General features: G+C 36.1%; 1 long non-coding RNA gene across 1 annotated transcript; it reads right to left on the bottom strand.

The window, feature by feature from the left end:
* Positions 1-34208: 34208 nt before the first annotated feature.
* LOC115029859 (uncharacterized) lies at positions 34209-61014 on the bottom strand. The gene is made up of 4 exons (XR_003835417.1): positions 60886-61014; positions 51729-51798; positions 50922-50970; positions 34209-34297 (listed from the first exon to the last, which is right to left on the bottom strand). It is a non-coding gene; the product is annotated as an uncharacterized LOC115029859 (long non-coding RNA).
* Positions 61015-72089: the final 11075 nt, after the last annotated feature.

Here is a 72089-nt window from a genome sequence, read left to right as displayed (position 1 = left end):
GCAGAAGTGGTACCAGTACATCCTGGGCAAGGAATTGGGTAAAAAAGTCAGGCATCTCAACTCTGAACTGCTCTCTAGCCAAGAAAGAAATAGATCACTATGAATCATTTTCAAGTAAAGCCAGTTGCTTTGTGCACTGCCATTGTCAGAGATTCTCAGTCTCAGTGGAAAGGGGAAGAGGCTTGGCTCTGGTAGTGTATGTGCCTGTGTGTGTGTGTCTGTGTGTGTGTGTGTGTGTGCACGCACACGAGTGCACATGTAGAAAATCACTTAATTCTCGGGTATCCAGGAAAGGAAAGTGGATTAGCTTAGAAACTTAAGTCTGAGTTATTTTCTACAGTGGTGATTGCCACTGTGCTGTTTGGAAGAAAAGTAACAGCAAGTATTTGGGACATGGGAAAATATGGGGAGACAGCTCAGTGAGTAAGGGGCTCACTTCGAAGGCTTGAGGACCTATGTTTGATCTCCAGAATCCACACTTAAAAATCAGGCATAATGAAGTGCCTTTGTAACTCCAGCTTTGAGAAGGTGATGACAGGCGAAACCTTGGAGCTGGCTAGCCAAGTACCCTGTCCTATTGGCAAGCTTCAAGCCAGTGAGAGGGGTAAAATTCAAGCAAGACACATGAGATTGTCCTTTGGCTTTCCAACAAAGATACACATTTGTGTACCTGTACCCTTCTGAACTTCATACACATACACAGCAAAATTCAAACACACAAGGTAGGTAGAAGCTTTCAGTGTTGACAGTACAACAGACTTAAATTTGTTAAGGACTGTGAACTTGTTTGCAAAGGCAATGCAGTACACCAGTCTGACAGTGGGCATTCTTCAGAAGGGATAGTTAACTATTAGAGGTCCCATGCTGTCAGCACCAAAGACTGCTTTATCTCAGTGGACTCTATCCTAGAATCTAGTGTCTTCATCTGGGAATGGGCTACTAAAACCTGAATGACCCTCATTAGTCTTTACTCAGAAGACGAGCTCACGCTCAGACAAAGCATCTAACCCTGTGCTACCCGCTTCCAGGGCTGAGGCAATTCCCCCACCGCACCCTAAACACATACAAGCTAACTCATCCAAAGAACTTTTCCAGTCCAAGAGAATCTCTGAGTTTTATTGCCTTGTTGGGTACATAAACCCAGTTAGCACACTTCATTGACATGTCAGGAGATAAAGCTTGCAGTTGTGTGAGAATATCTCTGAAGTCCTAAGGGTTTCTTCACAGATTCACTGATAACAATATACAAAACTTTTTCAGTCAATTTTCTCTTATGATTAGATGGAAATTATTGTCCTTTTGTTTTTTAGTAATATAATTTTATAATTACCTATATTGTTCAGTTGGCTAAAGACCATGTGGAAAGGAAATACATCAACAACACTTTCCAAGCAAACGGTTTTGTTTTGTGTGGTCTCTGCCTGCTCTTCCTCCCTGCTGTTCTCCAGTGTCTGTGTGTCCACCATTCACTTCTTATTTACTGCCTTGTAACAACTCAGGAAACAATAGTTTGGAATCCACATAATCTGAATGTAATTGTTAGAGAGATTATTTCAGTTCTTCTCAGAAGCATTTTGCTTGGTTGCTGACCTTCCACAACCTTGGATCAGACCTTTGGGATGCTCCTAGTGCTTCTGGAAAAACAAACAAACAAACAAACAAAAAAACCCCCCGTGGACAGAAGAAAGGGCTGTCTCCTGGGCGACTCAGTTTATGCAGGCTTTGTGGGGGAAAAAAAACCCTCCCAGAATAAATACAGGTATACCAGGGCACTGGGATTGCACAACCACTGGCACACTTCCACCTTCCCATAAAAAGAACTTCCCACTCCCCCATTTTTTTTCTGAAGAGAGCAAAAGAGGACTGCATGTCTTCTGTCTTTCACACACAAGTTTCCCTGCCCTTTCCACTCCCCACTTTTATTGCCACCTGACAGAAGAAGAGGGAGACAGGCAACGGATCAGCAGCCAGTGGCACTAGTTTCTGCTCCTGAGAGAGACACCATGAGTCATTTAGACTTAGATGAGTCACTAGAACTGTATTATACCAGTTTTCTCATTTATAACCTGGACACAATGACTTAGACCATTCTCTTCTCAATGTCACTAAAAGCTAATTTTTCAATTAGTTTTAAATATAACATAAAATTCCATTATATAATGACACATAACTAAAAGCTAAAATTCAGACTGGTGTCATAATCATGGAATGAAACAGTTCACCCTGGTGATTAATTATTAATAGGGGAACATATACCTTTCTGATGCTTATAAAAGCTCATAAAATATACACTAAAACTGTTAACCTGCTTTTTTTATTAGATATTTTCTCTAAATACATTTCAAATTTCAAATGCTATCCCGAAAGTTCCCCATACCCTCCCCCCCACACCTCTACCTACCCACTCCCAGTTCTTGGCCCTGGCTTTCCTCTGTACTGAGGCATATAAAGTTTGCAAAACCAATGGGCCTCTTCTCCCAGTGATGGCCGACTAGGCCACTTCTGATACATATGCAGCTAGCAACACGAGCTCTGGGGGGTACTGGGTAGTTCATACTGTTGTTCCACCTATAGGGTTGCAGATCCCTTTAGCTCCTTGGGTACTTTCTCTAGCTTCTCCATTGGGAGCCCTGTGATCCATCCAATAGCTGACTGTGAGCATCCACTTCTGTGTTTGCTAGGCCCCGGCATAGCTATATTAGACAGCTATATCAGGGTCCTTTCAGCAAACTCTTGCTAGTGTATGCAATGGTGTCAGCATTTGGAGGCTGATTATGGGATGGATCCCCTGGTATGTCAGTCTCTAGATGGTGCATCCTTCTCAGCTCCAAACTTTGTGTCTGTAACTCCTTCCATAGATGTTTTGTTCCCAATTCTAAGAAGGGACAAAGTATCTACACTTTGGTCTTCGTTATTCTTGAGTTTCATGTGTTTTACAAATTGTGTCTTGTATCTTGGGTATTCTAAGTTTCTGGGCTAATATCCACTTATCAGTGAGTACATATCATGTGAGTTCTTTGTGATTGGGTTACCTCACTCTGGAAGATGCACTCCAGGTCCATCCATTTGCCTAGGAATTTCATAAAATCATTCTTTTTAATAGCTGAGTAGTACTCCATTGTGTAAATGTACCACATTTTCTGTATCCATTCCTCTGTTGAGGGGCATCTGGATTCTTTCCAGCTTCTGGCTATTATAAATAAGGCTGCTATGAACATAGTGGAGCATGTGTTCTTATTACCAGTTGGAACACCTTTTGGATATATGCCCAGGAGAGGTATTGCAGGATCCTCTGGTAGTACTATGTCCAATTTTCTGAGGAACCAACAGACTGATTTCCAGAGTGGTTGTACAAGCTTGCAATCCCACCAACAATGGAGGAGTGTTCCTCTTTCTCCACATCCTTGCCATCATCTGCTGTCACCTGAATTTTTGATCTTAGCCATTCTGACTGGTGTGATGTAGAATCTCAGGGTTGTTTTGATTTGCATTTCCCTGATGATTAAGTATGCTGAACATTTTTTCAGATACTTTTCAGCCATTCGGTATTCCTCAGGTGAGAATTCTTTGTTTAACTCTGAACCACATTTTTTAATGGGGTTATTTGATTTTCTGGAGTCTACCTTCTTGAGTTCTTTATATATATTGGATATTAGTCCCCTATCTGATTTAGGATAGGTAAAGATCCTTTCCCAATCTGTTGGTGGCCTTTCTGTCTTATTGAAGGCATCTTTTGCCTAAACGAAGCTTTGCAATTTTATGAGCTCCCATTTGTCGATTCTCAATCTTATAGCACAAGCCATTGTTGTTTTATTCAGGAATTTTTCCCCTGTGCCCATATCTTCGAGGCTTTTCCCCACGTTCTCCTCTATAAGTTTCACTGTCTCTGGTTTTATGTGGAGTTCCTTGATCCACTTATATTTGACCTTAGTTAAAGGAGATAGGAATGGATCAATTCACATTCTTCTACATGATAACCACCAGTTATGCCAGCACCATTTTTTGAAAATGCTGTCTTTTTTTCCACTGGATGGTTTTAGCTCCCTTGTCAAATATCAAGTGACCATAGGCGTGTGGGTTCATTTCTGGGTCTTCAATTCTATTCCATTGGTCTACATGTCTGTCACTATACCAGTACCATGCAGTTTTTATCACAATTACTCTGTAGTACAGCTTTAGGTCAGGCATGGTGATTCCACCAGAGGTTCTTTTCTCCTTAAGAAGAGTTTTTGCTGTCCTAGATTTTTTTGTTATTCCAGATGGATTTGCAGATTGCCCTTTCTAATTTGTTGAAGAATTGAGTTAGAATTCTGATAGGGATTGCATTGAATCCATAGATTGCTTTTGGCAAGATAGCCATTTTTACTATATTGATCCTGCCAATCCATGAGCATGGGAGATCTTTCCATCTTCTGAGATCTTCTTTAATTTCTTTCTTCAGAGACTTGAAGTTCTTATCATACAGTTCTTTCACTTCCTTAGTTAGAGTCACGCCAAGGTATTTTATATTATTTGTGACTATTGAGAAGGGTGTTGTTTCCCTAGTTTCTCTCTCAGCCTGTTTATCCTTTGTGTAGAGAAAGGCCATTGACTTGTTTGAGTTAATTTTATATCCAACTACTTCATTGAAGCTGTTTATCAGGTCTAGGAGTTCTCTGGTGGCATTTTAGGGTCACTTATATATGCTATCATATCATCTGCAAAAAGTGATATTTTGACTTCTTCCTTTCCAATTTGTATCCCCTTGATCTCCTTTTGTTGTCACATTGCTCTGGCTAGGACTTCAAGTACAATGTTGAATAGGTAGGGAGAAAGTGGGCAGCCTTGTCTAGTCCCTGATTTTAGTGGGATTGCTTCCAGCTTCTCACCATTTACTTTGATGTTGGCTACTGGTTTGATGTAGATTGCTTTTATCATGTTTAGATATGGGCCTTGAATTCCTGATTTTTCCAAGACTTGTATCATGAATGGTTGTTGGATTTTGTCAAATGTTTTCTCTGCATCCAAGAGATGATCATGTGGTTTTTGTCTTTGAGTTTATTTATATAGTGGATTATGTTGATGGATTTCCATATACTAAACCATCCCTGCATCACTGGAATGAAACCTACTTGGTCAGGCTGGATGATTGTTTTGATGAGTTTTTGGATTCGGTTAGTGAGAATTTTATTGAGGATTTTTGCATCAATATTCATAAGGGAAATTGGTCTGAAATTCTCTATCTTTATTTTGCCTTTCTGTGGTTTAGATATCAGAATAATTGTGGCTTCATAGAATGAATTGGGCAGGGTACTTTCTGTTTCTATTTTGTGGAATAGTTTGTGAACAAATGGAATTAGATCTTCTTTGAAGGTCTGATAGAACTCTGCACTAAACCCATCTGGTCCTGGGATATTTTTTGGTTGGGAGACTACTAATGACTGCTTCTATTTCTTTAGGGGATATAGTACTGTTTAGATCATTAACCTGATCCTGATTTAACTTTGGTATCTTGTATCTGTCTAGAAATTTGTTCATTTCATGAACAAATTCCAGGTTTTCCAGTTTTGTTGAGTATAACCTTTTGTAGAAGGGTCTGATGGTGTTTTGGATTTCTACAGGATCTGTTGTTATGTCTCCCTTTTCATTTCTGATTTTGTTAATTAGGATGCTGTCCCTGTGCCCTCCAGTGAGTCTGGCTAAGGGTTTATCTATCTTATTGATTTTCTCAAAGAACCAGCTCCTTGATTGGTTGATTCTTTGAATAGTTCTTGTTTCCACTTGGTTGATTTTGCCCCTGAGTTTGTTTATTTCCTGCCATCTACTCCTCTTGGGTGAATTTGCTTCCTTTTGTTCCAGAGCTTTTACATGTGTTGTCAAGCTATAGGTGTGTGCTCTCTCTAGTTTCTTTTTGGAGGCACTCACAGCTATGAGTTTTCCTCTTAGAAATTCTTTCATTGTGTCCCATAAGTTTGGGTATGTAGTGGCTTCATTTTCATTAAACTCTAAAAAGTCTTTAATTTCTTTCTTTATTCCTTCCTTGACCAAGGTATCATTGAGAAGAGTGTTGTTCAGTTTCCACGTGAATGTTGGCTTTCTATTGTTTATGTTGTTAATGAAGATCAGCCTTAGACCATGTTGATCTGATAGGATGCATGGGACAATTTCAATATTTTTGTATCTGTTGAGGCCTGTTTTGTGACCAATTATATGGTCAATTTTGGAGAAGGTACCATGAAATGCTGAGAAGAAGGTATAGCCGTTTGTTTTAGGATAAAGTGAGTTCCAGGACAGCCAGGGCTATACAGAGAAACCCTGTCTCGAAAAACCAAAAAAAAAAAAATAATAATAATAAAATAAATGTTCTGTAGATATCTGTTAGATCCATTTGTTTCATATCTTCTGTTAGTTTCACTGTGTCCCTGTTTAGTTTCTGTTTCCACAATCTGTCCTTTGATGAAAGTGGTGTGTTGAAGTCTCCCACTATTATTGTGTGAGGTGCAATGTGTGCTTTGAGCTTTACTAAAGTTTCTTTAATGAATGTGGCTGCCCTTGCATTTGGAGCATAGATATTCAGAATTGAGAGTTCCTTTTGGAAGATTTTAACTTTGATGAGTATGAAGTGCCTCTCCTTGTCTTTTTTGATAACTTTGGGTTGGAAGTCGATTTTATTAGATATTAGAATGGCTACTCCAGCTTGTTTCTTCAGACCATTTGCTTGGAAAATTTTTTTCCAGCCTTTCATTCTGAGGTAGTGTCTTTCTTTTTCCCTGAGATGGGTTTCCTGTAAGCAGCAAAATGTTGGGTCCTGTTTGTGTAGCCAGTCTTTTAGTCTATGTCTTTTTATTTCAGAATCAAGTCCATTGATATTAAGAGATATTAAGGAAAAGTAATTATTGCTTCCTATTATTTTTGTTGTTAGAGTTGGCATTCTGTTCTTGTGGCTGTCTTCTTTTAGGTTTGTTGAAGGATTACTTTCTTGCTTTTTATAGGATGAGGTTTCCGTACTTTTATTGTTTTTTGTTTTGTTTTGTTTTGTTTTGTTTTGATTTGTTTTGTATTTGTTTGTTTGTTTTTTCTGTTATTATCCTTTGAAGGTCTGGTTTCGTGGAAAGATAATGTGTGAATTTGGTTTTGTTGTGGAATACTTTTGTTTCTCCATCTGAGGTAATTGAAAGTTTGGCTGGTATAGTATCCTGGGCTGGCATATGTGTTCTCTTAGTGTCTGTATAACATCTGTCCAGGATCTGGCTTTCATAGTCTCTGGTGAAAAATCTGGTGTAATTCTGATTGGCTTGCCTTTATATGTTACACAACCTTTTCCCCTTATTGCTTTTAATACTCTATCTTTATTTAGTGCATTTGTTGATCTGATTATTATGTGTCTGGAGGAATTTCTTTTCTGGTCCTGTCTATTTGGAGTTCTGTAGGCTTCTTGTATGTTCATGGGCATCTCTTTCTTTAGGTTTAGGAAGTTTTCTTCTATAATTTTGTTGATGTTATTTGCTGGCCCTTTAAGTTGAAAACCTTCATTCTCATCTACTCCTATTATCTGTAGGTTTGGTCTTCTCATTTTGTCCTGGATTTCCTGGATGCTTTGAGTTAAGATATTTTTGCATTTTGCATTTTCTGTGATTGTTGTGCTGATGTTCTCTAGGGAATCTTCTGCACCTGAGATTCTCTCTTCCATCTCTTGTATTCTGTTGCTGATGCTCGCGTCTATGGTTCCAGATTTCTTTCCTATTGTTTCTATCTCCAGCGTTGCCTCACTTTTTGTTTTCTTTATTGTGTCTACTTCCCTTTTCAGGTCTTGTATGGTTTTATTCATTTCCATCACCTGTTTGAATGCGTTTTCCTGTTTTTCTTTAAGGACTTCTACCCGTTTGGTTGTGTTTTCCTGTGTTTTTTAAGGACTTGTAACTCTTTGGCACTGTTCTCCTGTATTTCTTTAAGTGAGTTATTAAAGTCCTTCTTGATGTCCTCTACCATCATCATGAGATATGCTTTTAAATCTGGGTCTAGCTTTTCGGGTGTGTCAGGGTGCCCAAGACTGGCTGAGGTGGGAGTGCTGGGTTCTGATGATGGTGAGTGGTCTTGGTTTCTGTTAGTAAGATTCTTATGTTTGCCTTTTGCCATCGGGCAGTCTCTGGAGTTAATTGTTATAGTTGTCTCTGGTTAGTGCTTGTTCCTCTAGTGATTCTGTTAGCCTCTATCAGCTGACATGGGAGACTAACTCTCTCCTGAGTTTAGGTGGTTATAGCACTCTCTGCAGGCAAGCTCTCCTCTTGCAGGGAAGGTGCACAGATATCTGGCGTTTGGATCTGCCTCCAGGCAGAAGATGAAGGCCTGAAACAGGGTCTGTCCCAGAAGCTGTGTGGCTTCTGCCTGTCCCAGAAGCTGTTAGCTTCTGTAGTCCCCACTCTCACCTGTGAAGACTAGTCTAGGAAGGATCCGGGAACCGTGATGCCTCCCCAAGGTGCTCTTGCAAAACTCTCCCGGGCAGACACCTCTCCTCTGGCAGGGAAGGTGTTGGATGTCTGAAGCCCTAAAAGGGGTCTGCCTCAGAAGGTGTCCTCTAGGTTGTTGTGGGTGTCTGTAGACTCCGCACCCAAGGTTACCTGGTGCTGGTACAGACCAGAAGGGACTTGTGACCCTGGTCAGGCCGGGTTTTCTGCTTCCCTAATGCTGTCTCATGTCTCGTGCAATTAGAATGGAACAGAAGTTGTGTTCCACTCACTGGTGGTCCTAAGATTGTGTGGAGAGTCCTCTAGGGACCTTAGGGGTGTCTGCTAGACACCGTGCCCCATTAACCTGCTTTTTAACATTGAAACAATATATCAAAAATAAACATTAAAAGTATTCCTTTTGATTACTTAAAACCACTACATTCCTAAGGGATGAAGAATGGTATGGATAGATATAGCATGACAATAAAAACACAAATATAGTAAATTCCCAACACATGCAAATAATCATTTTTGTTCTGAGTTGGAAACAGCCTGATATATGTGTGTGTGTGTATGTATATATCATATATATATATATATATAATATTGTTATATATAACATTATGTTATATATACTATATATCACATAATTATATATCATATATTGTATAGTATATAGCATATTATATATAATTATATATGCATACATTTCATATTATATATTGTAATATATGATTATGTTACATATATATATATATATATATATATATATATATATATATATGTGTGTGTGTGTGTGTGTGTGTGTGTGTATAAATGTATATGTGATCACTTGCCTACTTTAGGAAAAGCCTATACCAGTTACCTCACTCTAGTGTTTAGAGTATGTCCTCCTTAAATTTCATTTATTTCTTTAAGGAGATTACCATAAACTATAAATGAACTGGTCAGGTTAAGATGACCTAGCAACTCTAGCATATTCTATTGTAAATTATCAACATGTTGGTATATGATAGATGTTATAATTCACTTAAAACTTATATGTAGAAAAGATTACAAAGACTGACAATATCATAGGGGGAGAATTCTATACTGAAGAATTCCCAATTCATCTTTGCTTATGTTTCACATGATTTTATCATGTCTGTCAAATAATTTTATGACCTTTATTGAGTTTGTCCTCCCAGATAAAATGATAGTCTTTCTCCAGCTCATCTGTTTTCTGTGGTGTCAAATTGAGGTCTCCAAAAAACAGTTGTTTCTTGGCAGGTGCATCATTGGAAAGTGCTCACTCACCATGGCAGGAGCATGGACCTGAAGCACAGTGACTGCGAAGGTGATGTCCAAGGACAGCTCACAGCAACAGTTACTTCTTTCCTCAGACATGGAGGAAGGAAATATAAACAGGGTGTAGATAAACAGGAGGGGCAAATAATAATAATTCAAAATTGAATAATTGAATCAATTCTCCATTGGATTTTACAACTACCACTTTGCCTCCACACCAAGGCAACAAACCAAATGCAACTAAACTATCCATATATCTGAAAGCTGTATTTGATTTTGAGAAGCCCAAGATACAATTATCCTTTTCACACTCCAAATAGTACATACACTCTTCTTTAACTGCTTATGATTCTTGAATGTTAATCCTTGAAGATACCATGGATAGTCAATATTACTTTCTAGGTAAGTACACTAAACAATCAGGTTGCCTTCACACAGTAATGGGAAATATGACAGAAATGAAGGGTTCCAAAGTGTGAAGTCTGACCTTCACTAAACCAAATACCATGTTTAAATGCAATACGAACTTATTTCATATCTCTGAAGGACTGACTATATAATAAATTCTTTTCAACATACTCCTTCTTTACATATTTCTTCAGAATGTCTTTAAACTTTCTATAACTGATGCTTCCAAATCCTGGAGATAGAGAGGAATACTGGAGTCATATTCTAAATGGCTCAATGGCATAGCTCAAGTGCTGTGGAAATGCTGTCAGAGAAGACATCTAGCAATTTCTCCTCCCATCCCACACGTTTTGTTTGTTTTGTTTTGTTTTTACCAATGATTTAGAAAATGTGGAAGACTGTGTTATATACTCAGTCCAGTGATCACCTGAAGATGGGGGTTAGAAATCTCAGTACCTGTGAGGTAATTTCTAACCTGAGAAATGAAGTACTCAGGAGGAAGCAAAATGATATTTTTGTTTAGTGAAATGCCAACCACAAACTTTTGAACTCTTTACTTGTGGCACATTTCCATGGCTGTTTGGAAAGGACCTGAAGGTCTACTATACTTCTGTGGGAGTCTACATCAAACCACTTCTGATGTGTGAGCACCACAGAAACTTTACTGGAATATGCATCTCCTGGATCCCAAGGAGAATAAGTTCTTTAGGTCCTCCTTGAGCTTCTCTCATGGATGAGCAACACCCATGCATGACTCATCACAAAGGACAAGAATTTCAAAGTCCAGTATCCCTCACCTCTGGGAGTTTTCTTAACCCATAATCTGTACTAGAAACCTAGACACATTACCTAGACCAAGGAAAATGGCAGACTAAGTTCCAGTTTGGCCTGTTTCGACAGTAGCATTCTGAGAGCAAGTTATACTCACTTTGTTGTCTGTGGCTGCTTATGTACAGCAGAGTCAGTTTGGAAATCCTAAAGTAATTATCATTTAGAACCCTAGAGAAACTATTTACTAATGTTCTAGACAAACTCTCAGGAAAAATCAAGTACCAGAGAATGAGAAAAACTTATAACCCTCCCCCCAACACACACACACAAAGAGAATGACTCACATACCTAATGGCAAATTCGCTCGATTGCCATAGAAATAACAGCATTGTCACACTTACATTATTCTGAAGACTTTCTAAAACAATTCTTTAATTAAATTCAACTTTCACATTACATAATCTCCTACTTATTTAGAAACTGATATATGTTGGTCCTGTAACTACAGAAATGACAGGGAATATAATCCTCTGAAATGCCAGAAATGAATGCATTACAGAACTCCATGTGCAGGAGTCAACATGGCAGAAAGACTTATGGTTGAAATAGAGAACTGATCATAGAGAATGCACAATTGGCCTGAGATTTGTAGAATGAATAGTAACTATTCAGGTGGATGAAGTGATGGGTGATTCCAGCAGAAAGAAGATGATATGGAAAGCATTGATAATGGTTTGGGGAAAGACAAATACCTGTGGGTAATAAGAGGCACGAGGTAAGAGAGAGGGGCAAGAAATGATGCTGAGGAACTACAGTAGAACCAAATGTCTTAACTTTTATGAGGTGTTTACTGAGGGGTTTAAAATATTTTTAAAATAATGATGATATAATGCTATCTATACTGTATAATGATAATTCCATGCCCTGTTTGAATAAAGTAAATAGCCAAGAGATATTTGAGAATAGGAAAATAAGCAAGATAATTTTTGGACAAGTGAAAGGACACAAACACTAGATGGACTGGCAGAAGCGTGGCCATAGATTTGAAAGATGCCATAGTCAAAACCAGAACCCAGTAGTTAGTGTGAAGACAGAGGGGTACAGAGGCCTGTCTTAAATGACTTAAGGAAAAGCATCAACTTAGCCTGAATTTCTCTCCAAATTGCTTTGTTTTTATGACTCCTAAGAGATCTGATATCCTAATTATACAGACTTTGATGAGGGGGGAGGGGGAGGGCGAAGGGGGGAGGGGGAGGGGGAAGAGTAGAAGAGGAGGGGAGAAGGGGAGGGGGGAGGGGAAGGGGCGAGGGGGAGGGGGAGGAGGGGAAAGGGGAGAGGGGGAGGGGGGAGGAGGAGGGGAAAGGGGAGAGGGGGAGGGGGGAGGAGGAGGGGGAAGCAGAGAGGGGGAGTGGGAAGCAGAGAGGGGGAAGAAGAGGGAGGAGGAGAGGGAGAAGGAGAGGGATAGGGAGAGGGAGAGGAGGAGGGAAGGAAGGGGAAGGAAGGGGGAGGGAGGGGGAGAGCTGAAAGCTAAATATCTTCTCTTAGTTTAGTCCAAGTCAGATTTCAATGTCAGCTAGCAAACAAGGAGAAGGAAGAGCAAAGACTCTCTCAACTTTGCCTCGTAGAATTTAGGTTACCTAAAAATATTTCTTGCTTTGCTGGGAAAACTGGTGAAGGCAAACATTAACAGCGAACCTTTGATATGTGATCTATTTGATGTCAAACTATCAATAGTAGCATACTTTTCAAAATTTTTACTTAAACGTTTTTCTATGATAGAAAGCAGAAATCATTTCATTAAATATGTCATATACAGAAAGACACAAAGCATAAGAAAAGAGAAGAACCTAACCAGTGTTATATTTTGTTACAGTCCGTTTTGGTACAAAAAATGACTCATGTTTATGATACTTTTTCTTGTCAGTGTTCATTAACATTTGTTTGCTAATATTACTGAATAGAAGAAAATTTGTCCAAGCCTTCAGTTTGCAATCCCTTTCTCCCTTTCAATCTAAAATTGGCACAAATATCAAAACTTTTATGGTAGGTATTTATGAGTATTCTGTATATTTATGGAATTGTTTGTGTGTGTGTGTATGCATGGATGTGTACTGTATTTAGGTGTATACCTATGCATCCATGCACAGACCAAATTGAACAGTGGTCCCGATTTATCACAATCCATCCTCTTTGAGCCAGGGTCTCTTACTGAATCTGGACCTATGTAGTCAGCCAGACAAGCCCATGAAATAGTCCTCTCTCAGTTACAGAGCAGGGATTATAAACTCATGCAAGGTTATCCCCAACTTTGTAAGCATGACGAAATCCAATTCTGATCCTCATGTTTCAACACCAAGCATTCTTCCCCTCTAACCTACCCTTCTAGACTCTGTTTCTGAAATGTCCTTAAAAGTGTGTCTTCTTCCAGGTTTTAGATTCTGATTTCATTGAATTCTTGATGCCATCTTTGTATGTCATCACTGTTAGGTATATCAGTTTTCCAATGTTGAGGTGAACAACCTCTAAATTTATTCCACAATTTATTAGCCCAGAGACTGTACATATCCACTTTACTAAAGTTCTCATAAAAGCAAAGCAACATTATTTTCTTGGCATTACACAAAAGATAAAAAATTGAGTAGCTGATCTTTTTCTTAAAATGCCATCATTCCTCATATTGTATTATTAACCTCACATCATTTTCTTCTGCAGTAGAATTCTGCTTGTTTTAAATAATATTTTCACAGTCTATACAAAGGTAAGTATATCATGTTTTCTTTAGTGTAGAATAACAACAATATACTGCTCAGCATACAGAAAATATAAGTTTACACATAGTTCTATAAATTCAAAAACTATGTTTTCACTTTTGTGTTGGAAGAGATGTACTATGGAAAGCCATATAGTTCATCTTAATCTGGATGAAAAAGTAAATGGTGAACATCTCAGACTGAAATCTTTTGGAAGGAATGGAATTTAGGCAGAAAGTTGGGAGTATAGTCCAGCCAGGTAGAGAAAGTAAGTAAAGAGTCATGACAGTAGAGAAACATGATGGAAAGGAAGAAGGCAGTATGGTAATAAAAGAACTACCTTGTCACCTAGTAGAATCTTGTGAGTTACAATTGATAGCGCATGGCAGAATATCTGTCTGTAAATGACCATAATTGACCTGAAGTAAATCAGCTGTGATCAAGTCTGGAAAACAGCTCATCAAAATTCCTTGTGTAATGAGAATAGCTTACTGTGTTTCTTAACTTTGCCTCTCCTCTTGGGGTGTCCAGGGAAACTGGTATACAGGCTTAGGGAGGACAAGACAGAGCTGTCATTCTAGGTTCTTCCTCTCCTGTCAGAGTTAGACTGGGCTACCAGCCAGGCCAGGAAAGGATGGAGTCTAAAACAAGCAGGAACCCAGTTAGGTTGGGAGCAAGTGGGAGGCAGGGGCAAGGAGGGAAGACCTTCTCTGATGATTTTTAGTGAATATCTTTGAGACCATCTTAGTTTGTTTGTATTTCTTTATTGTGGAGTGTGGGTTTGAACATGCATCTTTTATTTTGGATGAACCTAGGGTTGTATAGTTTGGGGGAAAGAATGTGAGAATTTCCAGGGAGAGAAAGGTACATTGGCTGAAGGCTAAGGCTGTTGAGATGCCTCATTAGCATGGAGAGGCATTCCAGGTGCTTGCCAGATCTTTTGAGCTGAGAAAACCCACCTCTAATCTCACACTTTTGCTGGAAGCCTATATAAGTTCATGGAAGAAGGAAGTTTTGCTCTTTGCCTGCTTGCTTTTGCCTTGGTAGCAAGTCCATTCTTTGACCGACAACACAGACCCAGCTTCTTCAGGATTCCAGGATATTCATAAAACCAACTAAGACATAGAGCCTCACGGATGGAGCTCCTAAATCCTTCGATCTTCTGTTCATAGACAGACATTATTGGATTAGCTGGACCACAGCCTGTAAGTTATTCTAATGTATCGCTTTTCTGTATATAGATGAATTCATTCCATAAGTTTTGTTACTCTAGAGAACCCTGATTAATGCAGATAATATGATAGGATTCCTTCCTTGAAAAGAGAGTAGCTGGCATAGACAGATGTTTTCTTACATCTCTCAAGTAAAAGACATGCCACAAATAACCACTGGTAAAGTCGTAACAAAGGCTGGCATGCTAGTGTGTTAGATGCTTTTCATTTCCACATGATAAAGGGTGTATCCTATAGAAAAAGGATAGAAAGTTCTGGAAGACAAGAGAAGAACTAAGAGCATTCATATAACATCCTGAAGTTGACCAATATTGACACAAAAATGGAAAGTCAAATTCACAAGTAGCCTGATAAGTAAAACTGAAAATTCTTGCTAATGGAAATTCAGATATACTTTATGTAAGACCAGTGGGTAGAGGGGAAAATCTGAAGAAATAGTGGTAAATTTCCTTTCTTGGTCAGCAAAGTGTACCACAGACCTGGAAGACATCTTTATTTAAAACCTCCATCCAGGCAGCTGAAATCAAGTTAGTTATTTATAATTCTCAGAGGCAATTTTGAAGCCCTTTTCAACTATTTTTAAAATAATTTTTCACTTAATGTTGGAGTTCGCATAAACTTTCCAAGGCAGCATGATTAGGTAGAAAGGAATGAGCATCCGTTTTGTTCCATAGACTTTCATACTTAATACTGTCTGTTTCTGTGACACCACACGTGATTGATGCTGCTAGGCATCCTTGGGGTGACCCCACATAGTTAAAGTGCTTTTATTCTATCCCAGCTTTCATCACCTCTAATGGGACCCTCAGTTACACATTCTCTTTCATTCTTCTTTTTTTTTAATTTATTTTATTTTATTTTTTTATTTTTTTTACAGAAGATATGCCTGAAGCACTTTCTGTGCTCTTACATTCTCTCCTTTCAACTTTCTCTCTGAGAAAGAACTTTCACAAACTAGGTTAGATAAGAATATCTCAGCTGTAAATGTTGACAGAGAGAAGAAGCTCTGCAAGTTGAGAAAACAGCCTTAAAATGCCCAGTATGGTTCCTTTGAAAAGCATGGGCTTGTTGTCAAACTCCATCTCACTTTTCAGAAAGGCAGCTCTTCAACTAATTGTCATATAAAGATGACTCCAAGCCTATACTACTCAACAAAGTACACCTTAAAGCATAATTACCCTACAAAATGGTGCTGAAAATATTAGAGAAGTAAAATGGCTATCCTGCTATGGATAAAAGTTGGTAGAATTAGGGGCAACTTGTCTCCTTGGGAATGTTGACTCTTACACTATTATGGACATTCTATCAGGTGATCTGAATAAATACACACATATCCCATGACTCAGAATTCATGAATATGCCCTTGCCAAAATTTATACAATAAAGCTCTCAGCTGTTTACCCAGAACTCGTTGTGCTGGTAGGGTATCTAGAATATCCTTGATGTACCAAACTATAAGTAGATGGGTAAAATGTAGCCTGTTCTCTTCTATAATTATAAGAAAAATAGATACACATATGGTTGGTACTCAGATGAGTCTTAAGAACACAATGTTTCATGTGAGCTAAAAGGGTATATCAAAACACTGTTTATGTAAACTGAGCTACATCGCAAATAAAACAATGTACATTTTGTGAAAATGAATAGCATAAAGGCCAATTAAACACACTGGAAAGTTAACTATGTGAAAATGTAATGAAATCTTAATTGGACAAGAAAATGAATTTATCACATTTTATGTGATAAATGTCAATTACTTTCTTTCACACTTTATTTCTGGTTTCTCTTTATTAGTTCATTTTTTACTTAAACAATTTTCATACAATATATTTTGTTCATAACCCTTCACCTCCTCCAAATTCTCCCAGATCCTCTCCATCTCCCTACAAATCCAAGTTCATGCTCTCTCATTTTTGATGGTATTTTCTTTTCATTTGTTCTCTTCTCCATCATACCCAGTTTCAAAATAAAAAAATAAAAATTCCCAGGAAGTATATGTCCAAAATATAGGGCAGGACTGGGACATGACTCAAGGGGTAAACTACTCGCCAGAAAGCATTAGCATGAGAATTCATACCCCCAGAACACACATAATTGCTGAGTGGTCACATGAGCCAATTTGTAATCCCAAACCATGGTGGGCTCAGACCAGAGATTCCTAGAGTAGGTTTTTTTATTGGGCTTGCTGAATAGGTGAATTCTGAGTTCAGTTGATAGGTTATGCCTCAATACATAAGGTCAAAAGCACTTGAAAAGACATTTTACACCGTCTTTAAGACCATACATGCATGCATACACCATTTGCATACTCACCCACATATATGTGAATACACAAACACAAGTCCACATGACACACATATACACATAAATTTGAGCAAAGTGAAAATCTTTGAACTAATAGATGGTAGCCATGGCTGCCTATAAAGTGGCAACTATATAATCACAGGTACGATTCATTTTAATGCTGAAGCACTATGTATGTTGTCATGATTTCCCAAACATTTGACTAATAGAACCATTCAGATGTTCATTTAATATGTACTCCAAACACTCCAAATCCTTTAAATGGTAAAAACACGAAGTCTAGTGTATGGGCATATCACAAAAATATAAAAATGGTACATTTTATGAGAAAATTGTTATTGGCTTTCCCGTGAGCATACAAATAAAAATAGTTTTAATTTGTTTTCTGTTGACTCGAACATTGCTTTTAACTGGGATTTTTATAAAATAAAGGGTCATCCTATCATACCTAAAAATGAGGATGCATAAGCTACAGGAGTAAATATGACTTGCACAACTGTTCAAATTAATTAGTGGTAGAAATAGGTCTTGAAATTGAGTTGGCCAGATGCCTGATTCTACACTCTAAGCTATAACAGCATGTGTTGATATTTATTTATTTTGAAGGTAAATGGTAGATTTTAAAGTATATACAAAGTTGTTGTTTTTGCTTGTTTGTTTTCTTTCTTTTTCTGTCGAACATAATCAAGACTTTAGTTTTTCGAAAATAAAACAAATAGATAACTTGGACCTGGTCACTTAAATGGAGAAAAAAGGATCCATTTCCAAATCATAACCTATATCTTGTTTGACCTCATTTGACAGAGTTTACTTACTGCTTAAGAAAAGATTCATTTCCCATGTGAAGGATCCGATCACCCAGATAGCCGAGAAAATTGTCACAACCTTCCATTTGCTTAAGGCTGTAATTATCTCAAAAGCCTGAATTCAAAACTAGTGGAGCAACTAACTGTCCTTTGGGAGAAAAGGAAGTTGATCCTTGTTACAGTCAGTGGCTAGACTATGTAGAAGGATCTCAGGTTAAAAATAGGATTGTCTATTCTTAAATGATGCTCTAGAGGTTTCTATTCTCAGAAGGACTCTGAATACGTTTTTTTCAGAGTAAGTTTAGTAACTAAAGCATAACTAGATGTACTGAGCATGAGTTTGACTGAGGAGGGCATACATATGATAAACAAGAAATATTAAGATCTATTTCCAAAGTGGAAGAAAATAGGCAAGTTTCTTATGAACTTCTTTTGTTTAATGTCTCAAGTAAAAAGATATCAAGCATAATGTAGTTTTCTTATTCAGAATGACAGATTATGAATCATAAATGACTCACAGGAAGTTATTTTGAATTATAAATAAAAGAAGATATAATGATGTGTGTGATTCAGGTTTAAAGGATGGCATATAAGAGAGCTTCATCATTCAGCAATGGGCAGTATTGGCTGTAAACTGAAGGAGATTTTCAGTTGAAGGCAGTCTCTATGTACCGCTATTTTTACTTAAATGTGCATCAAAACTTTTACTTCCATCCCCATCCCTGTTTAAAAAAAATTGGTCAGAAGACTCTGAAAATAAGAAATAGTTTATGGACTCAGGGAACTAAAGAAGGTGTTTGTCAATTTAAATGAGATAAGATAAAGAGAGAGGTGAACCAAAGAGACTATGAGACCAGAGACTATGCAAGATATATTTAAACACTCCTTCCTTTAAAAAGCACACAGGTACCATGACACTGCCAGGAAATTCCAGCATAAAACCTCACATCTCTGAACTGGAACAACTGTTTATTTATCTTCACCTGTTTTTTTGGCTTTCATGGGATGGGTGGCTGTATACTTAAATTCATCATAATGGCAAACCAGTGGAGTTCATTCTGCCCAGCGTCCTGTCTAGAGTTCTTCATTGAGATGTTTTTCTTTCATGGAGACTATTATTTACCCTGAAAGGAAAAGCAGGATTCCATCTTCTCTTATTTTTCAAGAAGTGACCTGATGCGCCCTCCAAAAGGCCTTGACAATGTTGCCTTTGCATGATGATTTTAACAATGTAGTATGTTCTAATCAGTTTTCCATTTCAATGTTCAAGTGACAGTGTAGACCAGGAATTGTTTCTTTGAGCAGTCTTTAGTGTTTTCTTAGTACATGCTGCATTGGAAGGCCTATTTGCATTACAACCTACACCAAAACAAATTAAAAAAACATAAACAAAAAACTGCATTTTCAATGAAACACCTAAGAGCACATTGGTCCTGAATTTGCAGAAGCATTTTATAAACGATAAGGGTCTTCTTTAAGATAACGAATGAAAGTTATAAATTAAATTGCAATACAATGTATATACTTACAATGGGATGCAAAATTGAACATTAATTTAGAATATTTATATGGGATGACTAAATAATCCATAATAAACTACAGTGTTGTTAAATTACAATGTTAAAGTAAGCATTCTATAAGCATCACAAAATCTAGAAAAGATGCAATACATTTCTCTTAATTAGCATTATAAACACTTTTACAGTTGTCCTCACATTTTGTCTAAATTCTCTTTATGTGACAAACTTATGATATCTTCTAAAATTGTAATTTTATTTTTCCTCAATAATGGGTACAGTAAAGTTTACTTATTGTTATTAAAGGATGTTATCAATTTGTTGAAAACTGTCAAGTTTCTTTCATAATTAGACTCCTATTTGGAATAATTGAATATTTCAATATAATAATCAATATATTAATATACATATATTAAATTTTGTAACTCTTTACCATTTTTATATTGTCATGATTGGGAAAGCATTTTCATAACCTTGGTCTTGAACCTTCTAGTAGCATTGATTGGCTATGTGGAGTATGTTCTAAGTGAGAGGAACTATAATTAAAGAGAATGGTAAAACGCTTGAGTTTATTCCAGTCTGTTTTCAGATTTCCCTTACCACAGTCTCCAAAGTGCCAGTAGCTAATCAAAATCAACCAATGAAAGAAGACATGCCAAAGAGAAAAATCTGAAAGTGAAAGCTGTGCCAAGGGAAACTAATTCCAATGAAAACTATATTAGTTTGGAAGAAGGAAAGTATTACCATGGAGCACAGAGCTAAGGCCCTTTCCTGAAATTTAGTAGGGCTTCGTGCAGATAAGGAGCCTTGAAACATGTGTATTTGCAATCATAGGTATACCACCTCAGCCAAGAGCAATAAGTTGGTTCCAGGACTTAGTGTCTGTGGTCGAGCCTTGTTCACTACAAAGTTGCTATTGCTTCTGATGTTTCCACTAAATTAGAAAATAATATATTCAAATAAAGAAAACATTGTTCCTTGCACTAATGTTTGAAATTCAACTGCGAAAGAGCATAGCCTTCAAATTCTTTCATTTATACTCAAAAGTCTGTTTTAATGATGAAAATCTTTTAATACATATTTCTTATTTTTTTGTAGAATATAATTACATTCTTTCTCCTTTCCTTGCTCTCTCTCCAAACTCTACGGGATATCCCACCTTGCCACGGCCTTTTTTTTTATTCATCATTGTTACATGCATATGTGTGTGTATACATATGTACACATACAATCCTAGATACATAAACACAAAAACCATCTGCTCAGTTTGTATAGTATTATTGTATGTAGTTGTCAAGGCTGACCATTTGGTATTGGATAACCAACCGGTGTGCTCTTCTCAGTGAAGCCTTTTTCTCCCACTCTCACTCAGTACTCTTCTGTTGTCTCCAGTTCTTCACGTCAGGTTGAGGTTTCCCAGACTTTCCCGAATCTACTCTTGCATATCTATTGTTGAGGTCCTAATTCTACTAAAGTTTAGGCCATTTTCTTGATAGAAATTTATGAGTGTAGATTCATTAGGAGAAAAAAATCTCACAGCACATTCCCTGATCTTCTCTCTGGCTCTTATACTTTTTCTGACTCTCTTCTGTAAATTTCCTTGAGCCTTACGTGGAAAAGTTGTATTGTAGATAGTTATGGAGACAACTCCATATGGATATATTCTACTTGGTGGTATTTTTTTTCTGTAATATTCTACATTTTTCACAACGAAAGTTTTCTGTATGTATGCAGTGGTAAGTATAAGAACATACATTTATAACACAGTTAGGTATTGTGCTGGATTATTTTCCGAATTAATTAATTAAATTATTCACTTTACATCCCAATTGCAGCGCCCCTCCTCCCAATACCCCCTCACATAGCCCCTTTGCATCCTCCTCCCCTTCTCTGAGAAGTGGGAGACACCCCCATGGGTACCAACCCACTCAGGCACATCAAGTCACTGCAGGACTAGGTACATCCTCTCTCACTTAAGCCAGAAGAGAAAGCCCAGTTAGGGGAACAGGATCCACAGGCAACCCTTGCAAAAAACGGGCTTCTATTGTTTACTGTTGGGAATTTGTTAGATGATCTTTGGCTTTTAGAGGCAATATTGTAAAATGGAAACTTCATTTAAACTATATATACATATTTATACACAGATTTACATGTATTTTAAGTATTTTAGGTAGGTAATATCCTTATGAGTATTTCAGACATCCTTTCTGTTATTTTCCATCTTCTATTTTCCATTTGAATTTTGATGATAGAAATCTTAGTCCCCATGGTTACATTCAAGATAGATGACTTGCTTTCTTTTCCCCCAAATTAAACATAATGTACACTCTAAATAAAAACACTAATAATACATTTAACAAAAATTCAAAAACCAAGTAAAAACCCAAGATTAATGTGGTGGTTATAGATTAACAACGTGTACAAATTCTAGGACTCAGTTTAACTGTAGAAAAGAATATTTTTTGTGAGAAAATAAACAAAACCAAATTTGTGAAATTTGTAGGGCACTACATTATGCAGTGTTTATGTTATTTTGAGACTCTAAAGAGCTAACACTTTTTTATTGTTTTATAACAATAGTTTTATTAAATATTTGGGAATTTCATATAATGCACCCTGATCACATTCACTTATGAGTCATCCAAGGTCCCCACACACATTTGCCCTTCCTCTCCTCCCCCCCCCCCCAAAAAAGGAAAAATGGAAATAAGAGAAGGAGAAGGAGAAACTAGACACTGAGTTCAATTAGTGTTGCCCATGTACATCTTTATCAGTCTTTAGAGCTCCCTTCTATGGCTTCCTGTCAAGAGTGTTTTAATTTGGGGGAGAAGGGGAAGTCCTCACAAAATCCTTCAGTGTCTCTAATACTCAACTGAATTTGTAGTCATCTGCACCACTGCAAAAGAAGTTCCCTTGCCTATTACAATCAGCTGCAGCAAAGCCCACATATATCACAGGGCCTCAAGAGGTGGCATAGATCATAGATGTTAACATGGCCTCCTACAGGAGCACAAGCCAGGCATATCTACATGAACCACAGGCACCAATATGACCCGGGAGAGCAGCACGGATAACTGACACCAAATGGCCTCTGGTGGCAACATGGACCATGGAAGTCTTTCCAGGCAGCCCAACTCAGAAAATGAACAAATCTCCACTTCAGACATCCTGTCATTGCCCAGAGCCAGGGCAATTGTATGGCTGGGCCGGAAGTTTAGTACTAGAGCCTGCACAAGATCCTGTTGGCCCTACTCAACAGCAACATGGTCCTGTACCTCTTCAGCATCACTCCCATACCTGTCCCCAAGTGGTTGTTGTTGTTTTTGTTGTTGTTGTTGTTGCTGCTGCTGTTGCTGTTGTTTGATTGATTGTTTTTTGGTTTTGTTTGTTTAGGTTTTTTTATTTTTTTTTTCAAAGAGCTTCAAATGCAAATACTTATTGCAATGAATCATTGCTCTGGTTTAAGATTGTGGTTTCTGAAGCACCATAAATACTGGATTATCATTGAAATTCATGTTGGATACCCTGTTTTAGGCCAGAATCAGAGTGATGCTGTGGCTAGGCAGGGTATCGGGAGGCAGAACCCAAATAAACTCCAAGCTGCTACATATCTCCCTGACCTTAGTACCAGCTGCTCTGAGGCTCACTAGGTAAGGCAAATTTGCTTGCACCCAGTTGCCAGCACCATAGCCCTGTATTCTCCCCATCCCAGATGAGTGAGTAGCTCTGGCTGGAGTGTGGTTCCTGCGGGGGGAGGGAAGAGGTGTGGAGAGTGGTGGCAAACAAGGATAGAGGACTTGCCCTATACAGTAAGGACATGTTCTTTGTCTGTTATGGTCTGGTTGGTGATAGGCATCCATATCACTCCCATCCTCTTCCAGGCTGTGTCTCTAGTTTTGCACCCATGGCTCTGCTCTGCTCTGCTTTTTCCAATTTTGTGAATTTCCTGAGTTCACTTTTCAAAAGCATCTTCCCATAGGACCTACTTTTTAAAAGTTGTTCCAGAGGTACTGTGGGCAGAGCAGAGTCCTCTATGGGCCTTTCAGGCTCCTTGGAGCTGTTCCTCAGTCCCAAGGGTGCCTATGGTCACTGCCATCTTACCTTCTGTCCACTTGTTTTGACATAGACAATAAAATTATCTGCGTTGAATTTGATAAATAAAAAGAAGGAACCAAAGAAGAAACAAGCAGATAGAAACCTGTGTGGAAAGCACAAGGGAGAACCTTGAATAAGGGAGGAAATTGAAAACCCACCCAGGCACTGTGGATGTTCCCTGGGCTCACAATGCTATAGTTAAGGAACAATGAAGACTGCTGTAGGCAATGACTGAGCTCATTCACACATTTAGGCAATTGTGAGAAAATGATCATTGACAAGAAAAGAGTGAAAAATAACCTTGTTTTGTTTCACCCTGTTCTGTTAGTCGATAAAGAATTATTGAGCTTTTTTACATGCCAGAAACCTGGAGGAAAGCATAATAATGAGACTAGTCCACAGTTTTGCACGAATAAGTCAGTAACTAAAAACCAATGAGTTCCTAAAGCAAACTAAGATAATGGTCAGTCCTAATGCTGTACTTATCATGATTATAACACTACATTACATGTGACTCATCGGTCCCAAAAGCACACATTGCTACTGAGTCTAAAGCCACCAGGTTTGAATTTATTAGAAATGATTATAGAAATTATTTAAATGACAATATGTAAAACCATTGAACAAATTCTTGTAATGCATACTCAGTGTAATTATGTTTTTGCCAACTTCTATTTATTTATTTAAATTGATTTTTAAAAAAAAACCAAAATGAATGAAACCAGGTGAGATTAAGATATATTAAGATACAATGTTGAAGAGAGGTCTTTCTTGGGAAATCTGATAAAGAACACTGGAAATACCTCACAGACACACAAAAGCGCTCAGAATCTCAACAGAATTGAGCTGCTACTAATTCTTCCCAGAGTATCATATTGTTCACCCTGAGATCTTACTTGCTTGCCAACTGCATGGGTCCACTCAATCCAGAAAAGGTTTTTATTCACCTTAGCCTTCCATCCCTTGATTGTGAATGACCAGCTCTTCATCATAATCTTACTAATCATTACCTCAGAACCTGGGATATAATCGGTCCCCGAGATTGATAAGAGTTCACACTTGGAGTACAGAATAGAAGAGGAGTTATCTTCTGCAAAGTCATCTGCATTATTCCTCCAAATAATACAACAATATAAGAGATTATTCTTTTTTAAACTCAGTGTGGAACTAGCTTGACTGTATTTTTGTGGGCTGGATAAATACCTTACATCTTAGATATCATTCTTTATGATTGGCTATTATTTGAATGAAGGTGCATCATTTTAAAGTACTGGATTTGCTTTCTAAAAACTAAATATATGTATAAAATTGAGTTAGAAGATGATGAAGAGTATTTGCTTAGGTCTCCCACTTGACATATTGTTAAGTTCAAAAGCAGAATAAATAAAAATTTTGCATAACATAGCTGTAAATCATGAGGAAAATTAGTCATCTAAGGAAATATATTTATCATTTTGAGAAGAAACTATGAATCTCTGTCAAGAAACTGATATACAGTAACAGTAACAGATTTGTAAATTATAATAACTAGAAGGAATTGATCTATGCCACAGAAAGTGATGCAAGGAAGGTGGTGATCCTGTGGTGAATGCAAAAACCTAGGAAGAAATAACTGCTAGCACTTCCTGAGCATGCAAACTCTGTAAAACTCTATGCTAGGGCTGATCATGCATTATCTAGTATACTTCTCATAGACAACCAGGGTGATAGATATTAAGATAATATACAATTTCAGCAGAGTTTAGCTACCTTATTCAAAGCCATACATTTTGTCTTGTCTTGAATTCAAACAGGGCCCTGGCTACAATTCCTGTTCATTGAGATAGCATCCTCACTTCCTGCTCTGCTCTCTGAGCACACAAGATCAAGCTAGAAGGTCAAAAACAAGCATGAGAATGGAATTTCATAAATATGAAGCTAAACCTGAGAAAAATGAATATAATGTATAGAACTGTACAATAGCCCACACACATTATCATGAATCCTTCAACAAGTATTTTTTAGACACCAGTCACCCATGACCCGAAGTTCAGTTTTAAAGAATTTTAAAATCACAAAACTATTCTTAAAAGATGATTTATAGAAAGCTGGCAATCCCAGCATTTGGGGAGTTAAGGCAGAATTATAAATTCTAGATGGCTACAGAGTAAGTGTCTCAAATGTGCATCAATAACTGTATAGAAAATAAATAATTAAAAAGAGCCAAACTCTTCAGCAACATATATGTTTTTTTAAACTGCATTAATTAATTTTGGCTGGAAATGGGAATTTGTGTTTTTTTTTAATTTATTTCCTTTTGTTCCACATTTTCACATTTTACATATTTTTCTCCTCTTACAGATTTCCACCATAGCAATTTCTTTTAGCTTACCTTGTTATTTTATTCCTGTGTTTGAATTCAGTATTTTTATTCTTGGTTGGGAAATGTTAACCAGTATAATCCTGTTTTGAATTCTGTCTAAGACTATGAAATGTTCAGAAAAATCAACTGTACCATTATACTTCAATATCTTTGTTTCACTTACAATTATATGTAACTGCACAAAATAGGTCACTCTATAGAATATTAACCATGATGCTTGTAATAATGAATTATAGGAATCTTCTTGTCTGGTAAGGAATAAGTTTTTTTTTTTTTCTGAATTGCCAGTGTCCCTAAGGATAACTTTGAAAAGCTACAAGGTCTCATATGTCTTTCTTCTTCCTGGGTAGGGCAGAACTCCTTAATGTGGATATAGTGATAATATAGTGGATTATCAGTTATTATCATGATTATTACTCCTAGATTTAAAATATTTGGTAGTGGAGTCATCTGAGTTATCTTTTCATCACTGTGCTTAGTACGTTGCCTACCATGGAGTTCACAGTCAGGAACTTTTGCTTTTCATGACATTGTTATTAATTATTTTGGGAATTTCACTACATGAAGCTTGATTCCCACTCACTTCCAAGTCCTCCCAAGTTGGCCCCCACTCTGCTGGCCTCTCCCTGCCCCCAAAAGAAGACAAAATGAAGAAGGAGAGGAGGAGGAGGAGGAGGAGGAGGAGGAGGAGGAGGAGGAGGAGAAAGGGGACAAGAAAAAGATATGTCTCTGGAGCATGGTCAAACTGTAGGTGGCTAGATCCTTAAAGAACACTGAGGATTTCCTCACCTGCACCTCTTCAGAATCCATCAGCTGTGGAGAACTACACGTTAGGATCCTTATCACAACTTTTAGGATTCCCCTTCAATAGTTTTTTCTCTAGGCTCTTACTTATTTGGGATCAGCATAAGGGTTGGCACAGAGGTCTTCTAAGTTCTACTTTGTCAACTGTGATTCTGTAGTCAGTAATAACAGCAAAAGTAGCTTCTTTGCCCTCTACAGTCAGCAGGAACATGATCATGAACTTCCACAAGGTTTCTGGTGACAGTATGGATTTCAGACACCAACATGGTCTCCGTCATATGCCACATACCTCAGCATGATCTGCAGTGGCAATAGAGACCACAGACATCAATACAGCTCTATGCCTCAGAACTGGCCACAGATACCATCATAGTCCTCAGTGGCAACACAAAAGCCAAGAACATTAATATGACCTCAGGTGGCATCTGGCAGCACAAACCACTCATATTAATATGGCTTCGGGCAGCAGATAGAACCCAGATATCTTCATGGCCTTCCATAATAACATGTGCTACAGGAATCAACATAGCCCCAGGCTGCAGTAGAACCATGGACCCAGATATAGCCTTCAGCAGCAGCATGAACAATGCGTATCAATGTAGCCTCAAGAACTCTCCAATGATTGATGGGATGGAAGAATAATTACTAGTCTAATATGTTTATGACATTCAACAATAGCATAAAATACTATATAAAATATAAAATTCTATTAATAACAGCTTAATTTTTTCTTAGTTTGGTAAGATGAATGTTGATTGTTTTTTCATGATTAGACAAATAAAATTGGCATAGTCTAAAACAGTCAAAATGGTCTTATCATTGGGAAGAAATTAAAATGTTCCTGTGATTACAGAAGAATAATACTTGATGCTTTTCTTTTCATGCCTCCCTCACCTGAGAATAAATAATTGAATGTACAGATGAGATGACAAATGACAAAGTGACAGATGATAAATAGGCGACTAGAGGTCTATAATTAAAAGTAAATATAGACATATATAAAAGTATGTCTTATTTCTGTATTTAATAATTTTGAAAAATGTCTAAGAAACATTCCAAGATATTTTGATCATCAAGTTAATATTTGCAAAGGCATATTTCATTTGAAAATATTAGCAAACATCACCCTTTTATTTTATACTCCAGTTAACTTGCAGTGTTGAAATATTTTCACAGGGTAGAAATTTTCTCACTACTTTTGTAAAAGAAAATTTTAGGGTAGTTTGTGACTAAGTCACACTTTAGGCAATTTCACAACTATTTTGCAACTGAAGGGTTTATTGAAAAATTTTCTTTATAAAGTGTCAAAAATGACTAGATTAAATTATTAATACACATGATCTACATAAGAAAGTATGGAAGTCAACATTTTTAAGATTTATTTGTATTTGTGTGCATGTGTACACATATGTGTATCACATGTGTTCAGGTACATGTGAGAGACAGAAGTTTCAGATACCCAGAAGCTGAGTTACAGGAAATTGTGAAGTGTCTGCTTTGGAATAAAACTCAGGTCCCCTGGTAGAGCAGTCACTGTCTTCACCACTGAGACTCCTCTCCAACCCAATAAGCTAACATCTTGCTGTTATGTCAGAATTGCTCAATAAATTGATAAAATAAAATAGAACAAAATGAAAATAGAAGTCCTGGACCAATTCTAGACACACTATCAAGGCAGGGATCTTGGAATCCATATTCTAAGAGGAAAGCAGTTGATTCCTAAGTATATTTGACCTACTATAACTAGCTGGCCATAAAATGTTTTCCTTTAAATAACATCAGAAGTAGAAAAGGAACTAGCTGAACTAGAGACAGAACAGATGATATTTGTCACAATTAAAGTTTTATGTTGGAAACTTAAGCGCAGGCTCCTGGTACAAATTTAGAATATTCCATTTTACCTTGAGAAACAACTCATGTCTTAACACAAATTTTGGAATGAAAACTCAGTAGTAAGTGAAACTTTGGGCATATATATTTACAATATAGAGAATATACAGGATAAAGAGATGAGAACTAGGTTAAAATCAAATATGAAGAAGAAAAGATAACTGAATCAAGGCAAGGGAGGAGCCCCAACACCAAGGTTTTTTTTTTTTTTTTTTTTTCTCAGAGACCTTACAAGTTAGCTAAAGATATACTTTCACTGTGATTTCTAAGTAGAGAATAATTTCAAATTATTATTTATTATCTGAAAAGCATTGCAGATATTATACAAAACCAAGTTCAAAGTTTCTGGGAGCATTTGCTTCCTCATCAGAGTTTGAAACTAGAAATAAATGAAGAATAATAAAATTTAAATACCAGATAAGTATTTATTACTATTACCACTGTTACTATACTACTGGCATGCTCCACATTTTGTGAAGACTGTACTTATACAGAAAACAGTGGATTATTTGAAGTTCAGATTTAATTAGATAGGCTGTATTACATCTGGCTGCTCCAGTTATAAGTCTTCTTCAGCTTTATCCCTCAGCCTGGACAAACATGAACTTTGGATTAAATAATCAGCCCTCATAGCAAGTCTTATAAGAATTTGATAGGGAAGTTAATTGATAAAATGATTAAGTAACTGAACAAAGACCTAGTAAATCTTGTCAACTACAAAGAAATCTTTTTATCTTTTATTACTATTGGCCAACATATGACAAAATAAATTAAATTATTTATATTCCATTTTATGTTCTAATTGTCAGTGATTTTATAATTAGTGGTGTTTAAGTTGTTGAAGAGCAAGGTCATTTGTGAAAATAGCAAAAGAGTAACCATTCTTTCTGAAAACACATTGAAAAGCAGGTGTTAGGGCCATCTGGCAACAAATGCCATTTCCAAGTCACCCGGCTAGAATAAACTGTCTAGCTTGGTCAGCACATGCTCCCGTTCTCTATCCTCTCTCATCACACCAGGGCCCCGTGGATGCTCCTCTGGAATATGCATATTCTCATTACACCAGGGCCCCGTGGATGTTCCTCTGGAATATGCATATTCTCATTACACTAGGGTCCCGTGGATGTTCCTCTGGAATATGCATATTCTCATTACACCAGGGCCCCGTGGATGTTCTTCTGGAATATGCATATTCTTCTTTGGAAGCAGATTATCTTCCCCAATAGAGAAAGACTGTTCTTTCACTGAGGGTATAGAAGGAGTTACCAGACCCTACTAGAACCTCCAAGCAATCTCTTGAAGTCATTTTAAGGCTCCAGACACAGACAAATGAGATGTTACATCAAGCAATCTGACTGTCTTGAATGAATGGAAATAAAGAAGGAAGGGAGGGAGAAAAGGAGAGAAGAAGGAGGGAGAGGGAGAGGGAAAGAAGAGGTAAAAAGTAGAAAGAGGCAGGAGGGAAGGAGGAGGAAAGAAGTCAAGAAATAAAGTAGGTTGAAAATACTACATTTCAGGCAGTGAGTCAGAAGAGAGTGCCAATCACCAAAGACCTAGCTCAGGTTACAGTAGAAGAGGAATGGATCCTTTATCAAAGAATTTGCCTGAACTTGCCAAGAAGGAATTCCTAGACTAGCTTTGGAAGGCTTCTACGGGAATTATCAGAAATGCCAGGAGTGCACATCAGGCAGAAACTCATTTTCATCTCTTGAGATTTCAAGGTTGGGCTTCACATTGAGTATTTAATTTCAAATCTAACTGGATAGTACTCCAAGCTGAACTAAGTAGAACGGAATTGGTACCTAGCCCAGTATTAGCCTCTCCTATAAAGCACTGTGTGGTCTCTGCACCATTCAGAGTCCAATAAATGGTAGGGATGCTTCCAGAAGGTCTTCATTGGATGTCAGCCCTCCCAAAGGACTAATCCAGTTAAAGAAAAGTGCTTAGATAAAATTACCATTTATTCTCAAGCATACTCCTTAGCCAGTCCTAAGTTACTTAGCTCCATCTCGAGGCAACTCAGTTCTCAGTTTCCACAGCTCCCTCCATGGGATTGAGCCATATCAGAGCCTATTCTCTCCCCTAGGTTTGGTTACCTTAGCTCTTCCCCAGGTATATATCCAGATGTTGTCCTTCAATAAATGTCCCAAATGCTATCTTCTATCTAAGTATGTATCCCTGTAAATCAAACCTCTGACAATGTGGCCTGAAAAACAGGACAATTAGTGCACACTGTGGAGGCAGGTGAGCTAAACAAAAACCCTAAGTGCACAAACAAAATGTAAATATCTCATTGTTTGCACTGATATTCAAGATATCATATACCAGGAGTTTATACTTGCTATTGTTTGGATCTAGAACATACCATTGATCGTGTCTTGAAGATGTGATCCCACCATGTGGTGCTGTTTAGAGCTGGTTGAACCTTTAGAGATGGGTCCAATTATAGGAATTTTGACTATTGAGACTGTGCTCTTAAAAGGAGCCCTTAATCCTGTGTCTTTTTTTTTTTTTTTGCTTACACTTTGTTACTTAGCAAATCAGACATAAATTAGGTCTCCTCTACATGTTCTTGCTGCAATATAAAACAAGACCAAGTGGCCACAGACTGAAATTTCTAATGTACTTTTTTCTTTATTTATGTGTTCCTTAAGCTATATTATTACAGTAATAAAAATATCAGAATGTAGGGTAACACTAGAAAAGTATCTTGCATTAGGATTTTACAGGTATATATAAGAATGCTTAATACATAGGTATGCTTAATTCAAATCTTCACTTAAGTCAGACACATAGTCAAGTTATTGATAATTTCCTTAATTATATACAATTTCTTACATTAGCCATCTCTTCTCACTGTCAGAACTTACTTTACAATACTTTAGTATTGATATAATTATAGAAATACATATTTATATAATCTTTCCCCTGAGGTCTCTTACTTAATATTTAAGTTTTAATTACATATCCACACTACAAGGAAAATGAAAAGGGCTTTAAAAGGTTCTAATTATGAGCCTATGCGTTAGAAGCAAGAGGCAATTTAGAGAAAGTGTTCATATTTCTGTTTCTATAGAAGCAGTAAAAGCATTTAGTCTGACTTTCCCATTCCTGGTGTGTATCAAAAGGAAATGATGCAAGAGTACAAAAGAGACACCTGCACACTCATATGTATGCAGCACTATCACAAGTCACAGCTGCAGGTAGCCATCGTGAGTGAATGGCTAAACATGTACACTTATTTTAAATATCTCTATCTCTATACAGACATAGATAGATAGATAGATAGATAGATAGATAGATAGATAGATAGATAGATAGATAGATAGACATGCACAATGAATATTATTCAGCCACAAAGAAGATTGGCATCCTTTAATTTATGGGGAAATGAGTAAACACTGGGACTTTTCATGTTAATATAAATAAGCTAGACACATAATGACAATTATCAGGTTTTCTCTCATATGTGGAAACTTAAGTAAAGAAGAAGAAAAACATGCAAGTGGAGGAGATTCTGTAGGATACTAAGAAGGAGGAGCAAGGAGAGGACTGGACAGTAGAAAGGGAAATAACAATGTGTGTGGGAGGGTTGACAATAGCAAGGCAAGTCTATTATTTTGTACATTAATAATAATTAGTATTTCATATGACAATTATAATAAGTATATGCTAGAGATTTTAGTGAATAATTTAAATTTTCAAATATTTCTTCTTGCATGTGCCTTTCAAAACACACTCTTTTCTAGAAGTAGAAGAAAATTGTGAGAGGCCCTGCAGCCTTAAATCTGAAATGGGGGCAGTTCCATCCTATCAATATTGTGTCAGTGGATGAGGTTCACTTCTGTCCTGTCTGGGTTGTGGCAGCTGATACAGTGTCCCTGTGTCTGCAGGAGCTCCTGTGAATAGCTGCAGGCACTGCTCTGGTGTCTATTCACTCAGCCTCTTCATTAACCTATTTTCTAAATATTCTGGCTCTCCCTGCATAGCTTTCACTGTCTGTGAAGATTAAAATCACTTTATCCACTAGGCCTATGATGCTATTTCATATAATTATAAGTAGAAAATACATGTATATTTACATGTTCTATATATTCCAAGTTATTACACAATGGAGCATTGCTTAGCCATTAAAAGAAAAAATTCATGAAAAATACAGTTAAATGGGTGGAACTAGAAAAATATTATCTAAAGTGAGAGATCTCAGCTCAGAAAAACAAGTAATGTATATTTGTTTCTATGTGGATACTACCAGTTAACTCAATGGTAACTCAATTACAATCCATAGAACTGCAGAGATTAGGTAAAGAGTAAGGGACTTGGGGTGTAGGTACAGATAGATCTCCTAAGGAAAGGGAGTAAGAATATAGTTATGGATGGGTACAGAGGGCTAGAATAGAAAGATCAAGTGGGGAGGGGGAGGAAGATGGGTAAAACAAAGAGGATACAGAAAGAGACAGCTAAAATTAAGAAAGTGATCTACATGAAATAGTCAAATAATGGAAAAGACAGAGTGCTAACTGGCCATCTCTTACCACTGAGGTTTCTACTACCGGGATTGTATTACATCTATTTTGTTTGTTTTCCAAATGGTTCCCATGAGAATATCCAAACAACTCAAACTGTTTCCAAGACTGTAGGTTGATTTCCACAACTGAATGCAAGGTCTGATTGCTGAAGACAACACATACATAATTCATAGAACACAGAGAAGTCAAGCTGATACATGGATCTACACCCAGATAGAGCCCTAGAGTCTAAAGAAGTGGGCACATGCCCCAATCCTTAACCCAGAGGCAATCTCCAATTGATAACCACTTGCAAATGAAAACGTAGTTTTCTCCAAACGAGTTTCATTGGGGAAACAAACTTTATGGGCAGACTGTATGTGCCGCTTACGCGACCAACAGGAAGTGGACTCAGTGGTATCTTGGGAGATTTCTTATTTCACAGGGTCATCTTAGGACTTTTTTAAAATCTTATTTTTAATTAATTTAATCTTATTTATGCATTTTCTCCTTTCGCTTTTAATATACACATCCTCTGCATATATTATGGCTTTCAGTTTAAAGTTTTTATGGTATTCTTGAGTATGCAAAACCAGTGGGCCTCTGTTTCATGAGCCTTCTTTTAGGGTCTTTGCCTTTTTTTGTCCTAATCTGATGTGGTTTTGTTGTATATTTTATTACTATGCCTTAGAAGCCTCTTGAGAGAGAGAGAGAGAGAGAGAGAGAGAGAGAGAGAGAGAGAGAGAGAGAGAGAGAAAGGGATTGAATCTGGCTAAGAGAGGATGTGGGGAGAAGCTGGGAGGAGTAAACAGAGAGCAAACCATAATCTGTACTCTTAGCCTGCCGGAGTTAAGGCTTCTGATAACGTCTGAAGAGTGATTAGATTTGTAAGAAGCCAGCACTTGATTATGGAGAAATAGTTATAAGGACCTTCTCATGTAGTTCAAGTCTCTTTTCTTTTAATCCAAAATAGATTATTTTCATTTATTATTTGTCTGTTAGATGAGCTCTTCAATCAAAACACACAAAATTCCCAGCTCACCTGAACAATCTGTAGAGAGCTTGGCTCGTCCATTTTTTGAGCTATTGCTTGAAATGAAAATTTCACATAAGCTTGCCTGCATCGTCTTACAGATTCTGAAAAAGAAATACAAACAGTTTCAAATATGCTCAAGATGCCAAAGAAAGGTGAACATCCATCACAAAAAATAAATAAATACGTAAGTAAAACCGAGTGTTTGACCTATTCCCATATGCTTCACAAGATAATGAATGTGTTGAAGTCTGGGGATAATTAATGTCAGCTTTTTACACAACTGTTTTTACACCTTTATGAATTCTACTTTTAATCATTCTTGCATATTACAAGTGATGTGTGTTTCCTTGGTTACACCACAGAGAATAAATATGACCTCCACTAAAAATTTAATTAAGGAGCATAGTTCATAGGACTCAGTCCTTAGCTTATATCAATCCATTTATCACCTAAAAGAACTTAAGCCATGGCACCTAGCCCCTGAGAATTCCTTTACAGGGTGTAGGTCATATAGGTCACCCAGTCTTTCATTGGCAGAAGTGCAGAAGACTCCACTGTATGGCATCAGGGAAAGCCAGAGAAATGTCCATGTCCTCAGGTTAAGTATCAGGAAATGTCCTCATGTGTAATGAAATTATTCAAGGAATTGTGGATTTGACATGGTATAATAAATGCAAAACTGTTATATCAAAATTTTATATATGTTTACATATTTAATTTTATATATGTTTACATCCATTATTTAAATGGATGATGTGGTTAAGATACCAAATTCAGAAATTATTCCACAATAGATAAATTACGTTTCAAAGATTGTATTTAAATTCTCATTTTACATTACTTTTATTCTACAACATGGTGGTCTGTCTTTCTTACTATCTACTTTCTCATGTGTTTGACCCCGAGACAGCATAGGACAGTACTTTAAAGCCATAGCCTGCAGCCTCCCTACCTCTAATCTTACATTTTCTTATCTCAACCAGAGTGTGCATCATTCTTAATTCTTTCTTCTTCTATGTCTTTCATGACCTATTCTCATGTCTATCTTACTTATCATATCCTTATTCTGTCTATAAACTCTGCGCCACATCCAGTGCTATCTCTAGTCCATATTTCTGTGATATTCTATATGGAAAACGTATTTGTTACTACTCTATAAGTTCTGTATGTGTCAGGTTTCCCATGAATGAATTCTACCAACTCCAAAGCTAAGTAACTTTGTGACTGTTGAATATGTCTAACCTTACTTCCTATTTATTCTTCCCTTTGACCTTAAACTCTGCAAAGAGTAGATTGTCTTTTTCTCTGAATACAGCAATACCTGTTCTGCTCTACAAACTTTAAACATATAGTACTTTTCAGATATATTACTATTTTAACATGATCTCAACTACATAATTCTTATTACCATAGTTGGCTGTTATATATTTCATTTTTATAGCATTTAATAAAACAATTATATCTATTGACTGCAATTTTTTGATGTTAGGAATGACAGATGTTGGTTGTATTAACTGCTAAACTATATATTGGGTTTTTATAAACATAAAAAATAACCCATAACCATAAACCATATATAATGGTTTGCTTATCAAAGCTTGTGAAACATCTTTTAACACAGAGAAAAAACTGTTTGTCACATTTTTAAAATGATAACATATGAAAAGTTTTGAAATACTTGCAAGAAATATACTATTTATGCAAGAAGGAAAACAGAAGGAAGCAAGGAACAGAATAAAGAAAAAGGAAGAAAGAAAAAAGAAAGGAAGGCCATTCAGAGAGGGAAATGATGCAAGAAGGATGGAAGGAGGGAGAAAAGTTATTGCTCATTTGAAAATCAAGTGTAACAGATCATGTTACATTTTATCCAAAAAGTCAATCAATATTCAAGTTAATACAACATGGTACTTACTTCATGAATAATTGTTAAGTAGGTGAATGTAGTAATATTTGCTTTTTATATTCATAAATAAGCATTCTTTTAAAATTAAGGTATGTCTAATAAAGATAATTTTCAAGTGGACTAAGAAGGGCTGTAACATTAAAAGAACTTACTAGTATTTGGAATCAAAATAATTATAATCAAAGTTACTAAATCTGGTTGGAAATGTGCCTTCAATGGTGACCCCAGGATGAATCTTGATCACTCCCATATTTATAACATATTTACATGATTTCAAACTGACTTAGCAAGTCAGAAGTCGAAGTTTCCTTTTATGTTGCAAAAAAAAAAAAAAAACAAGTGATTTCTCATGCACAGTCATTTGTTGAACACACAATATCAGTGAGAGCATGTGATTTTCTTTGATTGTCAAATTGGACTGAAAAACTCCTGGGAGGTTCATAAAGCACACATTTGTGTGTCTGGAGAAAGTTTCCAGACATGATCAACTCAGGGGATGCCTTCCCTGAATGTGGGTGGCAGCATATAGTAGATGAAATAAAGAATGAAAGAAGAAAGAAGTCAGCTCGCAAAAATGTTCCCCCTGCCTCTCTCTCCCTCTTGTGTGTGTGTGTGTGAGTGAGTGTGTTGTGTAACAAGAAAAGATTAGAGACACAAGGTGTTTCAAAGACTCTTGAGAATCTGAAGCTGGAATGCAGAGTCTTTGTATTGATAAGATAATGAATCTAAGAAATCATCAGGAAAGAATGTGTAGTTAAAAATATCACTTGAGTCTAACTGCAGAGGCAAAAAGGCAAAGCCAGAGCAGACAAACAGACGACAAGTCCAGATTGTCTTTCTCTCATAGGAAAATAATTTCAGTTCAAAATGTTGAGCAAATTGATCATCTTGCTAATGAAGCCCACTCCTGTGCTTCCATTAATGTAATAGGCTTCAGGTCAAAACAAGATCTTCTCTTATTCTTTTAGAAGTACTTATTGCTTGCCAAACGTTATGCTAAATGGGATTTTAAAATGACTTGGCTAGCTTGATTTTATTTTTCCAAAATGAAAATTAGTGGATATCTTTGAATGCCCTTGACCATATAGAACTAACCACGTTTTCTATCTCATGAACTAAGATGAAGAAAAAACTTATAGACATAGCCGATCTTGTGGCTTCAGGAAGGGATGGAGATCCTATGTTAAAAGTGGCACCTATCACCAAAGAACTGATTCACACTTCTTCCAGTCCAGTAAAGCTACTGTTATATATGAGCAAAAGGCAGTTAGTGCTTTGAAACACCATGAATCAGAAGAACTTTCTTGAAGGTGAAATGCCAGAACTTGTAATAATAATTAACAATGGGCACTTAGATGAGTTCTTAAACACCCTGTCTGATTTCTTGAGGTAAGAAATAAAACCAGACAATAATAATATACACCCTAGATTAATGCACTTCTGCTGAAGATAAAGGGATAATAAAATGGAGAGGCTCTTATAACGTGAAATTGGAATATCCACACAACATGATACAATAGGACTCAGAGGTCTTCGAGGATGGAAAGCAAGATAGCTGGAGCATTTAACTTGTTCCTATCTGACAGAATCGTGTGTCTGCCTTCACGTGTGTTTGAAATCCTTGTACGAAAAATATAGTAATATTTCATTGGGACTTAAATCAGGAATTCATAGTTTTTCCTAATGAAACTCTTTTTCACATCTGTTGTTCTACAAAGCATGAAGAAGTTAAAGAGTAGTTACATAAATAAATAAATATATACATAGCATTAGATCTGTGTATAGGGTTATTGATATATATATATATATATATGTATATATATATATATGTATGTATATACATATATATATATATCACATAAGAAGGAGAGCCATTTGTATTAACTTGTTTACCTAAGTAATTGTGATTTGTACCTACTCCTGCGAACTATGAACTAAGAACCTGTACGCAGCTCATCTAATTTTCCTCAGTGGTTAAATTGTGCAAATTTCTGCTATAGTTTCATTTTCAAGTTATTAATAGCCACCACCTATCACCGGAGATGATACTAGATGATACCCCTCACCACTTTGCAAATTATGATATGCTATCTATTTTAGTCATTTTGTTTCTAGAAAGTGCTATAAATGACATCGATATGTAAATTACAAAATGAGGTCTTCTACCATTGATATCTGAGGTGCTTATTTTGAGACCTAACAAACAATACTGCTATAAACTCTGGTGGGAAAATTTGGAAGTCAAAGTGAGATCTCAATTGCTGGAATTCATTCTACTAGTATAATTGCTAGGTTGAGCTAGAGGTGCATGTTTAGCACTTTGGTTTTCTTTTATGACATCTAACTGTTTTCAAAATGGCTGGCACAGCTGACAGTGCCACCTGCAACACATGGATGTTCTAGTTTCTTTACATTTTTAGTAACATTACTGTTTTCATTTCTATAATTAGATATTATGATAAAATATAGTTACAGCTGAGCATGTTCTTATTTGATATTTTCTTTTGGCCAGTCAAAACCCACACTTTCATAACTTAGGTGCCATCCATAGATTTTCTTCAACAGAAAGTATCTTTATGCTTTTGATATATTTTCCAATTGCATTGCTATATTTTTTAATGTTGAATGAGATTCCATGTATGAGACTTTTCCTCCCCTCTTTGTATTTAAGCAGTGAGAACATATGTTCAAGAGGCAATGAGAAAAAGTTAAAAGACTGGAAAAGGTTAAAGAACGAATTTTGTGTGGATTCAACTTTTCAAGTTTCAAGCCCTTTTCCTAGTTTTAAGTTCTAACAATTTTCTTATTCCTTTGAAATATAAATATTTTATCCTTTTGTGTCTATCAACTCTGTCTTCTGTTTTGTGTCAGCATTCATTTGAGTGTGTGATTACTTGTTTGCTTTCTATTTATTTTTAAACTATGGCTCTCTCCCTAACGCCAACTTTCCCTAAGAACATTTAGGCAAAGATAATTTTTCTCCATCAACCAAAAAAAAAAAAAAAAACATTGTTGAAAGATCTGAAGAAGAATTTTTATAGATCTATTTTTGAGTTTGTTATTCCAAATCAGCTTGTCAACCAATGTCACATAGTCTTTATTACTGTAATTACAGAAGCATTTAAATGATGACAACTGCTTAGTTCACTGGCCAAATATCTATTCCAACATAATGTTGAGTACCAGTGGTGAAGAGGAGCTAACTCAATTTCATTACTCTGAGCAATGATTTCTGTACCTTTTCAATAGATATTATCAAATTAAATGTTTCCCCTCTTTTCTATCTCACTGGAAACATTCTTATATATATTTTTTTCTATACCTATCAACATCAGCATGTCTTTTCTTAATCTCTGGTTATTGAGATAAATAACTTCATTGACTTCTCTCATCTTAAGCTAACTGCATATAGATCTTAAACCTCACTTTACAATCTTGTATATAGCCTATAAGGATTAAACTATATTTATTTCTATTTGATTTGTTAATAATATGTTTATCTTCAGTAGTTTATTGGCTCTATAATTCTTTCTTTTTTGTTTCTCTTTCTCTCTTATTTGGCTTTTCCTCTTTTTCTATTTGTACATTAATCTCTATCATTGACTTTGGATAATACTAGTTTCCTAAAACAAATGTGAAAGTATTGCTTTTTCTTCTAAATTATCTAAAGCTGGTGTAGACTTTTTATGTAAACAGTAGTAGTAATTAGTGGAAATATCTAGATATTATAGTAGATTTATACAATTTAAAATTGCAAAATTAATTAGTTTTAAATACAGTGAGATCTCCTGTCTGATGTACTGCTAGGTATTTTTTCTAATTAATTGACCCCTTTGTTATACATTGTTTTAATAACTGCTTGACCATCGTATCAATTAACAATGTCTTTCTCTGACTATATCAATTTTTTTTACTACTTTATCTGAGAAGTATGCAAATTCCGGGATTTATTTTGATTTTTTAAACAATTTATTTAATTTTCATTTTATTTGGTGGTTTTGCCCCTATTCATGTCTGTGTGATCATGTTAGATTCCTTGGATCTGGAGTAGCAAACAGTTGAGTGGGTGCGTGGAATTGAACCCTAATCCTCGGGAACAGCCAGTACTTTTAACCACTGAGTCATCTCACTAGCTCCCTTATTTTGATTTTTGCTAGTATATTTTTCATATTATTTTATTTTATTACTACACTTTCAAGTTCATTTTTATACATCATGGAGTTACACGGTATTTTAAATTCAGTTTTCCATGCAGTATAATAACTATTAAATTTAAAACATATGTATTTACTGTAATTATTGGCATAGTAGGATTACAGCATGCCATGGGGGCGTGCTCTTACTTCTTTGTTATTCTCCTTTCCTATGAGCCATTCGATCATTTTTAAAATTCTGCTTTCAGACTTTTTATTTTTCTTTATATGTAAATTTCCATTGGATGTTTGTGTGAATTACTATATAAAGATAATTATTCATCATTAAACTATCTATTTTGTCAGCCAAATACTATGATATATACCTTCATATTCATTTATTCTTTCACTGGTAGTTATCTTAAATATTTCCTCTATATAAAATTAGACCCACCTCTAACAGGGAAACAATTCTTAGAGAGCCATGAACCATGTATTTAAAACTGGAGAGATGTAAAATCAACCATGTATTTTTTTCACATATTGTAAACTTTCTGATATGTTGAAACTTCTTTTTTATCATCTCTTTGCTTGCAGAGTGTTTTTAGTCATTTTGTCAGAGTAAATCTGCTGCAAAGCTGTAAACAATTTTGTTTTACTTCATCTGAAAGATCTTGATTCCCCCTGCATTTCTAAGTAACATTTTCATGTTACATTTTGTTCTTGGTGGATAGGTAGGTCTTTGCCTTCAGTTCTTGATAAATGTTGCTTCATTCCTTCTGGGCTGAGGAAGTGTTGTTTCTCTCTTACTGCTCTGGAGATACTTTTTCTTCATGATTAGTTTGCAGAAGTTTTACCACAGTGTGTCAGAGACTGAATTTCTTTGGATTCATTATGTTCTTAGCTCATTCACCCTTATAATTCTTTATGCTTATATATTTTGTCCAACTTGGAGAATTTTAATCTCACTCTTTTAATATATTTTCAGCTCCCCCATTTTTTTTAATCTCCTTGAGATCCTGAGGTAGAAGAATAAGGAATAAGGTGGAGAAATAGATAAAAAAAAATCCATACACAAAGTGCAAAAGTGGAGAAAGTCTAGAAGCCCTTCCTCACCTGGGCTTCATAAACAGAACCTGCATTAGGAAAGTTGAAGATGCCCAATTATGGGAGCAGTGAATCCTATGCAATAGCTCATAAAAGATCAGGAGGAGCCCTTTCTTGTCTATCTTGCTGTAAGGCCTTGGTCTAGGTTTGGCACAGTTACATTCTCATCTGTCTCTCTCCTTTAGTAAACCCTTCTCCTTTCCTATAACTACTTGTGTGTTCTCACAACTCATTGTAAAAGAAAACACGAGCTTCGATATTCAGCTAGAGTCTTTGGATTTGAATCCATTCCAGTAACAATTCCATGCAGTAGGCTGTCCTTTGTTGCATTCTATAGTATCTGCTAAGGTCATATCAGAAAACCAGGAAACCAGCAATGGAGGTTGGCACTATTTGAAGGACTGACATGGATTTGCAGTGGGGGTGGTGGAAGAAACAATGGTCGGAATAAAAAAAACCTCAGAACCCACAGTGCTGATAATCAAGGATGAGGATAGGTAGACACCTCAGCTCGGGTCCAGGAGCAACCTTGCCCTTTCTCAGTCTCTCTGTCTTCTGGAATGGATGATGTACACACACCTACTCTGGAAAAGGAGACCTTCACTTATTTTCCATTCAAATTTCCTTTGCAGACATCTTCAGAGATACATCCCCAAATGATATTTTGTAGTGTGTATTCTTTAGCCCTGCCAATATGACACACAAAGTCACTATCACTGGTTTCTTTCCCAACATAAAAATGTATGCAAGATGAATATGCTCTAGAGACAAAAATGTAGTATAATAACCATAGGTGAGAATATTGAGCTATGCAACAAGGAAAGTTCCTAAATGAGTCTCAGCAATTAGCTTTCCCTATTATTCTTACCTGCAGTTCCAATCAGAGTGTACCAAGAATAAAGTAGTGTGAGATAGTGAAGAACCATTAGAAACATCCAAGCTTCATTTCCCCTAGGATGGAATGTCCGCTTAGACATCTCAGCAGTCTCTAAGACCCATCAGAGTATAAGCCTGAGAAAAGGGTGTCTTGTGGTCTCTCCACTGAAGTGCACTGAGGTACATGGTGGAGATGCATCCTTGCCCACCTTCTGTAGCTTCTTTGAGCTACAGGGATTTGGTTTATTAGAATACAGTTCTTTCTGCCTTTCTATGAGTTATAAAGTTGTTTCAACTGTATGAGTGGCTTATCTTGTTGCATGCCTACAATAGCAGCTAAATTTATGTAAAACCAACTAACACAGTGGTTCTCAACCTGTACATCATGATCCCTTTTGGAGGGGGGTCACCTGTCAGATTTCCTGCATATCAGATATTTATATTATGATCCATAATAGTAATCAAATTACAGTTAGGAAGTAGCAACAAAAATAATTTTAGAGCTGAGGTCATTACAACATTAGGAACTGTATTAAAGTGTTTCGGTATGAGAAAGGTTGATAAACACTGTTCTAGAAGATTTAGAACTCTATGCAGAAAATTCTGTGGTATTTACCATCCTCCTGTACGTCTGGCAAGTGATAGTTGGTTTTCCTCACAGGTATTGGCAGTAGTGCTTAACATACTGTAGAATTGAAATTTGCTAAGCAGGTCAACTATAGCAAAAATAAAGTCAGTGTGCAGGCTGATGAATATGCAAATCATCCTGATTTGGGTGATTAGTTTACAATAAATATGTTTATGAAATCATCAGGTTCTTTAAGTATATACAGTTAAAAAATCAGTATCACTTTGGAAGCAGAGCTTCTTGGGAAATGAAGGCATCACTATAATCAAACAGCAAAATAAAACTAGTTTCTATTTTTAGAAATGCTTTATCTCTAACTCAAATACACACACACACACACACATATATGCTTGTTTCTATAAAACTCATTCTTAGTGACTCTTATATCTCTGTATGTCTGTATTCATGGAACATACAGAGAGAGAGAAAGAGAGAGAGAGAGAGAGAGAGAGAGAGAGAGAGAGAGAGAGAGAGACTGCACTGATCAACTAATATTATATTAGTTTGATGTTTATCTTGTTCTTCTCTCTGGTACATATGGAAATTGAGTCTTATATAGAATGAGGTATCATGGGGGTGTTGGCTAATACTAATGGACTAATGCTGACTTTCCACAAAAATCTTTCTATATTCAGTGTGTTCAAAGAATTCAAACATTGTAAGAATAGTCACTTTTTCAGAAGTATATGCAGCAACTGTAGAAACACCAATCTGTGCAACCTCTTCAGGCTGGAGTTGAGTAAAAGCAGTAAAAATCTCTAAAGCAGAATGAACTGGCAAAGCCTGAAATTACTGTTTACTTGGCTTCCAAATAAATGCATCTCAGTGTCCTATGTTTGGCTGTAATTTTTCCTTCAGTTTTGGTATAAGAAACGTTTTTTGATGAATGCTGCAGGGCACATTTTAGCAAATAACTCTAACAAGAAGCAGTGACTTTTTGACAGAACTTGTGACTCCATAGAGAATACTCTTAAAGTAATGAATAACAGTTTGACCTTTCATGGAAAGTTCACAAACAGGCTGTAAGTAACAACAAGGTCTCCACATCAGAGAAACAGCATCTATGATGGAGGTTCAAGGAACTGCCTGCTTCCTCAAGTAGCCTTCATTTTGCATAAACAAATGTATCTGTTTTCTCACTGTTAGTTCCCTGGCTGACAAGGCTAAAGTCACTGTGTTGAAATCCCATTTCTGTAGATATTTTTCATTCATTTTAGCAAGTTCTTGAGTAATACTCATGAGTTGAAATTGGTTTTGAAAGAATGCCTGCAACCAAATTTTTCAGCTAGCATACAAAAAATATTTTAAAAAACCAAAACATTTGATTCTAATGCTTTTCATGAGCCACCAAGCTTCTTTTTGTCACTGATTATCACATCAATATTTGTTTTTAAGATGAAAATTTGAAATTATGTTCACATGGTAAAATTTAGTCATTTTCCCTTTTCTCCTTATTTCAGTAAACAAAGAATTTTATTTGTGGGTGATCAAAATGAAAATTAATGTCTATTGATATAATAGTGCTCTATAGCTATGAAGCAGCTGACTGCTAAATGAAAGGAATATACCTTTCAAAATTCATGCTGGAAATACATCTGAAGGTTCGAATTTGTACAAGTGTACAAATGTGTTATTTATTTATGTATTTAAGCATTTATTTATTTATAAGACATTACAAATCAATCCCAACATGTGTATTGTTCTGTCTCCATTAGGACACATCAGATTGCTTCCTGGAAGGATAAGCAAGGGAGAAAATGAGCTGATCAGTGATCGAAACATTATTACAATGGAGAAAGAAAAGGTTCCCAGATATACTATATTTTTCGTTCAAAAGGCAGTTATTGGCCACATTTGAAAAGATTGCTCATGGGTTTCTTAGGGATAGCTCAGCACTCTTTACAACACAGTATCACAGAAAGATCACCATGCTGTGATAGGTGGTTTTTGACGGAAAACAAACTTCTATAAAATGCACTGGCTTATAGTAGCAGTAGTCATGAGTTACCTCAGTTCTTGGGATCAGACATTACTCTGGAAAGAATGGCTCAATGCATTCTGGGATATTGTGGGGAGAGACTTGTACTGGCCACACTGATGAGTAATTGGCACAAAGATTCTCCCACAGTGGAAGAATTGTAGCCAACCAGTGGATCCTGGCTGTTCTGGGGGAACTTCAGCTACTCTCCACTGGCTTCTGCCCTGGGGGTGTTGTAGTATCTCTCTAGTATATATTTTTGGGTTCTCTCCAGAAATTGTGACCCAGGAGGTAAGACCAAGAATTCAGGTCCTTTAATGATCTTGTTTCAGGATTCACACAATGTTACATTAATTGTGTGTCCTACTGATCACCAGTTAGCAGTGATCCAGTGGGTTAAAAAGATTGCACTATGAAAATATATTTAGAGAGATTCCTTGAAAGAAGGAACAGGGGTTGTGTAAGTATGGTAACCATTTTATATGTCCCATAATTTCAATTTATGTTTTCACTCAAGAAAGTAAAGAACTGTAGACAAAGCAAGACATCTCTACTGCCAGTCTGTGGGGCTGACCCAGCCACAGTGGCCAGAGTTGCACTCTCAGAAAGGGAGGAGGGCACTCAATCTTCTGAGTCCATTGCTGCTGTGGAGTGCACAGGCATCAGCAGGGAGGGGCAGTCAGATTTAGGCAAACTGTCTGATCTCTTCTGCTCTGGAGTCAGTGTGGCACAATGGCTAGGAGTCACTCTTGACTAGTAAGATGACAATAGATACAAATTTTCCCTAAAAATATATTGCATGTTTTAAAACTTAAATTATATTTAGAAAGGAGAGGTAACGTTAAAGTTCATACAAGTTTGAGAGAAGTCACCATTCACAGTAGCATATAATAAGTGTTCATTCTTAGGAGCTCAAAAGTGTTGTTCACATGTACAAATGTATTGTTGATATGGTCACAGTAATTTTATATTCATACTTTAAAATATATTTTTTAATGTTTCCCAGGTTTTATTATACTAGCTGCAGAAATCTCATAATAATGGAAAAGCTTATTGTGGTCAGATTAACAAACCTGACTTAAAATATTTACCAACAGAAAATAATTTTAACATCAAACTACTTGCTAACTACTCATTTTAATAACACAATTTGTGATTTCCAACAGTTATAGAAAAATACTTTGACTTCATTTAAATGTGTAATCAAATAAACAGTTACCTAATCAGGTACTAATATAATTTTCTCAAATTGGTACTCCTTAATAAGTGTCCTTATTTTCAGTTGTTGAAATACTCATTAAATATGGCAATGTTTACTTCATAGCATTCATACCTATTTTTATGCAAACACAACTTCTAAACTGTAAGCATATTTTTAATGAAATGAATGATAAAAGTTTATCAGACTAATTGAGAAGACAAAGAGCACAAACTGCAGACAATTAAAAGGAGGTGGTGGAAGGAGAGACCCGGGCTAGAAAAGAAATGATGTAATAATGAACAAAACTGACAGCCTCATGTGATGTGCAAACCCCAAAGCCTTAAAGAGCTCTGAGATTCAATCTTTCTTGTTATTTAGAGTGAAAGGAGACAAAGTTTGCGAAAATAAAATCTAATGAGCAGATTTTTTCATTTTCCCCCCCAGGTAGCACTGCAACTGCTTCTCTAATAACCTTTATGAAGTTAAATTTAGAGGATAATTTTAAGCTTTGTCCATGAGTAAAGAAATAAAGGTGATTGGAAGGCATACTTTTTAAAATCATATAAAGATTAAATGAAAGAACAAATGGGTAATTATCAGAACTCAAAAAAGTTGAAAATTAGATGTTGCAGCTGGGATGATCTGTTATTGTTATTGGTTTGTGTACCTTCTTTTCTCTATTAAACCTGCATTTCCACTGGGGAATGCTTCATCTTGCATTCCTGTCATAAGAACACAGCCTGGAACATAAACACTCAAGAAACACTTGCTAAATTAATTTTTTTAATTGTCTCATAATTTGCAAGGAAGTAGAGAGTCTCAGGTGACTGAATATAAAATTTGCCTATCTTTGCTAAAAGCTATTTTGTGAGTTTGGTGTTGAGTGGTCTAGTTTTCTCTTACTGTTTACTTTTTTAAGGTTCACCTATCTTTTCTTTTTCTTATGGGTATATGCACATGAATGGATGTGCCTGCAGAAGCCAGATGCATCAGATGCCCTGCATCTGGAGTTAGTGCTGGTTCAGGGCTGTCTGACAGTGGTGCTGGGAATCAAACTTGAAGCCACTGCAAGAGCAGCAAGCACTAATTTTGTGATATACTTTTATTAGTTTGCTGGGAATTTGATGCATGTATATAACCCACACCTTGCTAGCTTCTCCCCCATCAACCTCGTGACCTTTGTCTTTTTCTTTTTCCTTTTGGAGCCTCATTGATTGAGCTCTGGCTGCTTGTCTGCTCCTGAGTGTGGAGCTTTGCACTAGAGCATTGCTGATCTACCAGAAACCACACTCTTAAAGCATTTGCCTCTCCCTCCCCACAGAAGCCATCAGCTGCCAATAGCTGTTCAGCTAGAGATGTGGACTGGTGAACCCCTCCCACCTCAGTGATGGAATGAATATTGGTTTATTTGATCTTGCTCATGCAACTGTAGCAGCTATGAGTTCAGGAGTGCACCAGTCTCTACAGCCCAGGAAATCTTTGAACTTTTGATCCCCTGTCTAAGCCTCCTGAGAAGCTGAGATTACAATCCTGACCCACCAGGTCCAGCTTTTTAATTTGTTGTGCTTTTGAAGTATCTGCATCCACTACTGAGAGGTATTCACAGGCTGCAGAGGGAATGCATTTGCTGTGAAATACTTTTCAGTCCAAATCCACAACTAGGCTTTAGTGGTATAGAGATGAGCATAGCCACTCTTCTGATGACACCCCTCCCCACTTTCCCATATCCATCTCTTAACTCCTAGATCACCTTTAACTCCACAATATGCAAAGATGCTATGCCGCCTCTCATGCCCCTTTCCTAGAAGTTCTTGATCCTGCTATTTATAGCATGATTTCTGCAGATCACTTTAAAAAGGAATCAGTTCTAACATTTGAGAAAAACCCATACCTAGGGACATAGCCTATAGGCATTTTATGTACAGTGGCACCACCCTCCTAAATGTCCTTAGTTTTCAAGATGGGTGTCTCCATTTCTCTAGATAGCAAACTTTCCTTTCCATATTCAGATTCCCAAATTTCCTTAGTTTGTCATTGTAATACAGTGGAGTTTGTTACAGAATAGCTATAGCATTGCATATTCCCTGTCTTCATCCTATCAGCTACATTTGGAACACTGGCTGCTAAACTTGTCTTTCTATTTTTGTTTCTCTGCCACTGGTATTGTTACTTCCTGTTGAGCACCACAGGTTCCTCATATCATACCTATTGACTGTACAGTGGAGCATAGCACTGACGGATCTTTACCAACGTTCTATTTTCAGGCAGCTATCCCTAAGGCCACATCTTCTTCCAAAGCAGGAAGCATTTTTGCTTAATGCCTGCTATAAAAAATGCTGGACTGGTGAGATGGCCCAGGTGGTAAAGGTAGGTGCTACAAAGCTTGATAGCCTTCATAATCTGGGGTCAATTTCCAGGACCCACATGGTAAAAGGAGACAACTGATTCCTACAAATTTTTCTCTGACCACTCCACATGCTTCATAGTACATGTACACCCAGAGAGATGCATGCATAATAAATATTTTAAATGTTAGTCACCAAGTGTACTTCCCTGTACATGCAGTTTCTCATTAGATTTATTGTGCTGGTTAAATTTGTGGGACCAATTGTTACTAGAGTTCCTGAGCTACTAGCTCATGTTCAGCACAGCAACATGAAGCCTTAGAGCTTTCCCTGCTCTAGAGACTTTGATAGATAATCTTACTGCCCAGGATCCCTGAAGGATGAGTTATTTTCTTGTTGTATCCCTGACTCACTTGGTCCTTTATAGAATCCTGCTAATATTCCCTTAACCTTCAGTACTCAAGAGTTCCCCTGATTCGTGTTCTGCAAGGATACTTTGTCTCAGAGTTAGCTTCATGTGAACCCAACCTCCAGTGTGTGACTATTACTTCTCACATATCTAAAATTGTAGTAGAGATTTTATCTGTTATTGCAGATTAGGTCAGTCATGTCCCTAATCATCTATATGGATACATGTAGATGCTGCATGCACCCTTAGTTACTTAACACCTGAAAATGTGTTATGTGTGTGCATAAGGTTTCTAGAACCTCACATGCACCCCAATCCTCAGATCCAGCCAAGAGTATGTTTTGTTTAGAACTCAATAGCCACTGTACATGTCTAGATCTACACCAAAGACTTTTCTTTAATATGTTTTAGGTTTACTCTATTTTATGTATTTGAGTATTCTAACTATATTAATGTATGTGTGCCACATGTGTGCCTGGTCCTCAGATATAAGAAAAAGGCAAAAGATCCCTTGGAACTGGAGCTATTAATGTCTATGAGCCACCATGTGGGTCTACGAAGCAATCACAGGTGCTTTGCAAGAACAAGTGATCTTAAACACTGATCCATCTCTCTAGACTTTCAAACAAGTTTTAGATAAGGACTAATACTGTTCTGTCTACATCCTAATGTCCAGACAGCATTGAGAAGACCATTTCCTAGAAGTGTCTTCTTGATATTCTTCTGTTGTGTATTTGGCATTCTAGATCTCTGCATTTATATCTCAGGGTGTTCCAAACATGAATTAAGAGTGAAAATACCGAATATCTTACTCTAACCTGAAACTGCTTGTTCAATTTAAACACTACTCTGCTTGAATGAGATTTCATTTTTATGTAAATTTGAAAACATATAATAAAGTCTCCAGGATATCATGGAAGTAAGTTTTAATTTATAATTCAAGTAATTAACTACCTGACATTGCTTTGTCTCATTTTTCTTGCCCAAAAATGTTTCCTAAGAACTACTTAAAGATAGAGCAATGCAGAGAGTGGAGAGACATCTTATTTATAAAACTAATTTTTCATCAAATTTTGGGGCCTGAGTTCCATCCCAGGTATCCAGTTTGTGAAAGAACATAATGGACTTTCACAAGTAGTCCTCAGACCTCTCTAGGCACACCATGGTATGCTAAAGTTCTCCCCATACTCACAAATAAATAAGTGTAAAAACAAATAAATAAAATGTAAAAGGAATGTGCATCTAAATATTTGGGAGAACTTCAAATATTGATACAAAGCAATGATGGAAAGAATAATGCAAAAAGCTAAACTTTAGGATTTTGTGAAAATTAGTAGCTGGTGTTCAGTTTCTTCGGTGCTTTGACAGATACTGCATTCAAATACCTTTATATGGTGGCCCAGAGACTTTAATTTCACTGGCAGCATCAATGTAAAAATTGGAGTTCGCTTTGCTTTGTTGGAGAAATAACTTCTATATGTTGGTCCTTTAGATTGCTGCTGAGCTTTTCTTTGTGTGTCTATCAGCCATTCACTGGCATATCCCATGGTGTCCATAGCCTGTCACTGGGCTGTATTGGGGGACTGAACCTTCCTTAGGGCATCTCTGCTTTTCTCCCACAAGTGTCTTTATGCAGTAAAGCAGAGAATCCATAATTGTCATTTACTCTGAATTTGGGCATCTTAAAATGTGCTGGTTACATTTCCCTACTACATCCCAATTAAGATTCCTTTGGGGAATTTAATCATAGACAATCAGAGTTGATGTAGTGATAAAAAGAGTTCCACACACCCAGTATTCACATAATCATTGGCACAAAGTCAATCTCCAGCAATATTAACTGTCATATGGTAGTTATTTCTATGTGAATGCAGAACACTTATTCATTTTTCATATTGCTAATTATTTACTAAACCTACCTTGGTCATTTTCATTTCAAAATTAATACTCTGAAACCTTTGAGAAAATCCAAAGTTTTCAAATATTGAACTAACTTAACTTTATGGCAAGTCACAGTCATCTGAAGAAGCCTACCTGTGAAAACTTAGAACATTGTAAGAACATCCTGATGAATATGGCATTCTTGCAGTGCAGGAGCTTGAAATTTACAAGACATTCAAATAAAGTGGTTAGAAATTTTCTTACCTTCAACACAAGGTGAACGCAGAGGGGGAGAGAAGAAAATGACACCAAACTGTTGAGAAAGGGAAGAGAATGTTCAAAACAGGCATTGGAGTATATGTATAATTTCAAGAGACAGAGATTTGAAGAAGGATATTCATGCAAAATACAATATGTCATGTGTACCTATATGCCTGTGAGAACTCAGAAATTAGAAAGTAAAAGAACATTAGGTTGCCCATTCAAATTTAAATGCAGAAATACTTAAAGAAAAAAAAAAACATCAGTTACAAAGTTAATTAAATCCTTACTTAAATGATATATACACATGATGAAACCAATTTGACCAATGTCTATTATCATTTTTATCCAATTATAAAGCTAAACAGAAGTCATAGGTTAGTAAAGGATATAATATCTCAAGGGTTCCTACTTGGTTCTGATACATTAATGAAGTCTGCAACACAGTCATTATAGAACATGTGTGCAAAGAATGGGAAAAAAAATCTTCATTAGCTTCATCTGTGAAGTGGTTACTACCCCCACCATGGTTCTTCCTGTGGAGCATAAACAATGCCACATACATCTCTACCACAGAGGGTAGAGAGACCATCTTGTGATCATGTCTTAGAACAGATACAAAACACAGAGAGACCATGAAAATGACCCAACAGGACACTCATCATTCACATCAATGACCATTGTCAAATCAACTCGCTTGGCTCCTCATTCTCTTCCACACATATCATAAGTTAAATTTATTATGGTACCAGATTATAGAAATATCCACATTCTCCATAACAAAACATCCTTAAGCTCTAATAGACTTACCTTAAAGTCTGCAGAAAGAGCCATTCATATCTCAGTCCTTCATTACCAGCTTCCCTCATGGTTGTACTTACTGTAAAACATGAATAATTGTGATTTTCTTTAACTAAGTATTTGTCCCTTACATCTTTGATGAGTAGTCCTTAACCATGAATTTGTATTCCAAAGAATATTAAAACAACTGCAAACGCTAATTTCTAATCTGAATGACACATGAGAAAAATTCCAACTAAAGAACTCTAGTTCATTTTGTTCCAAGGTCAAATGTAAGTTATTGTAAGTTTGCCATTGGAATATCATCAAGTCTTCAACAGGATTCATTTGCTTTTCTAACTTGTAAGAGTCTGGAGACAAAGAATAAACCAATGACCTGCCCCAGTCAAGCATGTTTCAAAATTCTGGGTTTTCTCTGGTATCACTAAATGAAAGAGCTTATGATTACATTTCTCTTTCATATTGAGGTACAAGTAGGTTTTCTGTCTTATAAAATACCACCTACAATATATGTTGTATGAAATACTGACATATATCTCTTGACTGAACACAAATGACTCTAATATAAAAGGACCATTTTATAGTTTGGATGCTGAGATTGCTTATGGGAAAAAGTAGAATTTAAAATAGACATGGAAATGCATACTGGATTATTGATAAAGAACACAATGTTTTCATGAGTAATTTGATTAAATGATTAACCTGAGGATACATCGCCAACCCTCAAATATCCATTTATTGGAGCAGAAGGAAAAATGAGAAATCTATTTGCCTGAATCAGTACTTGACTAAGAGCCAATATTGTATTATAAAGAAGGAATGCACTGGTAACTACAGAAGTTTAAGTGTCAGAGTATCATAGTAAATGCAGATATGTCTGCATCTCAGAGTTCTAGTACTAGGCACTGGAAACAAAGAAAAGGGTTCTAAGGAAATAAGCATTTCATTAAAGGAGGTCAGCATGACGGCTATGCTAAAACAGAAGTATACTGACTCCAGACTTATCATAGGTACCTTGACCTTGAGTCAGTATTCATTTGAAAGTCTTAAAAGCTAGAACAAAATCTACATAAGTGCATCCTAAATATCAAGGTGGTCTTGTCCGTGAGAACTAGAGGAATGGAGGCAAAAACATGCATATCTATAAAATAGTTAGCAATTTGTATTTGAACTTAAATAATTTTGACATAAAATAAAAACAAAAATATTCTACAAGTGTAAACAGCAAAAATTAATCTGCATAACTCAAAGTTATTAGATTTTGTTCACATGTCTCTTAATTAAGATAACCAGAACATTTACCTGGATCCATTTCAAAGTATGTTTTTATGTTATTAAATAGTCCAGATTTTCTCTGCCTCGTGTCTTCTAATAGCAGTGACATAAATTTGGGGAGGACTAATTAGTGAAGGCATCAACATATATCTCAGAAGAATAACCTTACCACTTCATTTTCTCAACCATATGGCTGAGAGATCACACTAGGCATGACCTTTCCAGCAGTGAGGTCAGAATTTCATTTATAAATAGATAATTGGAAATTCATCCTTCTGAGCTTCTATGGTGCTGAAGAACTAAATTTTTCAGAGGGAGCTATTTAAAGACCAAAAGAAGAACTCTCTTGATTGAAAACTAAGCCTGGAGAATTCTGAAATAAAGCAGAAATTACATGAAATTATCTGTTTGTGTGTGAGCTTCTTTATACTCCTTCAAATATAAAAATGAACTGTAGAAGAACCAATTCAAATGTATACAGACAAGGTAGCACAATTGAATCAAGTCACCCACAAAGCTTTTGAAACACTACAAATGTTTTCCTTTATTTTGGAGGTTCCAAAAAAAATTACCTGTTTCCCTGCACCAGCTGTCAATCCTTGCTTGAGGACTGTGTCAAGATGCTGATTTTACATGTCTCACTCTCAATAATTAGAATTAATTAGACTAGGATAGGATTTAGCTCTCTATCTATTTTTCTATGATGTTCAGCCAGGGTTGAAACCTCATCTGAATAATGGGTGTGATAGAACTGAGATCTTCTGAATAAAGGACTTCTTATCCAGCTTTGAGAACAGAGAGCAGCAGGCAGCCCTGTGCTGTGAGTTCCCCTAGTACCCCTAACCTAATAACACTAACATTTAAAAAATTTTTTATTAGATATTTTCTTCATTTACATTTCAAATGATATCACAAAAGTACCCTATACCCTCCCCCTGCACTGCTCCCCTACCCACTCACTCCCAATTCTTGGCCCTGGCGTTCCCCTGTACTGGGGCATATAAAGTTTGCTACACCAAGGGCCCTTTCTTCCCAGTGACGGCCGACTAGGTCATCTTCTGCTACATATGCAGCTAGAGACACGAGCTCTGGGGGTACTGATTAGTTCATATTGTTCTACCTGTAGGGTTGCAGACCCCTTCAGCTCTTGGGTACTTTCTCTAGCTCCTACATTGGGGGCCCTGTGTTCCATCCTATAGATGACTATGACCATCCACTTCTGTATTTGCCAGGCACTGGCAAAAAATCACAGGAGACAGCTACATCAGGGACCTTTCAGCAAAATCTTGCTGGCGTATGCAATAGTGTCTGCGTTTGGTGACTGATTATGGAATGGACCGCCAGGTGGGGCAGTCTCTGGATGGTCCATCCTTTCGTCTTAGCTCCAAACTTTGTCTATGCAACTCCTTCCATGGATATTTTATTCCCTATTCTAGGGAGGACTGAAGTATCTGCATGTTGGTTTTTCTTCTTGATTTTCTTGTGTTTTGGAAGTTGTATCCTGGGTATTCTAGGTTTCTGGGCTAATATCCACTTATCAGTGAGTGCCTATCAAGTGACTTCTTTTGTGATTGGGTTACCTCACTAAGGATGATATCCTCCAGATACATCCATTTGCCCAAGAATTTCATAAATTCATTGTTTTTAATAGCTGAGTAGTACTCCATTGTGTAAATGTATCACATTTTCTGTATCCATTCCTCTGTTGAGGGGCATCTGGGTTCTTTCCAGCTTCTGGCTATTATAAATAAGGCTGCTATGAACATAGTGGAGCATGTGTCCTTATTACCAGTTGGAACATCTTCTGGGTATATACCCAGGAGAGGTATTGCTGGATATACTGGTATTACTATGTCCAGTTTTCTGAGGAACCACCAGACTGATTTCCAGAGGGGTTGATAACACTCACTTTAACCAAAGTCATTCCCTTCCCAAGCTAATCCAGTGGCTGGGTGAGGACATAAAGTCTTCCTGGATCCTCTAGAGCTTCATCTAGTTGACCAAGAGGTTTTTAAATTACTTATCAAAGTTTGACTTGTTACCCCACCATTCACATGTGTTATCTCTACGAATAGAATTCCTATTTCTTCTGCTTTAGAGGAACATCTATGGCAACAGGCTTACATGTATATGGGGGTCTTTTATATATGCCTGCCCCCTCATCTTTTTTTGTTCCTTTTGTGGTTAAACAAATGACTTGTTACTTTGGTATTCATTTTCTGGAAACTTCTTTAAGTTGTTACATCACTGTATCGATACATATGCAGGTTTCATATACATATATATACACATATATAATATATTATATATAAAAATATATGTGTGTGTATATATATAATATATTATATATGTAATATATTATATATATGTGTGTGTATATATGTGTGTATATATATACACACACATATATATCTTCACAGGGACTTAGAACTAAGGATCTGCAAATAAGTGACAATGTGATTTTCCTGGCTTTTTTATTTATTTCTTGCATAGTAGAGTGGGCATACTCTCCAAGGTAGAGGGCTTGATTTGATTCAACTTCACAGAGTGAGAGAGACAGAGAGAGAAAGAGACAGCGAGAGAGAGAATGTTCAATGCTCACAGAGCTTCAGTAATCTTGGGACCATGGGACCTGTTGGGTAATTGGAAAAGTCATAGATGGCAGATGACAAGGAGTCAATGTTTTCTCACACAACAGAGTTGTTGTGCATGTGAATTCACAGGAGTTTTCCTCCATTAGCTCCATATAGACAAAATTCCAGCATTGAGAAATGGGCATGAAGTCTTTTTGTTTGGTTGGTTGGTTGGTTTTTAATTGGATATTTTCTTTATTTATATTTCAAAGGTTATCCCCTTTCCTGGTCTCCCTGACTCTCGGGAAACACCCTATCACATCTTCCCTCCCCCTCTTCTATAAGGGTGTTCCAATACCCACCCACCCACCCACCCACTCTGACCTCCCCAACCTCAATTCCCCTATACTGAGGCATCTATGGAGCCTTCATAGGACCAAGAACCTCTCCTTCCATTAGTGCATGACAAGGCCATCCTCTGCTACATATGTAGCTGGAGCCATGTGTACTCCTTTGTTGATGGCTTAGTCCCTGTGATTTCTGGGGGGTCTGACACTAGAAAAGCAACTATTGACAGTTGATAGCTACTAGAGAGAGAAACAGAGAGACAAGGAGTAATTAACACATCCACAAATATACAGGCAATAAAACTGTACTTGATGGGTCTTAGGATATGACAAAGAAAGGAATTTAAAATGGTAGAGAAAGAGAAATGAATCTGGAAAGAGTGCAGTGAGAGTTAAACATATCAGATATATTGGAGGAAATTCTCAAAGAGCTAATAAAAATGAGAAACAAATAATGCTACTATGTTTGAAAATAGAACAATACATACATACATACATACATACATACATACATACATACATACATACATACATAATAGATAAACTGAATGTCCCTCCCTTAAGATGTTGTTGTCATAGTGATAACGAACATGGGCAGACATGTGGAATATAGTCTTTTCACTCTCACAGCCAAGCACAATTGGGTTAATATTATACAAAATGTATATATGTAATGTATTTCTCCAAGCTGCCTACAACTGTAAGGTTTTAAAAGAGTTACAGCTTTCAATGCTTAGAATAATTCTGCTCTTTCAGGGTTATTTGCAAATATTTCTCTAGTCATATTAGGTAGTCTTTGAATGGAGGTCACTGCATTGCTATGTATCCATAACGCACAGGAAAGCATCCACAACTAAGGCCAGCAGTGCTGAAGTTCAGTCAACTTGGGCTTCAACATGGGACTTATACACAGTGAGCATATCTGAGCAGGGGAGTGAGAGGGATTCGGCTGTTCATCCATTTTCTCAATGTGTGAAAAATGTATTCTGCATACTTGTTCCAATTAACTAAGTCTAATTATATATACTGTTTAAAGTGGGACGACAAAGACATCCACTAAATAAAACCTAAAGACAGCTCGTTTTTTTGATAAGAAAGATTAGATTTAAGGGAGAAAGACCTATATCCTAAGAAGAGTTTTATCAACAAAATTATAAACCCGTATGACCAATACATCATGGCATAATAAAGCTAGCTCTACTGATTACTCATTAAAGACAATTGAACAGTCATAACTGACTTGAGGAACTTAAGAGCTAGCATACATGTTTAGATGAAAATAAATGGTTCCAGGTCCCTCTCTGTAAAGAAAGGAAGAAGCTCTGCATGCTATTGTGAGAGTGGAACCTGTTACACAAGCCAAACCTTTACAAGATATTCAGTTCATTCAAAGCATTTTAGAGTCAAACATATTATCTACATCTGTTCATTTAAAATTCTTTCTTTATTTAGTCATTAAAAATATATTAAAACACGTATATGCACTCCTACATCAAATCCTAACCAAATGGTTCCAAGAAAGATGGGTTCTATCATCCATAGAAAATTTGTGATCCCATTCTGAGGCCCAAGGTAACACAAGATTAGAAGAGCTATGTCTAAAAGAGCTGAATTCAAGTTTTCAATGCACTAGTGAATAAACTTGACTACTTTATATTATCTAGGTAAATATTGTGTTTGTCTTTTAAATGGCAATTGTCTATTTGAACTTGTCTAAAATTTAAAAGACAGTATAAATAATACTATTTCAAAAAATTACAGGTGATCCACTATTGGGGCTAGAAAGAGAGATGGGGGTTAAGAGCAGTTACTATTTTTACAAAGGATCTGAGTTCAGTTCCCAGCACATTTGTGAGATGGCTCGAAACCACCTACAAATCCAGTTCCAGGAGATCCAATTTCTCTGGCCTCCACAGATTCCTACACCCAAATGCCTTTATCTGAAAACAGATACTGACCTACAGAAATAAATATTAATTTAAAAACTTAAATCCATCAAAGCACCCAAAAACAAATAAACAAAAACCAGTATGAGGAACTACAAATACATGGGTTAGAACAACCCAAACTCAGTAACTACAAATTCACCCCTTACCTTCACATATTCTTGTCAATCCTATTCTGATTCTGCTTTCACAATTTACACATTTTATGAAAACAAATAATTTATTTAAAGTATGACAACGAAGTACTCTTACAGCTTGGGCAGTTGTTTGTTTTGTCACCATAAAGGAATGAATGATGCTGGTTATTATTTGATGTAAGAAAATAGCAGAAATTCTTAATTATTTAGCAAATATCTCTCTGAGATATAATAATATATCTTTGGTTAGAATATGAAAATATACTATAATTTATTATATTTTATTTAAAAATCAGCCTAATAAAATTTTAAAAATTTCACAACCCTATATTTTTATTCAATCATAAATTTGGAGATCTATTAATTGGATAATTCATTTAGAAGCCTATGTTAAGAAGATTTATGATTTGAAAAACTGGTTATCTCCTGACAAATATGATCACTGATCTAAGTGAATTAAGCCATTGGTCGATTTATGATCTCATAGTATCATAGAAGGTGATGGAGATCTTCAAATGGTAAGGCTAGAAGTAGATAGCTATAAATAACTCCTTGGGGTCTACATTTTGTCCTTCTCTGTGTTTCTTGGATGCCATCACATAGACATCTCTTATCCATCAGTGCCCTTCAGGCATGATGCTTGGGCCTCATCACATGCTTAGAAATTATGGAGTCAGTCAGTCATGGACTGAAAACTCTGAGACTGGTCCAAAGTAACTCCTTTCTCTCTTGAGTAATGTTATTGGATGTTTTGTTCCAGTGACATACATCAGAGTACTACAGTCTGTAATTTTATTTTCCTTATTTTCTACTTTTCTACTCATGTTTCACTGTCTAATTGTATCCTGAGCACTCTGAAATATCTTTCCTTTACTTCTAAATTGCACCTATATAAGAACAGGACATGTTTATGCTATATAACCAAACATATAGTCAAAACATTTTAAACTAATAGAGAAATCAGACATATGAATATATTATTTCCAAAGAAAATTAACTTTAAAAACTTAGATTATCTTCCCTGAAGCATATAAAGAGTTTTCCTTATGGAAGTACCTGGGTTAAAGCCGTAGACAACCTTGTGAAGCAGTGTGTCTGTGTATGATTTTTAAAAGTGCTTCTATTATGGACCTTGTCGGGATAATTTTAGAACATGATGGAAAGATGTTCCTTTTCTTACTCTGCTCCCCCTGAGCTTATATTGAGAGGACAAAAATGCTACTGAGAGAAAAGTTCTAAAGTAGCAAAGCACAAAGTCAAATCTTCTGCGAATAAAAATGATTCTTTCTTCAAGAGACTTAAAGAGACTTGAGATGTGTAAATGGGTTATGACCCATCATTCATGACTCCATGTGAAATCATGACTCTCACTGAAATTAAAGTTAATTTTTGATGCCTACAAAGATATAAATGTGTGTGTGTGTGTGTGTGTGTGTGTGTGTATGTATACATATATATGATAATTAGGTGCAATTCCATGTTTCAACAACAAATGTTACAACACAGAGATGTGAGTCCATATTCTCTTTTATCTATGAAAATAGATACATCCATAGGTATAAAATCTATATGAAAAAAATAGGTTTAAAAAGATAAATTTTGAGAATGGGACTGTTCCAATGCAAAAATTAAAGCACAAGCTCACAAAAATTAATGGAAACAGTCTATTTTTCTATCTCAAAGGTATATTATGCTTTTTATTTAGTATAATACTTCAAATATCCAGTTTTCCAGTGAAAATATCTTCAGTATTTTCAAGATATTGTGTTTATCACATAATATTTCCTTTTCACTTGATTGTTTCTTTTTTTTTTTTTTTTTGGTTTTTCGAGACAGGGTTTCTCTGTGTAGCCCTGGCTGTCCTGGCACTCACTTTGTAGACCAGGCTGGCCTCGAACTCAGAAATCCGCCTGCCTCTGCCTCCCAAGTGCTGGGATTAAAGGCATGCGCCACCACGCCCGGCCACTTGATTGTTTCTAACATCAGAATATTTCTAATTATTTACTTAGAAATTCATGTTATACTAAATTCTTCATACTTATACCTCTTTTTTTGCATCATGTTTATTTCAATAATAAAATTGTCTAAAAGCCTAAAAAATGAATCAATGCTCACAAATATCTTCAATATTTCAATATGCATTACCTGACTATTTAGAAAAGGTAATTGAAACTTATTTACATTCTAGGTGTGATGTGAAAATGTTACTGTGTTGCACATGGTATTACTATACTATAAATATGTGTGGTACAGTTTAGTAATAGACTATAAAGACTGTAAGTTTTATCTGAGCTAAAACCTCCCTTCCTGCTGACTAGATTTCTTATTGCTGAAAGGAACTATGTAGACAGCTTTGTTCTTACTCAGTTGTTAGACAAAATGTTCCAACTGATGTAATAGTGTAATGACTAGTATAAAGGCGAACAACTAGATTTTGGTCTGCTTTGAAGCCTGATTCATTGAAGGAATGAAATATTCTAGATACTATAAATCTAGTCAAGAGCCCATTCTAGAAAAAGGATATGCCCTAAGAAGAAATCTATTACTGATGTTTTGATGTAAATGGATTTACAGACAGACTGCCTGCTAATTTACATAAACAGATTAGTGTATCTTACAGTTTTCTTCAGAGAAGCTTCTTTTACAGTGAGTAATTATTAAAGCAGGAGCACATTGCAGATAAAAATTATGGGAACAAGTGGCTATTGTATTCAGCCCTAACTAGGACATCTATATTACCCTTTGAAAGGTGATGGAAAATTGAAGAAGAGTGAAGGAAAACTTAAAAAATAAAAAAACAGGAGAGAACTGTTATGAACTATTACTAACTATTAAGAACTACTATGTGTCTTTTAGATACAGCATAGTTATTGTATCCGCAAACTCACAGCCATAATGGTTCCATAGTAAAGATTTGTTCAATGTAGGTGTCATCAGCATTCACCATGGATGAGTGAGGAACTTGTGCTATCCCATATCTTCCTGAATGGCTATTGCAGTTAATTGTTGATGAGGAAGGGAAGGCATAGATCTCAACTATACATCCATTGCACATTTCCCTTGTCTAGGAAAATAATCCAGTCACCCTTGTATCTGAAAGAAATTTTGATTGAACAAATTGGGTCACTAAAAACTGTGATAGTTTGATATATATGACAATCTTCTTCAAGGTTTTGACAATGTTAATACTTTTATCAGAGAATGTAGTGAAAACGTTCTGTTTTCTCACAGAGTGGAAGTAGTCGTACACCTTCCTCACTGAACATCATTCACTTGTTTCTCTAAAGATTTTTTCACCCTAAATAAAGAAGTCATGTAGTTACATATTTCAAGACAGGAGAAAGCATAGACAGAAAACAAAATAAGACAAGAATCCATGCTATAAAAGTACAGTTGCCTAGTTTTATGAGTTACTTGAATTATCTGAGATAGGAAAAATAGTCTAAATATCATTACAACTTCCTAGGAGGTGATGGTGCTAATTTATGAAGTGGGAAATGAATGGCTAGGCCGTAATTTGTTTAAAACAATCTTTAAAAGAGTTATTTATATTTTCTGTACTGTGAATTTCAACATTTTTTTTTTACCTTCTCAAGTTCTATACAGAGAAATTTAAGATATTGTATAAAAGTTTTTGATCAGCAACATATTCAATTACATGTATAAAACTACCATAGCTTAAATAAGAACAATTAATGTTTTTTGGTAGCAGGAATTCTAGATCTATACAGATGTTGAAATTTGTTCATTACTGAACCAGGGGTTGGAAACTATGTCACATTAACCAAATGCATTTTGCAAAGTATCCATGTAACAGAAAAGGCTGAGGAAGGAGATGGTATCACTCTTCTCTGCTGAGCAAGGATGAAGTGCCAATCCTGGTGTCAACCTTTGACTGACTACTAATAAAGAAACACTTCTCCCTTCATGCTACAAAGGAAAAAAAAAAAAGAGGAAGAGTGACTTTTATCACAGATCTGCAGTTGGAAAAACCACTTTTCTCAGCAGTGCCACCGGACACTGCAGAGTCAGCAAAAAAATAAAATAAAATAAAATAAAATAAAATAAAATAAAATAAATATCCGGATACCTATGCTTCTCTTAATCACTATGACATCAGGAGAGACCTAAGAGAACTGAATCATTTCTTCCATTTCCAGTAAAGGCCACAGTTGTCCCTTCATCACTGTTATTATAGACCAAATATGGAACCTGGACATCTATCCTTATACATCAATATCGCCCAAATAACAGCCTAAACCCGTAGATGCCTAGATCCTTGTGCCAGAACAGAGTCAATCAGCACACAATCTGCAAAATGACTAACAATAACAAAATTTCATCCTCAAAAGAAACAAAAACCGAAAGAACATCACAATCTGAATGAGGCAGTCAATCAGCAAATATTCACAGCAAGATGAATCAGTTTGTGAATTCCCTAATAGTCTGTGTTATTTTGGCAGCTGTATTAAAAATGCTTCAATGATCATTTTAAACTCTAGTTTTTCACAAATGAACATACAGGAGGTCTTAAAGTGAAAATAACAAAAATGTTAGTAGGAACCAACTAGAAACTAGAAATCAAAAGGACAGTGTTTGAGCTCTTACATGACAGACTCAACAATAAAATGGGGGCAAACAGGAGAGAACTTGTGAACTGAGTGTAAAAGCAAAAAGAAACAAAGAATAATACAAACACAGCAATGCAGAAAACTTGTTCAGGGAAAATTTAAAACATAGGTTTATGAGTCTATCAAATAATCTGATATTTGTACTATGTGGCTCTCAGGAAAGGAGGATGAAGATAAAATTTTAAAAATTCAAGTAAATGGTATATTTTTTCAAGTTTGGCAAAAACAGTAACAAAGTAATCTTGTCAATGTAAGGTTCTGACTTTATCTTCAACATGATAAACCAATAGTTACAGATCAACAGAAGTCCCATACCCGTAGAAGACAAAATAAATACTGTTAGAGTGTCTAGAAAAATTAGGAAGAAAAACAATCCACCAAACCAAAGGCAAAACAAAAATCAAAACGTCTACACATTTCTTGCCAAAAACTATACAGAGTAAAAAAAAAAAGAAAACATATTTTCAACAACTGAATCAATCAATATTCTGTCAACCCATGATTTTATTGTCAGCAAAACAGTGTTTAAAGTAAAACCAAAATAAACATACTTATGGAAAAAGGGAAAAGGAGAGAAAAAAAAGGAAAAGGAAGTATTGACTGGTAGTATGCCCTAGAAGAATAAAGAAGTCCTTCAATAATGAACAGACCTTAAAAGAGAAAAACTTGGAATATCTGAAAAATATTTGACTTTGCTTTGTTACTGTGATAAGCATCACAACTAAAAGCATCTTTGGAGAGGAAAAGTTTATTTCATCTTAGAGTTGTAACTATCACTGAGAGAAACCAAGGTGGGAACTTGGGGCAGTTTGATGTAAGCAGTAGCAATAAGGAAGAGCTGAAGAAGAGAACACAGATGAGTGGTGATCACTGGCTTGCTTCTGCTGACTTGCTCGGCAACTTTTCTTATACTGTCCAGAAGTATGTTGAGGTATGGTACTACCAACAGTGGGCTAGTCCCTTCTACATCAATTGGAAAATAAGAAATTCCTCCACAGTCCAGGCTGATGAGATAATTCAATTGTTTTCCCCTCTTTCCTGGTGACTTGAGTTTGTTTCAGGTAAAAAAATAAAATAAAATAACAACAACAGAAACACAAAAAACATAACAAAACAAAAAAAAGGCAAATAAATGATTAAATAAGATGTATTTTCTTTGACCCTTTGAATTTTCTAACTTCTACTTGACGTTCCAATAGACTATGGTAAGTTCTGCATATGTAGAAACCCACAGAAACCACAAAAAGACACAATGCCCAGTAAAATACAAAAATATCAAAAGTAAATTCTAAATATAGGTTAAACTTCCTTCAGGAAGGGAAAAAGAACATGGGGGAGAAAAGCAGAAAAAAATAACACATTGCAAACATACGAATCAAATTATCACATCAATATCTAAAAGTAATTGTTCTCATAAAATATATGTTTTTAGAATAGTAGGCTTAAGAAGAGATCTATGTTCTACTAGAAATTCACTTCAAATATATTTACAAAACTAGTTAGATTGAGAAAAAATCTATGGAAAAAACTGTAGCATGCAACTGTGAATCAAAAGAAACACACGGAAATCTAAGAATAACTGTGTAAATATAAGAAACAGTACAAACCAGAGGAAAAAATAAATCTTACAAGTAGAGGGATATTATAAAATATTTTTTAAAGGCCAGAATGCAGAGAAAACATAGCAACCCTAAAATATATGTGTAGGAAACAATGATATTCAAAGTTTGTGAAACTCAGTATTTTAAATTTTTATTTAAAAATAATATATTTTGATATTTTTCTCCCTAACAACCCCTCTCAGATCTCCCTGCCTCCATCCCTCCTTAAATTCATGTTCATTCTATTTCTATCAAGATAATTTAAAGTCAAAACCAACCTAAAAAATAAAATGAACAATGAGACAAAAAACACTGAAACCAACAAAAACACACACAAAACAAACACCACTGAATTTTGTGTTGTCAACTACTTCTATGGAGCCTTCCTTGCAATACGGTTGACATGCCCAGTTGATACCCTACCAGGTTTCAACTGCTAGCATCTTAGTGGTAGGAATCTCTGCACAGTTCCTCTTCTCAGTGCTGGGATTTTGTCTTGTTTGAGCCTGTGAATGACTTGTGCTTTTGGTCATGATCTCTGTAAGTTCATGTGTTTATCAGTCCTGTTATGTCCTTGGTCACTACTTCAGGCTCTTCCAATGTTTATTTCTCTCCTTTCTCTAAATCCCTGAGCCTTGAGGAGAGACATTTAGTAAATCCTTGACCAGATATAACCTACTCCTGGTTTTAGAATTATTATTTGGTGGCATGTCTTGTTGGCAGCTGGGCAGTGGTGGCACACACCTTTAATCCCAGTACTTGAGAGGCAGAGGCAGGTGGACTTCTGAGTTCAAGGCCAGCCTGGTCTACAAAGTTAGTTCCAGGACAGTCAGGGCAACACAGAGTAACCCTGTCCATAAAAAAAAAAAAAAAAAAGAGATGTCTAGTTGGGTCATTGGCTCTCTTGTTATATGTTAATTGCATTTAAATTACTTTCATTTGTGTATCTATTTTAAGAAGCTTCTATGGTAGTTCACTTGCATATAGCTTCTCTAAAGGCATAGTGGTAGTGGTCATTCCTTACATTTCTTCCACACCCTTCTCTCACATCCCTCCTCGTTATTATCCTTCTAGTTTCTCATTTATTTCTATCACACTACACTAAGATACAGATCCAATCCTTTCCCTTGGTCCTTTACTAGCTATATATCCTCTTTGGTTATTAAGAGTGAAATACACATATGTAAAGCCTAAGAGATAATAGCCATGCTTAGGACAAAATACACATTTGCCTTTTGGCACCTGGGTTACCTAGCTCAGGTAGAGCATTGCTAACTCTGTTCATTTACCTGCAAATTTCATCATTTTCTTGTTCTTAATAGCTGAATAATATTCCATTATGTAAGTGGACCATCTTTTCAAAACTCCATCCATCAGCTGATAGACATGTAAGGTGTTTCCAATTTCTTGCTATTATGGAATAAGCAGCAATAAAAATGGATGAGCAAGTGTGTTTGTAGTAATGTAACAGGCCCCAAGACCAAAGAACAACTGACTCCACAATGCAAGTCTCATTTAGGCCATAAAGTTTAGCATACAGATGGCATCACGTACCAAATAAAAATAAAGACATAATTTAATCCATTTAAGACTGTAGTTCAGAGAGTGTTTTAAATATATTGACCTTGAGCTTTTGTTGTTGTTTTGTTTTGTTGTTTTTGTTTTTGTTTTTTTGTTTGATTGACTTCTGTAGTTCTGCTTTTGGCTAGCTGTTCTTTTGAAGTGAAGTATGTTAAACCAAAATAAAATTTTTGTGCCTAAAATCTCACTCTGACTAAGACCCAGGGCTATACTGGGATCCCAATACTCAGTGTATTGTTGGCTGGCTAATACAATTTTTTTATTGGTTTAAGTGTTGCCGACTAGACTCAGTCGGCCCCTCAATCCGCGGGAGAATCAGGGAGTCAGTGAAAAAGTGACAAACAGACGCAAACACAAGGGAGTGTTGTATCTGAATGTAATTTTTCAAAGCAAGCATCAGATGTATATTACAGAAGGAGACAAGGAAGTTAAGTGATACATTAAGATCATCCAAGGTACACTGAAGTCATCTGATGCAAAATGACTTTTACAAAACAAAAAACAATAACAAAAACAAAAACAACAACAGCAGAGGAATGCATACATAAGAGCTAACAGGAACCAACTGGGGTAAAAAAATCAATGTTAACCACTGGGATCAAAAGCAGCCCCACCTAAGGTCAGCTTAATCTTAGAAGCCAGGGGCAAGGGCTTCATGCCCTTGCCATAGTTCCTATTCTAGTCTATTGTATAGTCTACCTTCCCCCTAGGCCATTTTAAATTCCTGTGTATGGGAGTGACTCAGCTATTTATTGTTCTAAGTATACTATATAGACTAGCCCTTAGATTACTAGCTGTATTCTAGTAGAATGGAATGCCTGATTTCTATCAACACTGTAGGCATTTTCATCTGAATGAGTAATATTCTTACAAAGGTCAAAGCCCAAGGTTGGCTCAATAATTTCCTAGGATATTGGAACACTGGTGAAGGCTAATCTAACTTAGTTATATGTCAAAATCAATCCTAAGAGGCACTTATTGAATATTGAGGCAATATTGAAGGAAAGCACACAGATCCGTTCACAAACTAAAGCAAAGACAGATTTGGAGCATTTGTTTTACAGGATGCCTCCGGGAGACTAAGTTTCCATGAACTTTTTGCCTTGGGACTGTGTCCAAGCTTTGGGGAATGTCAAGCAAGTCACTACTGGAGTGGGTATAGCACTTAAGCCCATGTCTGAGTAGTTGTCTCTGGTGGACAACCCACAAATGTAAGATATAGATTCCTTTGAGTATATGCCCTAGAGTGGTGTAGCTGGATCTTGTAGTAGATCAATTATCAGATGTTTGAGGAACTTCACAGTGATTTCTGTAGCTGTACCAGTTTGCACTCAGCTATCAATTAATAAATGTTCTTGTTCCCTGATCATTGCCAGTGTATGTAGTCATTTCTTTTGTTGATCTTGGCCATAATGACTGAATGAAATCTCAAGATATTTGAATTTGAATTTCCCTCATAGCTAAGGATGTTAAACATTTTAAAAATGTTTATCAGCCATTTGTGGTTTATTTTGGGGGAACTCTCTTTTTAGTTATACTCCAGTGTTTAAGTTATTCGTTTCTCTTGATGCTTAAGATTTTTCTCTTATTGGTTTTTAAATAATATATTTTAGATACTATCAGATATGCACTTGGTAAAGCTTTTTTTCCTCATTTTGTAGGTTGCAGGTTTGTTCAAATGATGGAATACTTTGCTGTATAAGTATTTTGTTGTTGCTAATGGTAGCTTTGTTTATTTATTTATCTATTTATTTAGGTTAATGGGGCCTCACCTTTACCAATTATACATATGACCTCAATATTGGTTATTATTTTGGTTAAGGTTATCTTGAAAGATCCTGACAAAATGTAAAAGGTCACAGAAGCCCTGGAGTTAGCAAAATAGATTTCATTGTTAGTAGAACTAGCTTCACTGATTTAGAAAAATAGAGGTGCACAATGCTCTGGCCGCTCCTTGAACCTGTGTGTCTGCCAATGTTCTGACCAGGTGTGTGCCCATTGCTGCACCTCACTGCCAGGTGTTTGTGATATTGGTTGCTGGGAAAGAGTCGGGAAATCTGCCCAGCAACCATAGTCGGGGGCCAATGGGAGTGCTGCACCTTCATTAGACTCTTTCCTTGTTTCCCTCCAATACCCATTTCTTGGGGAATCAATCATTTTAGAATAAACACTGTTTAGATCTGGAAATCCCCTACTCTCCCCTTCTCCTTTCCCCCCTGAGGGCCTATAAAAACTGGGTCCTCTTTCCCCTCGAGGTCGACTCCTCTACCCTTGTGTGGGATATGAGTCATCCCCAGAGCTCTGGCTTTCCCTGAATAAAGCCTCATGTGGTTTGCATCAAGCTTAGTCTATTGTGAGTTCTTGGGTGTCCACTATTGTCCTGAGGCCTGAGCGAGGGGATCCTCTCAGAGTCTTTCAATCTCAAGATAATTTTCAGGCTTTTGTGAACCATTCTGTTTGCAGGTTTCTTTCTCAGGATGTTTTGTTTTTATATTTAGAAAGGTTACTGATTTTGTGCATTAATATTATATCTGCTCCTTTGCAAATGATGTCTGTCAACTGTAGAAATTTCCTAGAAGGGTCTTTAGGGGGGGTTTATAAAAATAACTTTTATTTGGCAGATATAATTGTCATCTCAGATGCTTACTGCTGAATACGTTCACCCTTTCCTAGTTCTATCTGTACTGTGGCTGACTGATTCAACTCAACTCTTCTGGATCAAACTCCTGATTCAATCTGTCTTGTCGTGGCTTCTCACTGAATTACTCTGCTTGGGAGATCTGCCTCTGAATTCCACCATCTGATCTGTATTGACTGCATGAACAAAGCTCAACTTCACTACTCTGCACTCAGTGAACTGCCTCCCAACAGACTGACAGAACTACTGAACTGCCTTGAACTCAGCTGATCCACTCCCCAACTCCCTGTGTTGCTCTTAAGTAGCTTCTCTTTCCTGTGCTGCTCTCCTAAGAACTGGGTATATCCTATCTCTGATTCATTCTGTCAAACCTTTCTCTGATTTGTCAGTTTGTCTGCCATGCAATTAGAGTTAACTTTCAAACTTGGCTGCTTATTTCTACAAACTGTTTCTACCTTAAAGATGGGTCCAGCCAGAGGGATTAAAGGTTTGTCTGTATTCCAGCCAGAACACATAGACCCTAGGACTTTGGATATGATCCCTTGCCAAGGTAGCCATGTTGCTAGATTAATATTCCTTTATAAGTTTTCAATGTATAAAATCATATCATCAGCATAAAGATATTTGTTTCTTCCTTTTGTATTTGAGTCCTTGAATCCTTCATCTGTGTTATTGCTGTAACTAAAGTTTCAAGTACTATGTTGAATAGATATGGAAGGAGTGAATATTTTGTCTTGTTCCTGATTTTAGCAGAAATGCATTGGGATTCTTTCCGTTCAGAATGATGTTGACTGTGGGATTACTGAAAATTGCCTTTATTATGTTGAGGTATGGCCCTTGTATTCCTAGTCTCTCCAGAACTTTTATCATAAATGGGATTACTGAAAATTGCCTTTATTATGTTGAGGTATGGCCCTTGTATTCCTAGTCTCTCCAGAACTTTTATCATAAATGGGTAGTATATTTTGTCAAAGGCTCTTGCTAACATCTAATGAGATGGGTTTTTCTTGTCTTTTAAACTTTCTATGTGTTGGATGAAGTTGACTAATTTTTGTATGTTGAACCATCCCTACCTTTCTAGGATGAAACTGATTTAATTATGGTGGATCATCTTTTTGATTAGTACTTGAATTTAGTTTGTAAATATTTTATTGAGAATGTTTGCCTCTAACTTCATAAGGGTCTATAATTTTCTTTTGTTGTTAGGTATTGGGTGATTTTGGTGTCTGGGTAATAATGGCTTCATACAAAGGATTAGTCAGTTCTTCTTTATAAGTGTAGATATGTATTGAATCCATCTGATCCTGGATTTTCTTTTCCTTCTTTTTTTCTTTTGGCTAGAAGAATGTTTTTATTACTGCTTCATTTTCACTAAGGGTTATTACTCTGTTTAAATTGTTTTTAATTATTTAATTACACATTGCTTTAATATTAGTAGGATATATCTGTTTTATATGTGTGTATGTATATATAATGTAAAACACAAAAGAAATGAATGAGTTACTTTATATACTATATTTTATATATATAAATATTATATATATACATATATATTAAAGTTTGGTAAAATACAGATATTTTTTAAGTATGTCCATGCGATTCTCTCAATTTCCTCGATATTTATTGTAGTGTTTCACTTTTTATATCTAATTTTATTACATCTAAATAGATTATTTGGACCTTTTACATTTGTTTGTTAATAATTTGGTAAGGAAATTTTCATTTATTTTTTGAAGAATCAACTCTTCATTTCACTGATTATTTGTATTTTTAATTTCTCTTTCATTGATTTCATTCTTGAGTTTATTTCTTCTCATCTATTCTTTTGTCAGTATTATTTCTTTTCCTTCTTATAGAACCATCATGTGTGTTACTGTGTTATTAAATTATTAATATGAGATTTCTCCAGTTTTCAGTGTAGGTACTTTGTCCTATAAACTTGCCTCTAACAACCGCCTTCATTTGATCCCATAAGGCTGGTTATGTTGTGCTTTCATTTGTGAAAAAACAAAAATAAAAAACACTAAATCACATGTAAAAACACAGACCCTTTAGGATAATATCTGACTTTTAATGGAGACTCTGAAAACCAGAGGAGCCAGGATGGATGCTCTACAAGCAATGAAAGACCAGAGATGTCAGTCCAGACTTCTATGCATAGTAAAATTATCAACTGTAACCTATGGATAAATTAATCCTATAATTAAATCCAAATTAAGCAATTTCTATCCATCAATACAGCTCTACGGATGGTACTATTAGAAAAACTTTAGTCTGATGACAAAGTTAAGTATACCAAGAAGACACAAGGAATAATTTCAGAACAGTAATTCAAAAGAGGGATGGGAGACTCCACACCACAACAAAATAAGAATTAATGAGCTCTGCTTATTAATAACTCACAATATCAATGGTCTCTATTCCTCAGTAAAACTCCATAGAAAAACCACACTGAATTAGAAAACAGGATCCATCTCTCTGCTGCATCCAAGAAGTATACCTCAGTATCACGGATAAACACCACCCCAGGGTAAAAGAATGAACAATGTATCCTAAGCAAATGAGCCCAAGAAGCAAGAATATATAGCTATTGAGATACCTAATAAAATAAATCTCTAGCAAACACTAATCAGTCGAGAGGGAAGTGCACTAAATACTCGTTAAATGAAAAACTCTCTCCAAGTGGGTATTGCTATTCTAACTTTTTATTATTTTAAAATGAAGGATTACAAATCATGCAACCTGAATTATTCAATGCCTTCATTTTAAACAAACACTGCATAATACTAATAGTAAAAATTCTGTATATGTTTAAATAAAGCAAAGGTTTGATGTACTTTTTTTTACTAGTTAGAAATGTGTGTCCTTATAACAGATAAGTGAAATCTGAAATCAATATTTTGCCCATATGCATGAGATTCATATATTTTAAATAAAGAATTTGATTATAAATAACATAAAATTGTCAGTTTTATCTATCTGAATGGAGACCACATTAGGTTCACATTAGTGGACCTAGAATTATATGCTTACAATAGACACATTACATACAATTAAATTCAGTCAAATGCATGTACATTGCTTGTGTGGCTACTTCATATCAATACTTCATAAAATTCCATTAAGTTAAATTAAGCCACATAAAAATAATAATACTTAATATTTAATTCAATCTGGCAGTAGGCAATTTTAAATGATTTATAAAGATAAACAGTAAGTGTCAGGCTTCCCGCATGTAAAGCTAATTTGTGCAATTTTTACATTAGAAATTCTCAAGCGAGACCCAACAACAATGTATAGGCTAATTTGGTTAGCAAGCCATATATTAAAAATATAGAAACTAAATAATTTCTCTGAAAGTTCTAGTTCATAAATGTTATAAAATCATGTAACATCAGGTGTCAATTGATAATAACTTAATTAGTGAGAACATCTCCACCTTCATAGTTTGAGGAAAGGCATGCTTGTTAGACAATCTTAAAATAGAACTCTTAGCCCAGGTCCTTTGTGCTAATAAGAGATGTCACTAATGCCAAATTAGAGATATTACAAATTAAAGTGGCAGCCTCAGAATATGCAATTATATCTACTGTCTACTTGGAATCCAGTTAAAATGTAAGTGGGTACAGAGATTAATGAGT

This window comes from Mus caroli, unplaced genomic scaffold (genome assembly GCF_978045245.1).
Source record: "Mus caroli unplaced genomic scaffold, Mus_caroli_1 scaffold_19, whole genome shotgun sequence".
Classification (NCBI taxonomy): Eukaryota; Metazoa; Chordata; class Mammalia; order Rodentia; family Muridae; genus Mus; species Mus caroli.
This window is presented reverse-complemented; position numbering and strand designations above follow the sequence as displayed.